The sequence below is a fragment of the Chlorocebus sabaeus genome, chromosome 27 (assembly GCF_047675955.1).
Source record: "Chlorocebus sabaeus isolate Y175 chromosome 27, mChlSab1.0.hap1, whole genome shotgun sequence".
Classification (NCBI taxonomy): domain Eukaryota; kingdom Metazoa; phylum Chordata; class Mammalia; order Primates; family Cercopithecidae; genus Chlorocebus; species Chlorocebus sabaeus.
The window spans coordinates 26,260,100-26,332,188 of record NC_132930.1 but is presented as its reverse complement, the minus strand read 5'-3'; positions in this window follow the sequence as shown (position 1 = coordinate 26,332,188).

The following is a 72,089-nucleotide window of genomic DNA, read 5'->3' as shown; positions in this document are numbered from 1 at the left end:
TAGGGGCAAGCCACCGTGCCCAGCCTGGTTTTCATTTTGTGTGTTTTCTCCTCACCCCCAGTTTTTGTTTTGTTTCTTTGGTTTTTAGTCAACCTTCTGACTGGTTTGCACCTTACGAAGAGAAATATCTTGTTTTTGTTTGTTTTGTTTTGAGACGGGGTGTTACTATGTGGACCAGGCTGGACTCGAACTCCTGGGCTCAAGGCAATCTTCCCACCTCAGTCTCCTGAGTAGCTGGGACCACAGGCTCACACCTCTATACCTGGCTAGAAAGCTGCTTTTGATTCCTTCTTCAAAAGTCACACTCCATTATCACTCATTCAACAAATATTTATTAAGTAACTCCTATGGGCCAGGCATGATTCAAGGTGCTTCAGATGTAGCAGAAAACAAATCAACACAAATCCCCACCCTCATGGTCTTATGTCCCCATGGGAGAAGGGAAATATGAAGGGAAAAATGACAAGCGTCTCCTGCTCCCCAGCTTATACTTCAAATTACATTGTGTTTCTCCCGCTCTCCTGCTGCAGCTTATGCTTATTTATCACTTTTTTTTTTTTTTTTTGAGACAAAGTCTCAGTCTCTCGCCCAGGCTGGAGTGCAGTGGCGCGATCTCCGCTCACTGCAAGCTCTGCCTCCCGGGTTCATGCCATTTTCCTGCCTCAGCCTCCCGAGTAGCTGGGACTATAAGCTCCCGCCACCACGCCCGGCTAATTTTTTTATATTTGGAGTACAGACGGGGTTTCACCGTGTTAGCTAGGATGGTCTCAATCTCCTGACCTCATGATCCGCCCACCTTGGCCTCCCAAAGTGCTGGGGTTACAGGCGTGAGCCACTGCGCCCGGCCTTATTACTTTTTTTTTTTTTGGACAAATCTTATATTATTCAGATAGCAGTCTGATCACACATGGTCGAAGAACACTCAAATAATAAATCACATATAATCAGATGTTAAAGATTGGTTTTCTGCCAGTTGCTGTGCCTCACACCTGTAATCCCAGCACTTTGAGAGGCTGAGGTGAGTGGATCACAAGGTCAGGAGTTCAAGACCAGCCTGGCCAATATGGTGAAACCCTGTCTCCACTAAAAATACAAAAACAAGCTGGGCGTGGTGGCGCACACCTGTAGTCACAGCTGCTCGGGAGGCTGAGGCAGGAGAATCGCTTGAACCCCGGAGGCAAAGATTGCAATGAGTCGAGATCATGACACTGCACTCCAGCCTGGGCGACAGAGCGAGATTCTGTCTCAATAAAAAGAAAAAAAAAATTGGTCTTTAAACATTACAGCCCTTGATGCCTCACTTGGCTAGACACAAAACCACATTCACACCTCAGGGACCACCAAACCTTTCAGCACAACTTCCTTTACCGTGAGCTGTTTGAAGCTATCAATCTGAGCACATTGACTATTGTTTTCAGGCTCTGACTAGCTCTAGGGATCTCAGCAGGGGTGGGAGGAACCAGCTCAACCTCAGCGTAGTACCAAAACGTGGCCAATCCAAGCTTTGGATAGTCACAGTAGCGTTCACCAGCACCCAGGCCTTTTCTGCAAGGTTACAGACAAATTGGGCTATTGTTCTGAGATGGAAAGTTTGTTGCCCCGAACAGTTGGCTGACGGTCTATCTGTAACTTCTTGATACCACCTACTTGCTGTAAACTTTTTCCCTTGTTTTGGTTTGTTTTCAAATACCCTGGGTTTTCCCAGAAAGAATTTCAGACAGCTTCCTTGCCCTTTGGCCTCATTGCTTACAAGTGACTTTTTCCTTTGCTGCATGTGCTGTGATCCCCTCCCCTCCCCTCCTCTGCCCTCCCCTCCCTTCCCCTCCCCTCCCCTCCCTTCCCCTCCCCTCCCCTCTCCTCTCCTTTCCTTTCCTTTTCCTGTCTCTCTTTTCAGGGTCTCATTCTGTCACCCAGGCTGGAGTTGAGTGGAGCACAATCTTGGTTCTTAAGTGATCCTCCCACCTCAGCCTCCCGAGTAGCTGGGACTACAGGCATGCACCACTATGTGCAGCTAAGTTTTGTATTTTTTGGTAGAGACAGGTTTTCACTGTGTTGGTCAGTCTGGTCTCAAACTCCTGACCTCAACTGATCCACCTGCTTCGGCCTCCCAAAGTGCTGGGATTACAGGTGTGAGCCACTGCACCCAGCCATGCTGTGATATTTTTCCTTAGTGCTAGTTCCCTTTCTTAAACTGGAATTCCATCTCCCACTTGGTCCTTTCAGAGTCCCTTCTTTTGATGCAGGCAACAAATCCTAGTTTAGCATCACTTGTGATTATAATTAATGTGTTGTTTACTCCCTCTTCCAGATCATTAATGAAGATGTTAAATGAGACCAGAATGAAACCGTGTCCCCATGGCATTCCGCTAGACACCTTCCAACAGCTTGACACTCTGCCATTTGCTGTTTCATTACCCTTTGTTTACCTTGTGAGCTCAGGTCCTTGCTTTTGAAGGAGGCAGAAAGCTTGCTATTTCTACTGCTGCATAGATGCCACTTAAAGGGTGGGGATATTAAAACCTGGCAGATTATAAATGCATCCTTTTGAGTTTGAATTAAATGTGGATTATGAATAGAGCATTGTCAGTAAATACTGTTGCTGTCCCTCCTCTCAGATGCCTTTGTTTGCTCTTGACTTTCTGCAGCTGTTGTCTTTCTGGGAGCAGAGAAGGGTAGCTGTTTACTGTATGGAAAGATATTGCTTGGATCAGCTTAAGTAGGAGTGTAAAGTTATACTGTTGCATGTGAAAGATGTGGTAGATGGATTGCATTCATGGCTCTAGTTTTTCTCTCCTCCCCATATCCATGCCCTTTACTGATGTAACTTTGCAGTACACTCCCACTCTGACTCTGCCCAACCACGTGACTCTCTTTGGCAAATGGGATTTTAGCAGACATAATGCAAGTGTAAGCTTGGAAAAAAGCATTACGTGTCTGCTTGCACTCCTGAGCCTCCACCACTGCTATGAAAACATGCCTGGGAGAACCTGCTGGAAGACAGTACCCAGAGTAGACACCCAGTCTCTCCACTTGACTAACCAGGACCAGCCTAGATCTTCTGACAACTGGATGATCTTCAGAAATGTGAATGAAACCAGCAGAACTTGCAAGCTGACCACCACCAGATGCATGAGCAATAAGTATATTGCTTATGAAGTCTTGTTTGTTACACAGCATCAGCTATGGCAATAGATAGCTGATACAATAGCACACACTTGGAGCTTTATGGACTGGGAACTCATTGAGGTTTTCCACATGGTGGGTCCCTGACATGATCCTTTACAAGAAACGAGAAGGAAAAGTTTTCTAAATAGAGATTCAGAAGGACAAAACAGGCTCTAGTGTCTGCAGTAACCTTTAAGAGACAAGGAACAAGGGAGAAAAGAGCCTCCATAGAGACTTCCAGAATTTGTGGGGCACTAAAAAATAAAACTCCTTTTTCCTCTCTCTCTCTCTCTTTCTTTCTCTCTCTCCCTCTCTTTCTCTCTCTCTCTCTCTTAAGTAAAACAAGGTCTCACTGTGCTGTCCAGGTTGGTTTCAAATTCCTGGGCTCAAGGGATCTTCCAACCTTGGTCTCCCAAAGTGGTAAGATTATAGGCGTGAGCCACTGCACTTGGCTTTCTTTTTCTAATGAAGACAGAAAAGAGAAATGAAGGGTGACCTAAGAATTAGAATGCACTGACTCTCCCCTAACCCTAGGCACTGGTTTGCTGTTTCATTTTCAAATACTTGCCTCTGGAAACAGTCACATCACTCAGCCTACGGTTGAAAAATGCTCCTTTGGTTTATGGCAATGCCATTGTTACAGGAAAGGGGTTCCAATCCAGGCCCCAAAAGAGGGTTCTTGGATCTCACACAAGAAGGAATTTAGGGTGAGTCCGTACAAAAAAGTGAAAGCAAGTTTTTTAAGAAAATAAAGGAATAAAAGAATGGCTGCTTTATAGACAGAACACCCTGAGGGCTGCTGGTTGCCTATTTTTATGGTTATTTTTTCATCATATGCTAAACAAGGAGTGGATTATTCATGCCTCCCCTTTGTAGACTGTATAGGGTAAGTTCCTGATGTGGCCATGGCATCGGTAAACTGTCATGGCGCTGGTGGAAGTGCAGTAGTGAGGATGACCAGCGGTCACTCTCATGGCCATCTTGGTTTTGATGGGTTTTGGGTGGCTTCTTACTGCAACTTGTTTTATTACCAAGGTCTTTATGACCCGTATCTTGTATCTCCTATCTCATCCTGTGACTTAGAATGCCTTAACCATCTGGGAATGCAGCCCAGTAGGTCTTAGCTTCATTCTACCCAGCTCCTGTTCAAGATGGAGTTGCTCTGGTTCACACGCCACAGACACTGAGACAGGTGGCCTTACTAAGATGGGTAAAGCCTGGAAAAGGAGTCTGTACTCCTTACCCTGAGTGGAGCCACACACTTCTTAAGTGCACAAGCTTTTGAAGACGCAGCCTCTCCTTGCTCCCTGGGGCTTTTTTTTTTCTGGCTCTGTCACCCAGGCTGGAATGCAGCAATCTCAGCTCACTGCAGCCTTCGCCTCCCGGTTTCAAGTGATTGAATCCTGCCTCGGCCTCCTGAGCAGCTGAGATTACAGGCGTGTGCCATCACGCCCGGCTGATTTTTGTATTTTTAGTAGAGACAGGGTTCCACCATGTTGGCCAGGCTGGTCTCAAACTCCTGGCTTCAAGTGATCCACTCGCCTTGGCCTCCCAAAGTGCTGGGATTACAGGTGTGAGCCACCATGCCCGGCCCCTGGGGCTTTTCTTACTCAGCAGCCTTCTAAGCTGCCTCTTCACAGCGGACCCCAACCTTAGAATGGGCAATGTGTGGCCCCTAGCCAGCAGCCTGGGCTTCACCCAGGAGCTCATCAGACCTGCAGAATGTCAGAACCCACACCTAATGAATCCAAAGTGACATTTCACCAGAACTGCAGGGAATTTGTGTGCACATTAAAGTTCAAGGAGCACAGGTCTTAGGAGATGTAGAGCTCTTCTGGAAGGGCAAATCATTTATTTTGGGGTCCATCCCCTCCTCTAGGTGGTGAGTTCTTGAGGGGAGGATGATATCTTTTGAGTCTTTGTATCTCCATCACCAAGCACTACATTTACTCCTAAATGTAATAAGAGCTGGAAACTAATTTGCTGAACTGCAGTGAGCTGATGTAAACGAACAGCCAGACTCGTCAAGCTTACTCTCCCCTGTCTCATGGACAGGACTTTCCTCTCCAGGATTCCTGAGTTCTCTGGATCAGCGACCACCTTGAATGTGCAAATTTGTCAAAACCAGGCAAACCACCGCCCCCCTCCAGCCCCCCCCGCACAGACCCTGGGCAGCTCTGTGCACTCCAGAGATTTAGGTTTGAACGTTGTGATATAAAGCACAACATCCAGTGCATTTGAATAAGTGAGTTTGGGATTGGCATTCTGCATATATTAGAATGTCAATGTGGAACTTAAATTAGGGCCCTACTAAAAAATTTGCTAGGCCTTTAACAGTGGACTCAGAAATAGACCAGCGGGCAGGGAGGGAGGCAGAGAGGAAAGGAGGAAGGTAAAAAAACAGGGAGAGTGACAGTCGGGGAGGGGGAGGAAAGAAAAAATAGGCTAGGGCTTATGGGACCTAAATTTTACCTTCTTATTTTTTACTGGAACTTGGAATTTTTCACCCCCTCTCACGGTATCATTGACATTAAATATCCAATCTTCTCTGCCCCACATCAACTTGAGTAATAAACCACAGCCAAGGTTGGCTGCATCTGCTCTCTTCCTCCTTACTCAATTCAAGTTAAGAATGCTCACACCATACATTACTATTGGGATTTTTAAAATGATTTATTTTGCTACACAATTCAGACCTTTGAACCAGGCTGGATGCTGGGTGCTTTGTTGACACAGTAGTTAGGGATAAAAGGAGAGTTTGGGGGATTGCAGAATTCTGACTTTCTATAAATCACTAATTTTATTGTAGTAAATAGAGGTCATCTCCTGGAACTTCAGTTGCCTGCCTTGAAAAATGGCATGAAACTATCAATGTCCATCAAAAGGAAAAAAAAAAATAGGACAAAGAGAATGGAGGGGAAAAGTATTTTCTGAGTTTTAGCCAAGGCTGCATCAAGAATATGGCTAGTACGGTCAAAGCTATCTTTAAGAGGTGGCCCAGAAACTTCCCATTTCTCCTTTGAGCACATTGTCTATTGTCCCTGCCCTAGATGACAGGCTAAAGGCAAAGAATGTGGCAAAGTAGCTGGGGTGTGGGGGCCCTTGGACGTTCAGTTCTGTCATGAGCTTAGAGGGGCTAAGCCAGAAGGGAGAGACTGAAGAGTGCACTCCAAAACTGTGCCCGATTCAGCTGAGAGGAATCAAAACAGATACCACATATGGCATGGGCTGCAAACACAGGTAAACTCAGGGGCCATGGAGGGAAGGTAAACGGCTGGGGAGAGTCTGCTAAACTTAGAGACTCTCTAACTCCTTCTTTCTTTTTCATTCCTCTGTGTTTTCTTTCCTTATTTTATTTTGTTTTATTTTATTTTATTTTATTGCATTCTGGGGCACATGTGCAGGATGTGCAGGTTTGTTGCATAGGTAAACGTGTGCCACGGTGGTTTACTGCACCTATCCACCCATCACCTAAGTACTAAGCCCAGTAGGCATTAGCTATTTTTTCCTGATGCTTTCCTTCCCCCAGCCCTTCTTTCTTGCGTGTGCGTGTGCGTGTGTGTGTGTGTGTGTGTCCAGGTCTCGCTATGTTTCCCAGGCTGGAGTGCAGTGGCGCGACCTCAGCTCACTGCAACCTCTGCCTCCCGAGCTCAAGCGATCCTTCCACCTCAGCCTCCTGAGTGAGACCACAGGAGGATGTCACCAGGTCAGGCTAATTTTTGAATTTTTTGTAGAGATGGGGTTTCACCATGTTGCCCAGCTGCCTCACTTCTAACCTGTAAGATGTAAGTGGAAGTCCCTGGAAAGTCTCCCTTTCTTGTATTAAAAAAAGCAAAGTCTTGCTAGGAGAGATCTTGTCCTTTGCTCCTTTACCATTCCCTCCTTCTTTTCCTGCCTGAAACACAGATGCCATAGCTTGCTGTGCAGGAGCCATCTTGAGGTCATGAGGACCAAACACTTCATGCTTAAAGATAGCAGAGCAGCAACGCTGAGGAGCCTAGGTCCCTGCTGGCATTGCTCAGTCTCACTGCCAGCCCTAGACATCTAGCTGCATGAAAAAATTAACCCCTTACTTATTTTAGACCCTGTGGTCAGGCTTTCTACTCTACACACAGTGATACCCTACCCCAGCTCTATCCATTGTTGCTGTACAGGAATGCTGGCTCAGTGTCACAAGATTTTCTGATTTTTCAAGAGAAGATATAAATCTGGATTTTTTAAAATACAAAAATTCCCAGTTGGCGGTTGGTAACTGATCCCAATAGAGACAATTAATTGAATTTTTTGAAGACACACTTCCAATTTGTGATCTCTGATTTATAGAATCTTTACTCTGGGCCAGATGCTATGCTAAGCATTTTATATAGATGATCACATTTAATCCTGACAACAGTGCTGAAAGTCATGCTATTATTACTTTTTTATATATAGGTTAAGAAACTGAGGCTGAAAAGTGTAGCTAACTTGCCCAAAGCTGTGTAACTGTAGAGAAAGAGCCATTATTACAGCTCATGCCTGACTTTGGAGCAGGCATTGCTAATTACTATGGAGTCAATCCTCTATTGCCACAATAATGCTGCTTGACAATCCACGTCAAAACTCAGTGGCTTATAACCAGCATTTACTCTCATGCTTATGGTTCTGTAGGAAGACTTCGGTTTGGGTGATCCAAGTTGGGCTCAGTTGCATGCCTCTGCTTCAAGCTGTGATTCCTGTGGGATAGGGTCTAGGCTGGGAGTTGGGTTCAAGTCCACTCCATGTGTCTTCACTCTGAAAGGGCAGTAGTTGCACAGGGTATGCTCTTCCCTTGGAAGAATACCAGATGTAAGAACCAAGCCCTAATCGGTAAGTGCATTTAAGGTCTCTAGTCATATGGTGTCTGCTAGCATTCCATGGGTCAAAGGAAGCAATGATGCTGAGCCCAACATCTGTGGAGCAGGGACATATAGTTGGCCCACACAAGGAGGGAGCGTGAGCATTGCTCAACAGTGATCCAAACAATCGCAACTATTCTACACAGCTTCAGGAAAAGCTGGCTTTCATTCCAGCGAAACAAAGACTCCTTTTTTCCCCCACTGCCTGTTTGCAAAAATGGCAGATGGTGCAAGGACCTGGTAAGTGGGGCACAAAGCCATCCAAATCCATCTGAAGTCAGTTCATTTCAGAGATACCACCATCTTCTGATGGTGTTACACCCTGGAAATGGTGGTACAGCTCTAGCTTCTAGAAGGCAACGGGCAGGACGTGAGGAAGAGACGGTGGGAAGGTAGCCTCTCTCCTTGTTGGGGAGGAGCTTTCATCTCATTCCAGTTCTCAGCAGTAGAAGCTATGCCTGGAGACTTCCAGGTGTCTCCTGTCCTGGTTCCTACCTTGTTCTTTCTCTTTTCCCTCATCCTCATTTATGTTTCCACTCCTCCTTTTCCAACATTCCAGAATATTCATTCATCCATTCAATGAATAGGCATTTATTGGCCACCCCCTTTGTGCCAACTTCTGTTCTCGCTGCTGTGGAAACAGCGAGAACAGGACTGAACCCATCCCCGTTTCCATCTGAGCTACTTCTAGTAGAGACAGGCAAATAACAAACAAGTGAATAAAATGAAAGGCATAATTTGGGAGAGTGAGAAGTGCTCCCAAGGGCAGACAGAATGGAGAGGGGAGCAAAGAAAGGGAAGGAGGGTGGAGGAGAAGGGGCCCAGCCTCTCAGTGCCTGACTGGCCCTTTGCTGTGAAGGCTCACCTTTCACGCTTGGCTTCTCCCTGAAGCTGGGAGCTACTTCAGGCAGGGACCGTATTTGATTCAGCTGTGTCCAAGGTCAGATGCAAAGCTTCCCCAAAAGCTGCTGAGCAGCAGATTATGCCACAGTGTCTTGAAATACTTGCATGGTGTCTATGTGAGGAAGACCTGCTGCCTCCAAGTGTCCTGTCGGTTGTGTTGATCATGTGCGTGGGAGGTGAGGGGTGGTATGTACGTGGAAGGGGAGCCCATAGCGTAGGGCAGGGGAGAGAACCACCAACAGCTTCTCCACTCCTTTTATGGGGTAGGCTGGATGGTCCCTCCCTGTACACAGGCTTCATGCAGAGATCTGGATATGCTGCATTAGACCACCTCGTGCCTCCATTTACCGGAGGGATATAACTAACCTCCTCAGGTTCCCTAGAGCAGAGATTCTCAACAGGGTGAGAAGTGGTTTTGCCCTGCCATACCCATCTCAGGGAACATTTGGCAATGTCTGGAAACATTTTTGATGATCACAACTCGGGGAGGGAGTGCTACTGGCATTTAGTGGGCAGAGGCCAGGGATGCCGCCAAACATGCCACAATGCACAAGGCAGAATTATCTCTCCCACAATGTCAGTAGTGCCCGGGTGCCCTGGGGCCATGCTTGTTAGCCACCCACCGCTCGTGCATCCGTGCAGGGGCTCAATTTAATTTCTCCATATTATTTTGTTTACTTTGAGAATGGGTGATATATGCACATCGCAACATTCCAAAAGAACAATAGGGGTCATAGTGACAATGGCTGTCTCTTTCAGTCTTATTAATAGCTCTCCTTCCGCTTCCCCACCCCTACTACCAGCTCCTTGTGCATCTCCTTCCAGACATACTCTGCCTGTTAGTGCCCCACCTAATATCTTCTCATCTCTCACCTCGACACACCAAAGGCTGCTTTCTGTGACTATCCAAGTTTTTCTGCCTGGGGGTTTTTGTTCTGGCCCTGGGAGCACATTTGGCAAATTGGAATTGCCCAAGAGGTAATGCTCCTGGAAGTAGCCCACAACCAAAGGCGGGTGGACAGTTGGTGGATAAATACCCCAGCTTATCTTGGGTGAGATAACTCTGAAGGGAGTTCTACCCTGTTGGCCGGTTTCCCCCTGTAGGATTGCTGTCCAGTTGCCCTCAGTGGTAACATTCTTGATATTTTCCCTTAATTGACTACCTTTTCTTCCTTGCTTTACTTCTCCACTCTCCTATTGGAACAAGGTTACTGAATGACAAAGATATTAATTGACCGCTTAGCGGATGGAAACTATTGAAAGCCTAACCCAAACTGCCAGGGTTAAAATCCTGACTGCTTCTCTTATGAGTTGGGTAACCTTAGGCAAGATGCCCTTCTTCTCTTCAGTGCTTCTATTTTCTCCTCTGTAAAATGGAGACATTGCTATGAAGGTAAAATAAGTTAATAGATAGAAAATGCTCAGAAAAAATGGCTATCTAATCGTTGTCTATTTGACTCTTGAAGCTGTTTTAGTCACTGTATTTTACAGTATCCCAGCAGTCCAATTCATTTTATTTTTTATTTTTATTTTTTGAGATAGTGTCTTGCTCTGTCACCCAGGCTGGAGCGCAGGGGCCCAATCTCGGCACACTGCAACCTCTGCCTCCTGGGTTCAAGCGATTCTCATGCCTCAGCTTCCTAAGTAGCTGGAATTACAGATGTGAACCACCACACCTGGCTACTTTTTGTATTTTTAGTAGAGACGGGGTTTTGCTATGTTGACTGGGCTGGTCTCGAGCTCCTGACCTCAGGTGACCCTCCTGGCCTCCCAAAGTGCTGGGATTACAGGCATGAGCCACCACGCCCAGCCCCGGCCAGTTCATTTTTTTAAGAATAGAAATAAAACTGAAATTTTAGGAGTTTAAGAAAATAAGCGAAAGAGATACAATGTATTGAGAATTTATTTCGGAATTCTCAAAGCGTACTGAAGATTGTTGCTGGAACCACGCTTATGCCTCCGCTGTATGGCTGGCTGCGGGATCCTGGGGTGGGAGCTGATTACACTACTATGAGCAGCAGTGATAGAAGCACAAGCCGGCACTGACTGTTAGGCTCATCTGCAGAAATCCAGGCTCTCTGCATTCTGGAATAATTTGATCCACACCATCTGGCAGCTTGAAAGAAGAAGAAAAAGATGAAGAGGGAGAAGAAACAACAGCCATGTAGCATGAATGTAATTCCTAATCTAAGTTATGCACTCCCATTTGCTTCATGTAATATGAGCCAAATTTAAACATGTCAACATCTCAACAATTGCTGATTTTTCAAGCGCTATACGATGCATCTGGTGGGAACTCTTTGAATGTTCTTCAATGATGTGACATAAATCTATTTACTAAAATAGAGTGTATTGAAAAAGTAAATAGTATATTGTAATGTTCTTTAGTTGGCGTTTGCATAAATTGGGACTCTCTGAAATATGTGGGTTTGAGATTTAAAAGCACATGACTATGTTTTTAAATGTTCAAAGCATCATAATTGTAGCGCTTACAAACCATTGAGTCCATTTCCCTCATTCTAAGCATAAGAAAACAGTCCAAGATTAGATTTTGATAATAAGAGAGGAGGGAGAGAGCCCAACCATCCTGCACCCCCTGGCCAGGAGGACAACAGGGGAAAGAGGTGAAACGCTGTGTAAGCTGGACCACCCAGGCTCTCCAACACCAGGACACCACAGCATCCTTCCTCCCTCTTCTCTTCTGCTGCGACTTCCTGGAGGCATAGCAGAGTTATAACTGCTGACCAGGTGGAACTTCTCTTCTCCTGTAAGTTTGCTCTGAGATGGAGAGAATGTGCCTGTGGTTCATTAGGAAGAGCTCTTGGGATCAATGCCTGTAAAAAGGAAGGGAAAGAAGCAAGATTGGCCAGAAGGAGAAGTTGAGCTGTGATGAAGCCTCGGTGGAGACCTCAGTCAATTCTGAGGCATGTCCTGAAGCTAGAATATCTCCTCCAAATTATCGCAAACTGAGATGAGGGAGCTGGGCATTTAGCCCTGTATTAGGCCATTCTTGCACTGCTGTAAAGAAATAACTATGGCCTGGTATGGCGGCTCATGCCCTTAATCCTAGCACTTTGGGAGGCCAAGGTGAGTGGATCAGGAGTTCGACACCAGCCAGGCCAACATGGTGAAACCTCAATTCTACTTAAATATGAAAGTTAGCCAGGCATGGTGGCATGCGCCTGTAGTCCCAGCTACTCGGGAGGCTGAGGCAGGAGAATTGCTTGAACCCAGGAAGTGGAGGTTGCAATGAGCCGAGATTGTGCCACTGCACTCTAGTCTAGGGAATAAAGTGAAACTCAGTCAAAAAAAAAAAAAAAGAAAAGAAAGGAAAAAAAAAAGAAAGAAAGAAATAACTGAGACTGGGTAATTTATAAAGAAGAGGTTTAACTGGCTCGCAGTTCCTCAGGCTATACAAAAAGCATGATGCTGGCATCTGCTCAACTTCTTGGGAGGCCTCAGGAAATGTACAATCATGGCAGAAGGTGAAGGGGGAGCAGGCGCTTCACATGACCAGTGTAGGAGGAAGAGAGAGGCAGGAGATGCTACACACCTTTAAACAGCCAGATCTCCTGATAACTCACTCTCACCACAACACCACCAAGGGAGATGGTGTTAAACCGTGAGAAACCACGCCTACGATCCAATCACCTCCCACCAGGCCCCACCTCCAACACTGGGGATTTATAATTCAACATGAGATTTGGGTGGGGGACACAGATCCAAACTACATCATACTCTCATGTTGATCAGTCGTTAGATGTGGGCCACCCTAGTTGAGACAGCTCCCCTCTGCTCAGGTGGCTCCTGAAGGGAGCGGACGGCTGACGGCTGCGTGCCAGAGGCATTCTCAGCAGCTGAAGGAGAGTCTTTTGTGCCAAAAGCCATCTTAAGCAGCACATCGCAGTGTCCACCACACCAGGTGATATGGTTTGGATCTGTGTCCCCACCAAAATTTCATGCTGAATTGTAATCCCCAATGTTGGAGGTAAGCCCTGGTGGGAGGTGTTTGGGTCAAGGGGGCAGATCCCTCATGAATGGCTTGGGTCATCTTCTTGGTGATGAGTGAACACTCGCTCTGAGTTCACACAAGATCCGGTGGTTTAAAAGTGTGTGGCACCTCCCGCCAACCCCACTCTTTCTTGTTCCTGCTTTTGCCATGGGACGTGCACGATCCCTTTGCCTTCTGCCAGGACTAAAAGCTCCCTGGATCCTCCCCAAAAGCTGAGCGATGTTGACGCCATGCTTCCTGTACAGCCTGCAGAACTATGAGCCAATTCAACCTCCTTTCTTTATAAATTACCCAGCCTCAGGTATTTCTTTACAACAATACAAGAAAAGCCTAATACACCAGGGATTTGCAGGTAACCCTGGCCCCTGTCCTTGAGGACACAGCAGCAAGACATTGTTAAAGCAAAACTGTTCATAAGGAAGGCTGCTCCCATGCAGTGCTCATTTGAGCAGCCCAGAAATCAAGAAATCCTCGGTCCATTTCAAGTTTGGGGGAAATTTATTTTTTTCGTATTTGAGATGAGTAATAAAAGCAAATCCAGAAGTTGTATGGCATCTTTTATTAGACTTAGACCTGGTGGTGTTGAATGGGATTCAATCTATGGGATGAAGAATGAATCCTAATTCACAGCCACTGCCCTATATTGGACTTCTAGAGTCCACCCCTGACACCCTGTGGCCTCAGGTGCTGAGACTTCCATGGGGTTTTGGAACCACCCAGATATATGTGTGCCAGTTGGTGCCTGGGGTCTGTATGTCTGTCTTCCAGAACTAAAGTTCTCTCAGGTCCAAAACTGGCTGCATATTCTGGAGCATGGAACTTTAATTTCCTCTTTTATTTATTCATTTATTCATCTATGCATTTGACAAGTATTTACTGAAAGCAGATTGCAACTCAACCAGATGTAGTGGGAATGGCAGATAATTGAAAAAGGAAGTACAATGGTGTGGGAAAAGTATTAGGAAAAAGGAAGTGCAGGGTCGTACAGGAGCTTGAGGAGGATCGGAGAAAGTCTCCCAGGAAATAAAGGCGAAGATGAGTGGAGACGGGGAGGATGCTGTGGGTGGGATGAACAGTGTGTATGGAAGCTCTCTGAGAATGACACTCTTGAGGAATGAGAGTCTGGTGTGGCTGGAGCCGTGGGTGTGTGAGAAGGAGAGGAGGAAGGGAGTTAGGTAGGGACCAGGAGGTAGATGGCTTCACAGGCCTAGTGAGGGAGACTGGACTTTATTCTAAGGTCAGCATGACACCGCTTTGAAGAGTCTGAAGCCATGTAATCAGAGTTGTGTTTTCTTTTCTTTTCTTTGAGACAGGGTCTCACCGTTGCCCAGGCTGGAGTGCAGTGGTGTGACCTCAGCTCACTGCAACCTCTGCCTCCCGGGTTCAAGAAACTCTTATGCCTCAGCCTCCCAAGCAGCTGGGAATACAGGTGCTCACCATCACACCAGGTGAATTTTTGTATTTTTAGTAGAGGCGGGGGTTTCACCATGTTGTCCAGGTTGGTCTCGAACTCCTGGCCTCAAATGATCAGGCCACCTCAGCCTCCCAAAGTGCTGGGATTACAGGCATGAGCAACCGCATCCAGCACCGAGTTTTAAAAGATCAATAATCTGGGAAAGAGATTATTACTCTCTCTGAGCTTGGGTGGTGGCAGCAGCAATTAGGAGTGTTGAGGAGGCAGAGCTGTCAGGCTGGGGTGATCCTCTCGCCAGACCCTAGTACTGGGGAATTGGGAAGTGAAGTGCCGAAAGGCTGAACAGATCACCTTCCCAGCCTGGGGTGCAAGATTTCACTGCCTGAGGGTCCTACTGCCGCCATGGGTCAGGTTGTACCTGAAGTAAAATCTGTTTCCCAGGAGTGATTTGGGATAGGGGTGAGAATCCCATGGTGATTTACACTCAGGAAAAATGCAAAAAGGAATCAGAAATTGCCCCTGCCTCTGACTCTCTAGCATTTCTCCAACTTGGCCCGAGGTGGCTTCCACTCTGGCCCTGATTTCTACTGTAAGCCAGCAGGATTCTGAGCAGCGGAGATTCATCGCCCTCAGGAAGCAGGCTAAGAAATGATTTCAGTCCTCAATCAGGCGCTTAAGAAAGAAGCAGGCCAGCTCCGGGAATGTGTGTGCATTAACTTTGTTAATGGTAAAGGGCTGGACACTGCAAGGTTGCAGCCAGCTCCCAACCAAGCAGGCCTTCCTTGTGCTTTGTGTCCTAGAAGGTGAGCCTCAGTAACTAACCTGTCAAAAATACATTTATTGAACACCTACTATATTATGTGCGTGGTGGGTCTGGAGGCAGATCCTGTATATTATTTATCTCATTATTCTTAATTCCTGGCACAGGCACAGGACTGAAAGAGAAAAGGTGGGTGTTTGTTGTACTGTGAAATGAGCCCCGCAATCCTCCAGGTGTGTTCTGGGCGGTGCCACCGCACCTCCATCCTAACTACTGCCATGGTTCCAACCACAGGCCTTGGAGTCAGGTCTCAGTGCAAGTTCCAGATGGATCACTTATCGGCTATGAGGTCCTTGGCAAGTCGCTTACCTTCTATAAGTCTCAGTGACCTCACCTGTGAAACAGGGGAATCATTAGGTTGAAGGATACAAAATTACCATTTTTGTGAGTCAAAATGGTCCAGCATCTACCGTTTCATGTGGTTCAACCTCCTATGATAGAGGGTTTGTTGTGAAAATTAAAGGAGATTATCTATTAAAATTTTAATCTAGTCTCTATCACAAGGTAAAAAGCCATCTTGATTCTCCTCTTTGTAACAATAATAATTACAATGATTATTATTTATACCTGTGCAGGAGAGTTCAGAACGTGGGTGTTCGAGAGAGACCCCGTATTAGTTTTCCCAAAGCGCTCCTGGCCTCCTGCTACGCTTCTTACTCCTTCCCTTGGAGGTGGAGGGAGTTCCCCGCTTGGTGGGTGATGGCCATCGATCCATGCTTCTAGATTGGAAGGAACAAACCTGTCAGGAATCCTAAAGGTAAAAGTGTGTGTGTTGCCTCTGTCTGCCCTCTTCTCCTCCACCCTCCTTCCCTGAGCCAGTGTCAGGGCGCAGTCCTGAGTAAGTCTGTGTGCTCCATAGACTTGAACTTTCCCCGGCAGGTTCCTGGCTTCAGAATGGGGTGCGTAGGTGGCAGGAGAGGCAGGGAGAAGTTGGAAGCCCACCTCTGAGCTGTTCCTTTCAATCCGGAGTTCAGTAACAATAAAGCGGATGTTTGGACATTCATCTCCGATTCATTCTTGGTACTCCCTTTATGGCACAGAGGAGACAGCTATAGCTAATTAGTTCCTTCAAGCCTCCACAGAAGGGACTGGACCAACTGGCTCAGGAAAGTTGCTGTAACAGAAACTCTGCTTGTACCTGCTGGAAGAGTCTAGACTGGCAGAAAAAGGGAAGTGGCTCATGTGTGGCAGCCATAAGTAATTTCAGGCCATCGACTGGGGTTGGGGAGACAAGACCAAGTATAAGGAATCTCAATAGGGCCCAAAGTTTCCTTGGCCGTTCTAGCCAGAAGGAATTTTCTCACTAGGGAATTTTCCCCTCGGGCCTCACCTTTAACCATGGTGTCCAGATTTCTGTCCTTTTGGAACCTTCTACTTCTCATCCATATCCCTGTTACTTTCTCACACTGCATAGTTGAGCTCCTGCCTTCCTGCCTTCTACCCATCCTGTACCCAGGGCTGACCTCATCTTACACTCCTGGTTGCTCTGCTGTCCAAAGAGCACCTACACCTCTAGGTCTGGAGCACCTAAGCAGCGCAGATTCAGAGAAATGCATACCTAGGTGAGAGGAAAAAAATCACATCTTTAGTTTCATTGACCTTCAGCTGAAATTCAGCATTTCCTTTAAATATGAATGCAGACAACAAACCACAGTGGTATTGGCAGTATTTGCGAACTTGTCATTATTAGAAATCGCAAATCGTTTCATATTGCATCATTATTGTTACGGATTTTTTGAAATATCATTTATGCTCATCACAACTTCGAAATTACAGAATTTGGCTGGGCACGGTGGCTCACGCCTGTAGTTCCAGCACTTTGGGAGGCTGAGGCGGGCGTATCACCTGAGGTCAGGAGTTTGAGACCAGCCTGGCCAACATGGTGAAAATCTCTACTAAAAATACAAAAATTAGTTAGATATGGTAGCATATGTCTGTAGTCCCAGCTCCTCAGGAGACTGAGGCAGGAGAATCGCTTGAACCCAGGAGGTGGAGTTTGCAGTGAGTCAAGATCACACCACTGCACTCCAGACTGGGTGACAGAGTGAGACTCCGTCTAAAAAAAAAAAAAAGAAATTACAGAATTTATGAGACCTGCTGCTAGAGCTGACTAAATTATAATTTAACTAGGTGGTTTGATGACTGTGTTTCTGTACAACTGGTTTTCTTTGTAATCCTATGTTTTTATTTCATGCACTTGAAAATATTATTCTGAGGAATCCATAGATTCTATTACATGATAATGCCAAGGGGATTCACAGTATGAAATACTTAGAATTCTTGCTTTGGCTGGAAAAAGCACTGCAGAATCTGTGCAATTAGAGTTTTTCTTTAATGTGATCAATTCCTAGCTGGGGCTCCGTCTGCACTAAGGGTCAGTGACCAGGAGGGCAGTTTGTTCCTGAGAACATGCAGCGGTAGTTCCCAGGTTCTCCACCGTGGAGAGCTTGTGTTGCTCCTCTTGAATATGGGAGACCCAGGACTTCTGTGTGTGATGCAGAATGTAACTTCTCAAGCCAGGTCGTGAGAGATGTCACCACTTCCTCCTGGACAAGCCCCAGCTGAGGTCCCAGGTCACAGCCACATCAGCCACCAGACATTAGAAGGGGGAAGCCTTCCTGCCGCCCTCAGCCCAGCCCCAAGCTGCAACTTGCAACTGTAGAGATCCTTGGCGATGACTGTGTATTAGTCCATTTTCATACTGCTATGAAGAAATACTCAAGACTGGGCAATTTATAAAGAAAAAGAGGTTTAATGGACTCACAGCTTCCCATGGCTAGGGATGCTTCACAATCGTTGCAGACAGCAAAGGAGGAGCAAAGGCATGTCCTACGTGGCAGCAGGTAAGAGAGAGCATGTGCAGGGGAGCTTCCCTCTATGAAACCATCAGATCTCGTGAGACTTATTCACTATCACAAGAACAGGATGGGAAAGACCTAATCCCTTGATTCAGTTACCTTCCACTGGATCCCTACCATGACATGTGGGGATTATGAGAGCTGCAATTCAAGATGAAATTTAGGTGGAGACATAGCCTAAGACTATCTCAAAGTCTACTCCCCAGAACCAGGAGAGATAATAAGACTCCTGGTTCTGGGGAGTATAATAAGATCATAAGATTGTCTCAAAGTCCACTCCCAGAACTAGAAGAGATCATGAAATGATTGTTGTTGCTTTAAGGTACTAAGTTTTGGGGTGACTTGTTTCATAACAATAGTAACCAGAATAGGTGTCTAGAATAAATATATATTTTTAAATTTAATTATTTTTATTAATATATAATATTTGTACATATCGATGGGGTACATGTGATGTTTTGATACAAACAATGTATAATGATCAAACCAGTGTATTTAGTATTTAGGATATCCATCACCTTAAACATTGATCATTTCTTCGTACTGGGACTATTTCAAATTTTCTCTTCTAGATATTTTGAAATAAACAATATATTATTGTTCATTGTAGTCACCCTACTGTGCTCTCAAACACTAGAACTTATTCATTCTACCTAACTGTGTGTTTATACCTACTAGTCAACCTCTCTTCCTCCTCATCTCCCACCCACACACCCTTTCCAGCCTCTAGTAACTACATTGTACTCTACCTCCAAGTGATTCACTTTTTTAGCTCCCACATGAGTGAAAACATGTGACATTTGTCTTTCTGTGCCTGACTGATTTCACTTAACATAATTACCTCCGGCTCCATCCATATTGCTGTAAATGACAGAATTTTATTCTTTTGTATGGCTGAATAGTAGTATTACATTGCATATATGTACACCACATTTTTAATCCATTCATCTATTGATAGACACTTAGGTTGATTCCACATGTTGGCTATTGAGGTTAGTGCTGCAGTAAGCATGGGGGTGCAGGTATCCCCTGGATACACTGATTTCCTTTCCTTTGGAAAAATACCCAGTAGTGAAATTTCTAGATTGGATGGTATCCTTATCTTTAGTTTTTGGAGAGACCTCCATACTGTTTTCCAAATGGCTGTATTAATTTATATTCTCACAAACATTGTATAAGAGTTTCCCTTCCTTTGCATCCTTGCCAGCATTTGTTATTTTTGTCTTTTTGATAATAGCCATTCTAACTGGGGTAAGATGATATCTCATTGTGGTTTTGATTTGCATATTGCCTGGGGTATATTTTTGTCCTTCTTCCAGTGATACTCTATTTTTCTGCACTATAGCTAATGCACGAAGTGTAAGATGTCTGTAGCCCAAGCTTGAAATCTATATCTATATTGGAAAGGAGTTGTTATACTAATGGTTTTCTCATATTAGGCTCTAGAGCAGCACTGTCCCATAGAACTTTCTGCAGTAACAGAAACGGTCTCCATCTGCATTCTCCATCTGGTACCCACTGGCTGCATGTGGTTATTGAGCCCTTGAAATGTGGTTAGTGCAATGGAGGAACTGGACTTTAAATATTATTTAAATTTAAATAGCCTCATGTGTTACTGGCTGCTTTACTAGACAACACAGCTTTGGCAGGACTATTTTAGATTTCATGTACTCATATATCAATTGTTACCTCCATGCTATACCTGTTTTATTAAGTGAAGGGCAGAAAATACCTGATAAGCATACTGTTATGGAATATTGAAGACTTTGCTTTTTGGCAAACAAAACAAAACAGAAAACCAAAAGCACTTTGCAAAACTGGAAAATCGCCAACTCTATCAAATTGGCATTTTGGTACCAAGTGGCCATGAAGACTCTGAAGCTGGGTTATTAGAGGTCAGAACGCATTCAGCCATCATCAACTCAATCAGAAAGGAAGCCCAGCCCCAGCCCTGTAGACAGGACTCTTGGAATGCTGTACACAAGCGGAAGTCATCTGCGCCTGCGCGTGGAGACAGGCGCGGAGGGCTGGGGTGCCGACTTCCGCTTTTTACTTTTACACACTTTGGTCATGTTTATGTTATTTTTTTAACTCAGAAAGAATAAGTAATTTCTCAATTTATGTCCTGTATTTTACAGCTGTATATTTTAGTGAAGGAAAAACCTTTTGCATTTTTAAAAGCATGTTTTTATTTTAAAGAGGGATATAGTGGGTTACAAAACACAGTAAAAATCTGAAAATTAGAAGAGTATGAAAGATCTACTCAAATTATTGAAGAAGTTCTGAGTCAATAAATATTTGTGGCTTTTTTTAAAGTTTAATTTTAAAGTTTTATTGTTGCTGTTTTTTGAGAGACTGGGTCTCTGTTACCCAGGCTGGAGTCGTATAGTGGCACAATCGTGGCTTACTGCAGCCTTGAACATGTGGGCTCAAGCGATCCTTCCACCTTAGCCTCCCGAGTAGCTGCAGGCATGTGCCACCATGCCTGGCTTTTGTGTTATTTGTAAGGAAAAGATATGTTACTTTCAATACTGAGAATAACACAAACTAATAGAAAACAGAATGCTGCCAGGAAGAAATTCTGCCAAATCAAGTCAATGAATTATAATTATTTCTAACCAGTCCATTAATTAACTGGGCACAAAAGGATGTTGTACAGAGTTCAAAAGTATTTTCCCAAGTAGGTTAAACATACCCCTCCCACCACATCTTGCTTACATGGACATTTCACTCCACAAACTCTAATTTTATTCAAAGAAAAAAAGTAAGTTTTAATATTGTCTAAATTCTCTGAATTCTCACAAACTATAACTAAAAAGAGTTCAGATAAAAAGCTTGTGGTATAAAATAGGGGGAAAAAAGACAAGAAAAAATACCCAAAGGGGTAGAGGAAAGAAATCAATCATGAGTATTCGTTGAGTACCACATATCGACATAGATTGAAGAGGGAAAAAAAGGACACATTTTCTGTTTTCAGGCACTTACATTTTAATCAGCGATTGACAATGTAATTATAAAAAGAAACGATATCGGCCAAATGTGAGTTTTTGGCTAGCATTTTTACTTCTTTGTTCAGTTGTGGCTGGAAAAGAATAGAGACCTTTCCAAATTCTGGGCCCTCAAGCAAAATGTTCCAGAAAGCAGCTTTCTAATCATTCTGAAAATTACTCTTATAAAGAAAAAACAAAAACAAAGTGCTCAAGAGATGGAGGCTCATTATAGAAAAATATTTAAAAATATAGAGAAGCAAAAGAAGATTAAAAAATTACCTACAATCCTACTCTTCCAAGATATACTTTTATATTCTCTTGAATTTTTGTATGCATATATTCTCCTGTGTTTTTATTTGCCAAAATCACATTTTACATATTGCTTGAAACCTGTTTATTTTTCTCACTTGATAATAAATCATCAACATGTTTTTATGGCAATAAACAACCACCATAACATTTTTAGTGTCTACGAGTATTCTACTGCACGGGTATTCCAAAATTTATTTAACCAACTGCTGTTATTGGACGTTTAAGTAAAATTTTTTTTGCCTCCATCAGAAACAAAGCTGTAACCAACAGTCTCATTTTGAACCTTTGTTTACATCTTTATTTCCACAGGAAATGGCATTCATGGGTGAAAGAACATGGCATATACATTTGTAAGAAAACACTCCTCACGTTGAGTAAAATTTAAAATAGTGATAGTATGGGTGGTGGAATCTGACAGACATCTGATTAGTTAGCTCTGTGATCTCAGGCAAGTACACTGTCGAGTTCCACACTGAATCTGTAGAGGGAGAATAATGACAGCTGTGTGGCTTGTTGGGGCAGTGAAATGAATACATATATGCATATGTAGGTGTCCTGGGCACAGTGCCGGGCACACAACAGGTGCTTCATAAATTTCGGGTCCCTTTCTTCCTGAGTCCCCACCTGGTAGGAAACATATGTCTCCTCCACCACGTTCTTGTGTCAGAGTGGCTCCTCTTAGATTGTCACTGATTCTGCTGAAAAGGAGAGAGAAGGGGAGGCAGGTGCAGAGAGAGGGAGGAAGAAGAAAGAGGAGAAGAAGAGGGAAGGAGGAAAGGAGGGAGGAGGGAAGGAGGAGAGGAGGGAGGAGGGAAGAAGGAGAGGAGGGAGGAAGGAAGGAGGAGAGGAGGGAGGAGGGAAGGAGGAGAGGAGGGAGGAGGGAAGGAGGAGAGGAGGGAGGAGGGAAGGAGGAGAGGAGGGAGGAGGGAAGGAGGAGAGGAGGGAGGAGGGAAGAAGGAGAGGAGGGAGGAGGGAAGGAGGAGAGGAGGGAGGAGGGAAGGAGAAGGGGAGGGAGGAGGGAAGGAGACCGAGACGAGAAAGATAGAGACAGAGAAAAAAGGGAGAAAGAAAGAGGAAGATGGGAGGGAGAGAAGGAGCAGGGAGAGACAAAAGGAGGGAGGGAGGGAGGGAAGGAGGTATTAAGGGAATGGAGAAGGACATTTGGCAAACAAACAACATGGGCTTAACATGCTGCTGCTTAGGAGAAAAGGGCTCTTAAATGCTTTTCATGTTTTTTTAGTTGTTTATCTCTTGGCTAGAGTCTCCCCAGCCTAGCATGGAAGAGAGGCTCTACAGCACCACACTTCAGCATTTCTCTCTGCCCTTTGGGTATTAAGAAGGGTTAAACCCCACCCAACATGGCAGAGTACAGTTCGTTTACTGCAAGACTCACATCTGGTCTTGAAAGGTATTTCCTCCCTTGCCCCACAGCCATTGATGGAAAAGAAGATAGACTACACCAAGGACGCAGATGATGCCTGCAGATTGGGTTGTGTGTGGGCCGGCTGGGTTGGGGAGAGCGTCTTCCCAATCCACACTCACACCTGTACCCAAGTGCCCAGGGGACAGCCAGACAGGCTCTCTCCTGGCCCTCATTTCCTAGCTCACTTTCTCCGGAGGCGCTTTCCCTTGCTGGGATCTCCTAGGGATCCCTTACATGCCAGAACACATTTCAGTCAACTGCTGCCAATGGAGGTCATCTGCATTTCGGGATGCAGCCCTGCCCATGGGGTGTGAGGGTTGCCAGTGTTAAACTGTATACTAATCACTAAGGGAGCCTCCTCACTTCCTTCCATGTCCTTCTTTCCAACAGCCATTTACTGAACACATCATATATGTTGTATCACACACCACAACCACTATGCACAAGACTGACAAGCTCTTCCCCCTCTTGGGCATACGTTACGATTGAAGAGACAAAAACCAAGTATGCAAATGCACCCCTTAGGATGAGGTTATCAGGGGATCTACTCTGGGTTGGATGGTCAGGAAAAAAATACCCCTTTTCCAAGAGCTGGTGATAACTACTTATACTTCAACCTTAAAGAAATGAGTTAGCCACGTGAAAAGCCAGGACAACTGCAGATCTGGGTTCTTAGTGCACTTTTTAAGAACATGACCTTGATGGTTCAGGATGAGGTTTTTAGAAAAGTCAGATGCAGTTGATCAGGTTGTTTTTGAGATTTGCAACCTTTCTTTGTTGTCCAGAAATGGGCATGTCAGTCACTACCTCATTACAGGAGATAAATGCTTTGGTCTGTTTAATGATAATAACTTACACTTACTGAATGTCTATGATGTGCTAGGCAGGCTGTGGGCACGTCCTTGTCCATAGGGGTCTATAGGTACAGGCTACCGGCACGTCGCTGTACCTAGTCTTCACAACAAACCTTTGATGTAGGAATTATTACCTCCAAAAAAGCTGAGAGAGGTTTTCCCAAAGTCATATTAGAAAGAAGTGGCAGGGCAAAAATTTGAACCTGGGTCTACTTGATTCTACAACCAGTGCCTTTTCTTTACCACATCGCTTCTCTTTCTAAGAGGTAAGAGTTCTGTTTGTGATAACATGATACCCTGCAAACCCTTGTTCCACAAAGCGTGAATAGTTTAATTTAGAATTCACCTAGATTCCCTGCAAATGACAAAGGCACGCCCCCGCTCCCCTTTACAAGAATCTGCAAACCTTGAATTACTTCCTTTCTTCATTTCATTTTCCCCCAATTCGCTATAACCCTTCCCTTTGGAGCAAATAATCCCGTTGGATTAGTTGATGTTCACTTGTGTTGCCAGAGACACACAACACCTGGTGTGGGGTGGCAGCCCATCCCTGCCTCCTCCCTGCTACCCATCTCAGACTCTGCCCCTCCCTCTCTCTTTTCATTCTGCCCCTATCTCTGAATTGACTTGAATCTCATTGACATAACCAGTCTATGTTTGCATATTCCTTCTGATCCTGGAGCCTATCATCATTACAGATTCAAACGAAACCCTGCACTCTGGTCCCCTGTGATGGCCTTTATGGACGTTATTGACACGAAGCTGCTAGGACACAGGAGCATTGAGCATAAAGCATAGCTTAGCCAGAAAGTGCCTGATATTTCATAACAGAAATCTGTTCAGGGTTTTCTCTTATGATACAGATGCCCATTGAGGAGAAACGCCTTGAGTATTTTTCGTCAATAATTTAACAAGGATTAATATCAATAGCAGTTCTATTTGTGTGGTACTTCCCAAAGTACTTTAATTCATATTAAGCCTTGTGGTCTTCCTAAAAACCAAGAGATGGCCATGAACCATTATTTTCACTATAGACAAAGGAGTATGAAGTGCATGCCTGTAATGACTGGCCCCAGGGCACCCGGCTAGTAACTGAACCAGCTGGGGCTCAAATCCAAGGCTCTGGAAGTTGAGGCCAAGTGCTCTTTCCAAACACTCCATTTGACCCTATAGACTGGAATTGCCCAACAGGTTCTTCCTGCCCACGGCACAGACAAAACCAATTCATGGAGACTGTTGTATTGCAGTTAAGCAAGAGTTTAATTAATGTGAAGCTGGCCATGTGGGAAAATTGGAGCTATCAGTCCAACAAGTCTCCCTGGAGGGCTCAGAGGTTTGCATTTTTCAGGCATAGTTTGGTGGGCAGGGGAGAGGGAATGACAAATGTTGATTGGTTGGGGATGAAATCATAGGGGTGTGGAAAATCTCACGCACTAAGTCAGCCTCTAGGTGGGACCACAAGACTGGCCGAGTCACAAGCTGCGGGTCCCACAAGTTGCAGGTCCTGGTGAAGTCGATTGGCTATCAAAAATACAAAACTCTGAAAAACATCTCAAAAGGCCAATTTTAGGTTCTACAATAATGATGCTATCTATTCGAGTAATTGGGGAAGTTACAAATCCTGTAAACTCTGGAACAATGGCTGGTTATCACTTAACTCTTAGCAGAATTCAGGCCCCTCTCATAATCCTAACCTTGTGGCCTTTCATTAGTTTTACAAAGGTGGTTTAGTTTTGAGAAGGGATATTACCATCCTTGCTTTAAGTTTAAACTATAAACTAAATTCTTCCGCACATTAGCTTGGCCTATGCCTGGCAATAACCAAGGACAGTGTGGAGGTTAGAAGTAAGATGGAGTCGACGGCGCTAATTTCTCTTACTGTCATAATTTTGCAAAGGCTGTTTCAAGATCGACACATGAGGCCTTTACTAACTGTGGCAGCTGGCTGGGAGAAAGGGTTTAGGGAAATGGAACACAGGATAAACAGAGAAAGTCAGTGTATGAGGACCGATTGACTGAATAAATGAATAATTCACTCGTTCATTCATCCATTTAATAAATATTTATTAAACACCATCACTCACAGGATGATACTCCATGATAGTCTATATCACCAAGGGGATGGATCATGCTTATTTATGGCAAAAGCCTGCTTGCATTTTTCTTCTTTTTCCTAGTTCCACAGATGGACTACATTTCCCAACTTTCCTTGGGCCTGAGTTTAGCGAACAGAATGTGAACTGAAAACCTTGCTCCTCCCAGCTCTTTCTCCTTGAAGCAGATGATCGTGGAAACCTTGGAACCTTGGAACCTCAGAATGATTGTTCCTGTCAATTTGGCACACCATGAGACAGAAACTTCTATTAGATGAAACTACTGAAAGTTTGGAGTTTATCTTTCATAGTGATTAGTGTTACCTTCCTGGGTGTCTTAACGGGATTGCAGAAAGAAATTAAGACCTAATGCCCTGTCTGGGCACAGTGGCTCACGCCTGTAATCCCAGCACTTTGGGAAGCTGAGGAGGGCAGATCACCTGAGGTCAGGAGTTTGAGAACAGCCTGACCAACATGGTGAAATCCCGTCTCTATAAAAATACAAAAATTACAGGCTCTAGTGTATTGGCGCATGCCTGTAATCCCAGCTACTCGGGAGGCTGAGGCAGGAGAATAGATTGAACCTGGGAGGTGGAGGTTGCAGTGAGCCGAGATTGTGCCACTGCACTCCAGCCTGGGTGACAGCTGGAGACTCCGTCTCAAAAAAAAAAAAAAAAAAAACCTAATTCCCTAACGCATCCAATGTAGGTAATGAATTAACTTCTCTTCTGTGCCTCTGAAATGGGATGAGTTATATATCATTTGTTTTTTCAGAGAATTGAGAAAAGAGTCACTCACATGATTTTCCATGGAGTTTGCTTCTCTTGTGGAACCCCTGTTAGAAAAGCTGAATATACTCGCACAGTCTCTGTTCTCAAAGGGTTTATGATAATCTAGTTGCGGAAATCGGACAGATGTACACACTTCTCTGCAAGGAAATGCGAAGGGGGAATCTCATATCACTTCACTTCACTTCAGCCTTTCAACAAGCCTAGAAAGGGGAGCTTTGCAAACATTATCATCATTTTACAGAAGAAGAGATTTCAAGGTTAAGGTTCAAGGTTGCTCAGGTAAGAGGTGAACTTGAATTTGAACCCATGCCTGTTAAGTTCTTGCTCCTCCTAAGATACCACACTGCAAAATAAGCAAGTTTAACCTACTCTACAATTCTCCTTAAGGCTCCCACAAGGACCAGAGGGCCCAAGACAGTTCTCCATCTTCAAGGTCAAAGATAACACTTTCCTTCTAGAGAGGGAAGTCCTCTCTCCAGCACCTCTGGGATCTTGGTCATCCCTCAGGTGCTCTGTCTTTATCAGAATTTTTCTACCCTGGATCTGTTAATGAGAAAGCGATAACAGTATAATTTAAAAATACATAGGAGTGGATGGGTAAAAAATAAGAATCATCTTGATTCTAGATTTAGGAAAGGGGGACCAATTTATGAAAACTTTGGGGGATGTGATCAGGAGAGCAAAGGATGGTTAGTTTACAAAGAGAATTAGGTTAACTAACAATCAGCTTCCAAAAGCTTAATTAAGTCTCTCAGCCCTCGAGTGCGGCAAGGAAATAATTGATTTCCACATTGCTGGTGGGGAAAATGAGGAGGGGGAGGTAATTTGCCTGTGGCCAACAAGGGAACCAGCATTTGTCCTGGGATTAAAATCTAAGATTTTCTGGCTCTTGGTCCTTGGTTTTACCTTTGAATCTGGAATGCTCAAGGCCCAGAAGTGAGAATCCCAAAGCAGGACTGTCAACCAAGATGCTCTATGCAAATAAGGGACCCGATAATTAATGCTTCGCTCTTTAGTAATTTTCTGTCCTTCAAAAAAGTAATGCAAACAATGCGCCACTGGTGAGAGTCAAGGCCATGTGGGTTTATTTTAAGAAGCACTGGCACTTTTCCTTATAAGGTGTGGCCATCACCCAGCGGAGTTACCTGTGTGCTAGAAAATATTTGGAAATCTCAAAATTTAAAAAAATGTCTGGAAAAGATTAGAGAGAGAAAAAAAATGAAAGGGAGAAAAGAAGAAAAGAAAAATAAGTAACAGGAGGAGACGAAAGCATTCTAGAGAAAGAGTCACTACTAATTATTGAATGCCTGCTCTGTGCAAGGAGCTTTTCAAATGTTTCTTCGTAAGAATTCCATGAGGTAGGCCTTTGATGACTTTAAATGGATGTGAAAACTGAGGATTTGAGGGATGAGGCTTTTCCCAAGCTAGGAAAGGGCAGGACCAGAATTTGAGTCCAAGTCTGTAAGTCAGCCTTAACCACTGCCTGGTACTGCCTTCTGCCTATAGATCTGACTAGAAGAGAGCGGGAAGGAAGGGGTGTTGAAAATTCATCTGCCTACAGGCCAGGCGTGGTGGCTCACGCCTATAATCCCAGCACGCTGGGAGGTGGGTGGATGGCTTGAGAAGGCTTGGTAGACCAGCCTGGGATTCCTATTTCTTCAAAAAATAATATTTTTCTTCAAAAAATGCAAAAATTAGCTGGGAGTGGTGGGGCACACCTGTAGTCCCAGCTACTCGGGAGTGTGAGGCAGGAGGATTGCTTGATCCAGGAAGGTCGAGGCTGCAGTGAGCTGAGATCTCACCACTGCACTCCAGCCTGGGCGACAGAGCCAGTCCCTGTCTCAAAAAAAAAAAAAAAAAAGAAAGAAAAAAAATAATTCATCTGCTTATTCATCTGCTTACTTGTCTGTTTTCCTCTGCTGTATTGTAATCTCCTTGAGTATCAGAATCAAGATTTAATCCTTTGTCTCCCCAGAGCCTAAAATAGTTCCTGAAACACAATATATAATAAAAGTTTGATGCATGAACAAATGAATGAACATCTGCAACGAGCCCAAGGCCGAGGGTCAAATATCTTGCCTTCTCCTCTAACCCTAAAGTCATATGTGGTCTCTCTGGCTCTCAAAATGTGGGGAACTGGTTTGTGGTTTGTCTTCCTCCATCCTCCACACACCCAACTCTATGGGCCGGGAAGTAAGTCCAAGGTCTTGTCTGGAACCTCTGGAAATTCCTGGGTTTCGGGACGCGCTGTGCTCTCATTACCTCCCTTAGCCTCCTGACCCTGATGTCTGTCCCGCTGTTCCCACTATATCCATGAATCAATTCCTGACTCTGTCACTTGCCAGTTACGTGGCCTTAGGTAAGTCAATTTTGGATTCTGGGATTCAGTTTCATCCTCTGTAAAACAAGTGTCTTGACTTAGATAAGGATGGCAAACCCAAATGCCTACAAGCGTCAGGCAAGTATTGAAAATGAGCGATGTAGATCGCCTAAGACAGGGAGTGGGGAAAACGGAAAAGCGGGCGGGAAAGGGCGCCCCCTGGCAGAGGGAGAAGCTACTACCCACCTTTAGCTGTTAAACGTAGGAATGAGCGCTCAGTGCGGTCACATTTCCTGTGTGTGTGTGTGTGTGTGTGTGTGTGTGTGTGTGTGTGTGTGTGTGTTTTGTAAGATGCGGGAAGTCTGGATTTTTATGTGAAATCTTTCAATTCTTAAATGTTAGTACAAAATTTTTCAGAGACACAACGTGAGCCAAACTCAACATATCTATGTGCCGAATTCAGCCCATGGCCTCCAGGATACAGCCTTTAGACCAGGGATGCCTAACATGTTTTCCAGCTTTGAAAGGATTTGGCCTGGTGGCTCATCATCCCTCCAATCGGGATGTTTTTGGCTCTCTGGACTATTTTTGCTACAGTTTAAGCAGGGTGGACCAGGGCTTAAGTGTAACTGTTTATAAACACCCTGAAGAATTCCATATGGTATGCCGAATGTGAAGTTGGCTTAATTTGAAAAGATTAAATGTAGTCAGGCAATTGCAGAGTTGTCTGTTTTGCAAATCAATGCAATTTGTCGTACAGGCCGGGAAGGAATGAGCTTTGGGAAGCGCAGCTGGTGTGACCAGCAAGCCCAGTAATAGTATCATAACAGCAAAGCCAGTGTGGCAGCAGCTCCCTTCTTCAACATTCACATTTCCTCTTTGCATGTACTACACACACACACACACACCCCTCGCCTCTTCCCTGATGGCTGATTCAGTTTACTGTTTTTAAATTTGAACCATATCCAAATAAAAAAGGGTTCCTTTACACATATCCATGGACAATGTGGAGAATACTTAGCAATCTGGGACAAGTGTCTCACCTGGTCACAGTAACTTTGGGTCATGGAAAAGCCTTCAGTTAGGTACCCGAAAGCTGGATACACAGACCCTCCTATAGTATTAACTAATTGTGGGAGCTTGGACAATTATTTCCCCTCTTCAAGCCTTGGGTTCTTATCTGTGAAATAACAGGAATGAACTTGGATGTCTTAGCTCCCCTCTAGCACTGACAATATTCACAATCTTTTGGTCTAGTATCTAGGCATGTCAATGACCATGGATTTCTAGGGACACCACCTTGAGCAGCTGAAAGAGATTCTGGTCTAACCTATCATGTGAACATAAGGTGGACCTCGAGGCATCTATAGATCCCACATAATCCTGGCACAGAGGGTCCCTTGCCTTTCTCCCCTCTGCCATTTCTGGTACAGTTCAACAGTGCACAAGAGGGTTATGTAATCAGGTTCCTTGATCAACGCTTCTCAACCTGTAAGGAAACCATAAAGCATAAAGGAGAAAAATAGGAGGAAAATTGTATGGAAATCAGCATTTGGACACAAATAACAGAAAAGCAACTTAAACCAGCTTAATCTTAAATAAGGGGATACTTTAAGGTCACAAGAAGCCCAGAGTTATTCCAGCAACTCTAGAAATGGTCAACAGGTTGTTGACGTCTTCAAAGACCCATATCCCTTCTGTTTCTCTACTCTGTAATAGGCCAGTTCTCCTCCTTGTAACGAAATTGCTGCCACCGTTCCAGGCATCATGTCTTTGCACACTTTTCTTCATGTGTACCTTCTGTAGAGTAAAGCTAATTTTCCAGTAAGCCCCTCAAAAGACCTCCTTAATGGCCAGAAATGAGTCACATGCGCATGCCTAAAACAATCATTAGCAAAGGAATGTAATTACTTTGGTTGATTTAGAGCCAAACAGTGCAGATTCATGCTGGAGAAGGGAGAGGCTCTACCTCCCCCATGAGGTGCAGTAAACCTTGTATCTGAGCAAAATTAGGATTCTGAGTGCCAGAAGAAAGGCAGGAAACGCAGCTGTCAGGAAGGCCACTAACAGTGTCTCTCCACCAACCCCCCACTCCCACTGTAAGACTGGTGAGGAAGGAAGAAGAGAAAGGGTAGAGGAAAAAGGGGAGAAGGAGAAAAGCAGAGAGGAGGAGAAGGTGGAATTGCAGCTTTGGAATCAAACAGACTTTGGTTCCAATCCTACCTTGGTTGTTTTCTAGCTGCCTGTTCTTGGCTTATCCCTGAGCTTGTCTAAGCTTGGGTTTCCTCACTTACAAAATGGAGAGAACATGGGCTTTTCATGAGGTTACATGAGGAGATGAATGTAAGGAGCCAAGCACAGTGTTTATCACAAAATAATGTTCAGTGAATGTTAGCAAGAAGAGAAACAGAAGTGGGAGAGGAAGAAGATTTTATGCAGAGCTTTACAGTTTGTAAGATGCTGTCACAAACATTGCCTCTTCGATTTGACAACATACCAGGAAGGCAGGCAAATGGGGCATCTTCATCATCTTTTTTAAGGGATGTTGAAGCTATAAACCAGAGACCATATGTGTCTAGCCCAAGGTTGTAAAATCTGGATGCAGGTCTTCGAAGTCCAGAGCTCCAGAAACACACAGAAAAAGTAGTTAAAAACAAAAAAGCATATTGAAAAAAAGAAATGCATATTATCATATTTAGAAAATACATTCTTATTGCAGCAGACAGAGGGATCCCTACAATGAGAAATCTGCTTTTTAGAGATCACCCCACTCCCAGATGGGGTGGTCTCCATCTTTCTAAATGTCTAATCAGGACAATTAGATTCAATTCAACAAGTATATTGAGCATGGACTGTGTATAAAGCAGGGTGGTTGGTCCCTAGAGGATAGAGAATTGGGTACAATACTCTGTACTCAAAGAGCTTACAGTTGAGAAAAAAATGCAGAGTAATTTTACTGATAAATATTTTTCAAAATGCAATGTATTTGAGTTAGTTCTCTTTTTCTGTCATTGCCAAGGGTGAATTAGATTTGGCATCTGTGGGGAGGCTGCTGCAACGAGGCTGGCTTAGGTGCTCTCTAAGGTTCCTTCCAAAGAGAATATTCTTGAGGACAGGAAATCTGCTTTGCCAGAAAGGGCTTCTCTGAACCCTGCCAAGCTCTGGCACCCTGGAAGATGTTGTAATCCTCCTGACTGAGCTAGTCTCTGCCGCTCCTCATCTTTACCAGCCTGGGCTAGGATTAAGTCAGAGAGCCCCAGACCAGCAGGACTCTCAGTTGGAGTGAGTGAGTCAGTGAGTGAGTGAGGGCTGCTCCACTCAGGTCTGAGTCAGCCGGGGTCGCCTCTGGTCTGGAGGTCTCCTAGACAAGTGGGCCAGAGATCTCAGTGAGTCAGCCTCACTCTCCAGACCCTCTGGGGCATCCTAATGGGAAAAGGATTTCTAGTCATTTCTCAAAGGGGTCCTTAAACCTCTCAGAGCAAGCCCCTCCCTTTTGAAAAAAAGAGATGTGTATTATTTAGAAAACACGTTGTTAATTGCAGCAGAGGGAGGCATTCTTGCAGCAGAACTGATCTCCTGTATCATGTACTGGTTTGGGGATAATGTGAGTTAACATTCTGAGACCCAAGTAGATTTGCCTTGCAAGATAAGCTGGTGATACATTCGCATCTGAAAGACATGAAAATTCAACCCTATTGATATTGGTCTCATGTGATTGACAGACCTGTCTTGTGAATGAACTTGGCTGTGGGAACAAGAGAATGGGGTTATGTGTATGAGACACAGCCCTCACTGAGGGCTTGGGTTGGGGTTGGGCTTTCTACCATGTCAGTTTCGAGGCAGATGGGAGATGAAGACTCTCAGAGGTGAGTGCTCTAAGAAGAGCCAGGGGGTGGTGGTAAGTGTTGCGATGTGTGTGCATCTGTGAGTGTGCGTGTTGGCTTGGGGAAGTAGGGTGTCAGGGAGAGCCAGTCATCTCGAGCTGCAAGTGCTGGCTCAGACGGATTAAGCAGGGAATTCAGGCAATGATGGGCGAGGAGTATGAAACACTCGGCCTCATATAAGAGTGGACAGGAGGAGCACAGAGCCTTGGCAGCCAAGACCTCTGACATGGAACAAGGGACCAAATGTGGGCCTGGGCTAGAGGAATGAGGATCAGGTGCCCTGGAGCAGGCCAACAACACCAGAGGGACTAAGGCCCATGGCTACTTTTACATGGCAAACCTCTCCCCTTTTCAAGGCAGCTCCATATTTTTTCTAAAGAGGCCACGCTCAAGAGTTGTCCACCGACTAATGAGGCTGTGTTGATGGCCCAGGCCTCCTTGGCCTGCCTGAAAACATCTGCAGCTGTGCCAGTCCAGAACTGCCCTTCCCTTACACCCAGGCTTGTGGGCCAGTGAGTCTTAACCATTTATTCTGGGGTACAGGTCAGCGGGTGGGTCTTGAGGACCTGAATCCCACATCATACTCAACAGTCTCCCAAAGCAGTTTTTACAGTCTTTGCCCAGCACTCTCTGCTTCCCTCCTCTTCGGCGTTATCTTCCCCAGTGCATTGTAAAGAGCAGCACAGACAGCACCCCGTTCTCTTCCTGCATATCTCCCCAGGAGAGGCGCCAGGGCTGCCCGCCCTGCATTCTTGCTGTTAATACTTGGGCTCTGGGATGACATGGTCCCCCATTCCCCACTGTAGGTGGTCAGACAAGGTACCTAGTTTTTCATGCACACAAGGGAAGAGCTGCAGGTGTTTAAATCCTTCAGAATATAAGCTCCTTGAGGACAGAGATTTTCATCTGTTTATATATCTCATGAATCCCCAGAGCCTGGGGTAGACAATAGCATATTTTAGGCACACAGCAAACATCTGTTGAATGTTGATTAAAATACAATCACCCATGCAAAGTGCTTAGTACAGTATCTGCATAAACATAGTTCATGCTATTATGAGTGGTTTAGAAGCTTCCTCAGAAAGTGTTTAAGAGAGCATAAAGAGGCCAGGCAGGATGGCCCATGCCTGTAATCACAGCGCTTTGGGAGGCTGAGGTGGGCAGATCACTTGAGGCCAGAAGTTCAAGACCAGCCTGGGCAGCATGGTGAAACCCTGTCTCTACAAAAATTACAAAAAATTAGCCATGCATGGTGGTGCATGCCTGTAGTGCCAGCTACTTGGTGGAGGTGGGGCACTGAGGCAGGAGGATCACTTGAGCCTGGGAGGTTGAGGCTGCAGTCAGCCATGATTGCACCACTGCACTCCAGCCTGGGTGACAGAGGAGACTCTGTCTCAAACAAACAAAACAAAACAAAAAAACCGAAACAAACAAACCAGCAACAACAACAACAACAACAAAAACGAGAGAGAGAGAGCATAAAGAATATTTTATTTGTTCAGTCAAAACATATTTGTTCATTGGCTGGTGTGTACCAGGTGCTCCGTTAGGTTCAGGGGAGACAGCAGGGAAGAAGAGACACATTTGCTGATGGAGTTTATAGTCTAACGAAGGAGACAGTTGTTGAACAAGCAACTGAGTGTTAATCGATGTGCTGACCTCACATAGTTTGTGCAATAAAATGAGGTTGGCTATAGTAAAAAATTTGGACTGGGTACCAGACTTTAGTTGGACTACACAGACTTCAGCCAGACTACAGTCCCTTCTGTTGGTGTATTAGTTAAGGTAATGCTAGTCACTGTAACAGATACACCTTAACTAGCAGTGGTTAATACAAGAGAAGTTTATTTCCTGCTCACATGAAGCCTACACAGCTGCCTCTGATCAGCTGGCCATTCTCCTCCAGGCAGTGTTTCAGGGACCTGGCTCTGTCCTCTTCCACACTTGACTTCCAAGTCCTCTGTGTTTCTCTGCATCAACTTGGTGGTAGTAGGGGTAGAGGAGAGGGCTTGGCAAGAGGTTTTTATGGACCAGGCCAGGCAGTGGTGAGCATGATATGTACTTCCATTCTGTACGTCAGAAGTCAGGCCACAGCCACACCAGAACACAAGGGAGACTGGGAAATGTAGTCTAGGCCAGGGCTTGAAGATCTCTGCTGCAGTCTGCCCTTCTGATCACTAAATCCCCTTCACCTGCTTCTTCCCGTTCATAGAACACACTGACCCTTATCCTTAAAAGAGGTAACTCAAGTCCCAGTTTAGTCATTGTGTCCAGCTCAGTGTCCTGAATCTCTGGGCGATATGTAATATCTCCAAGTCCAGATGCAATATTTCATGTTCATTGACCTGTGATCTAAAAAGACAAGTTATCTGCCACCATCCTGTGTGTCCCCCATAAGCTATGATGGAATATAGATGGCACAAGGCAACAAGCACTCCCATTCAGAAAAGGACAGAATGGGAGTCACATGGCTGTCTCCGGTCCATAGCGATTGTACACTCCTGCCAAACAGGAATGCTGCAGTTGGCTGGTCAGTTGGGGAATTTTGTTGATTAGACAGAAATTGAACTTCCTTGTCTATTGCTCTCTGTGGTCTGTTACTCTTCTTGGCCTCTTGTACTGTGAGAGTTGTAAAGCTTTTGCAATTTGGGGGTCTTGAGATTGGTTTAAAGCAGGATTTTCCAACCTCAGTCCTAGGGACCATTTTACCTAGATAATTTTTTGTTGTGGGGAGTCTGTCCTATGTATTGTAGGATGCTTAGCAACATTCAGGGCCTCTACTTAATTTTTTAAAAATTTATAAATAAAAGAGGTTTAATTGACACATGGTTCCACATGGCTGTGGAGGCCTCAGGAAACTTACAATCACAGCAGAAGGTGAAGAGGAAGCAAGGCACATCTTACACGGTAGCAGGAGAGAGAGAGACAGCTCAAGGGAGGAAGTACCACACTTTAAAACCATCAGCTCTTGTGAGAACTCACTCGCTATTAGGAGAATAGCAAGGGAAAAATCCACTCCATGATCCCATCATCTCCCACCAAGGGCCTCTACTTACGAAGATGCCATGGGTAGAGGCATTTCTATCACAGGTATGACACCAAAAAGTGTCACCAGCCATTGCCAAATGTCCCTCGGAGGGCAAAAGCACTTCCAGTTGAAAACCACTGGTTTAAGGCTTAAAAGTCTTGGCTCATGGTTTCTTTGGCAATATCATTCCCTCAAAATCTTATGAGGCTTCTGATTTATATGCTTCCAGTCAGTTCCATGACCAGTAACCATGGTCAAAATTGTTTTCTAAACAAGAATGTTCTCATCTAATTTATTTCTTTGCCTCCAAATGTTTTGCTACCACGTAACATGATCTTCACCTTTATAGCTTCAAAAATCGTTTTTTTAAATCACGTGTCACTCACCATTAATTGAGCAGTGGGCACATGGAAGCTGATTCTGGAGACTGGAAAGACTCGCATAGTGACAAAACACCTGCAATGGCTTAAAAGGAAGACCTCTAAACAAGGCCACACATTTTAGATTTATGTCGCAACAGCATCCCACTTTAAGTATAAACTTCTGTGTTAGTTAAAGGAATGTTACAGAAGCAGTCCACTACAGAGTATAGATTTTCCTGTTGTTAAGGTATAAAAATAGGACAAAGGTCTTTTTTCCTGGCCCCCTTTTCTTCTTGTTTCTCAATGAGTAGCTGCAATAGCATGTTCAATGCTGGATTAGCTACCTCCTGGCTTGGAAGAGAAGTGGGAGCTGAGTTTTGCAGCTATGTGGAGGTCAGAGAAGAATGGATATTTGGACGGGGGAAAAAATTCACAGTGGCAGAGGAGGTGAAACTGGAGGTAGCCTGGGGGAGCTCCTGGAATGCACTGCTGATTTCTGGGGTTTGGTGTGGGTGAGATTGCACTGGCCAACTTATTTCAAAAGGGCCAGAGTGGGATGAACATCACGAAAACCCCAAGACAGTTCATGAATCTGAATACCTGAGTAAGCCACACGAGCTTTGGTTTCTCAGCTTCCAACATCCCATTTAAAACTTGTGTGTATATTTTAGGTTCAGTGAAGAGGAAACAAAAATAGTTAATATTTCCTTCTTACTATACAAATAATAAAAAAAAAGAAACAAGGTAAAATACCTAAAATGTTAAACAAGGTAAAATATCTATTCATCAGGGAAATGCTAAATATACTATGATATACTAGAGAAATGCTAAATATATTAGTGATATACTAGAGTTTCTCATACTAGAGAAAAGTATGCCATAGTTTAACTCATGTGTACAGTGTTAAACCATTTACACAAAAAGCAAATCCCCACAACAATGCCATAAGCTGAGTCTGAGGATGAGTTATGTAAGTAAATGCATAGAAAGAGGTTTATGGATGGATAACTATGCCTGAGCTGGGAGAAGAAGGAGGGGTTAGTGACATGGATTGGGGTGATTGCTAAAGGGATTTCTTCCTTTCTTTCTTTTTTCCTTTTTTTTTTTTTTTTCTGAGATGGAGTTTCCCTCTTGTTGCCCAGGCTGGAGTGCAATGGCTCAATCTCGGCTCACTGCAACCTCCGCCTCCCAGGTTCAAGTCATTCTCCTTTCTCAGCTCCCCGAGTTGCTGGGATTACAGGCATGCACCACCATGTCCAGCTAATTTTGTAATTTTAGTAGAGATGAGGTTTCACCATGTTGGTCAGTCTAGTCTCAAACTCCAAACCTCAGGTGACCCATGTGCCTTGGCCTCCCAAAGTGCTGGGATTACAGGCATGGGCCACCACTCCTGGCCTGCTAAAGGGATTTCGAAGCAACAGTCTTTCTAATGTAAATCAAATTTGATAAAAAGTAAAAGAATGAGATGGGTCTGTTTGCACGGATAGATGCTGGTTTAAGTTTTTCTGGTTTTTCCTTCTTGAAGGAAACAATGCATTTTTGGGGGGATTCTTTGGTGATTAAGTAGATAGAAAGTTCCACTATTAATTGTATACTTTTCTGAATTTTCTAGCCATGTTCATATGTTACTTAAAAAAAGTCCAATGGGCTATTCTGAGTGGTAAGATAATTCGTCTCTTGTCGTCTCTTTTCTTTATATTCATCTGTATTAAAATCAACTAATACATTTTATTTAAGAGGAACTTACACAAAGCAATACATGATGCAGGTTGATAATTTTGAAATAGAGGAAAGCATAAAAAACAGAACTCAAGTCATCTATATTCTCCCTATCAGATACAATAATCATTATCAACGTTTTAGTGAAGTTTCCTTCAGTCTTTTTTTCCTCCGTCTATAAAATGTCTACTTTAATAAAAATAGAGTGATATTTTATGTTCAATTTTATACTTTGTTTCCATTACTTAATAAGATATTACAAGCATTTTCCCTGCCACTAAATATTCTTCAAACAATGTAGTTCGTAATGGATACATAATAGCCTATATATATATACATTTACAGTAGATAGTCACAATTGTGATACTAGTAGTTAAGCCCTTACAGTGTATCAAGCAGTGCCTTTGACTTCTATTGTCTCCTTTCATCCTTCCAACACACCCATGAGATAATGTTATAATTCCCATTTTATAGATGAGGAAGTAGAGGCTCAACGAGCTATGTTTGTAACTGGCCCAAGGTCCCAAAGCTAGTCACGTAGCTAAGCCAGGTCTCAAACACACATCTATTATTTTAGCTACTCTTAAGTAAAACACAGTAGAACCACCCCCAAAACAATTATTTATCCAATCCCCTATTGCTGGACATAAGACTGCTTGGAAAATTTTTGCCATCTTAAATACCACTGTGATGATTATCCTTGCACATACAGTTTTGGCCACATCTCAGAATTCCTTGCTTACGTTAAATTCCTAAAAGTGGAACTGGGTCAAAATGAGAGAATGTCTTTTATCTTCTTGCAACATATTGCCAGAGAGAACCAGACCCTTTTGCAGGCCTGCTTTGGAGCTTTAGGCAAACTCTTCCAAATGGGAATGGTAATTCTGCAGGAACTATGGACTGCAGCAATCATGGCTCTCCTGGGCTGAGGACTGAACTGGGGCTCATTGACATTGACCTCTAAATGATGTCACCCAAGTCACACCTGGCTCGCAGAGAGTTTTATCGAATTTCCTTGCAATGCTATTATGCTCCGTAAACACAGTCAGGCAGACGCAGTGACCACGGGCCCCCATTACACCAGGTAAGTGCACATCCTGCTACACGCCTCCTCTCATTTCTATTATTTCAAATGTCAAATGCACTTTGCCTCAAGTCTTCTTGGCCTTTAATTTTTAAATCCACATGCACTTAATTTATTTATTGGATTTCTATGGAACTTGAGGGGAAATTTAATTCGTATACTTCTGCTTCATCTTCACTTAACTCACTTGATGGCTCAAACAGCGTTGTTGGTTCTTTTAAATAAGAATGTTTTTTGTGCAGCTTTTTTTTTTTTTTTTCCCAGAGGCAGGAAGCTGAGGAGGGAGGATTCTCATTGAAAAAAATTAGAAATTTAGGAAGGTGATGGACTTGGGGAAGGGCAGGCTCCCAGGCATTCATTAAAACATTCTTGCTAGTCAAGAGGTTGCAGAAAGGTACACAGAGTTGGGAAAGCAGTCTCTTTAACTTGGCTTAATTAACTTAATTTAAGAGCTCATCTCTACCACAGGGATATGCCAAGAAGCTCAGGGGCACCTCGAATTTTTAAATTTTCCTATTTAAATTAATTGATGCCATCAGTAACTCCCTAATCTGTCCTCCTTATGAAGATGAGATAATTTAGTAAGTTGAGATAATTCCATTCCAAAGCAGACCAAACTTGATATTTTCTTATGTCATTTCAACCTGACGATGGGTACATTTCAACCTGATGATGGGAAAATGTACGATGGGTACATTTTCATTAGGCTTCCTTTTCTTAATTTCCTTTTTTCTTATCATGAATATTTTCAAACATTGAGAAAAGTTGAAAGAATCATACCGTGAGCACTCAAATGCATAACACCATAATCTTTTTTTAATTATTATACTTTAATTTCTAGGGTACTTGTGCACGACGTACAGGTTTGTTACATATGTATACATGTGCGTTGTTGGTGTACTGCACCCATTAACTTGTCATTTACATTAGGTACGTCTCCTAATGCTATCCCTCCCCCCTCCCAATACCATAATCTTACAATGGTTATCATTTTGCCCTATTTGCTTTATATTTTATCAATCCATCTCTTAACCCATCTTATTTTTTAATGCATTTCAAACTAAGTTGCAGACATCAATAAATTTATTGTTAAACACTTTAGCATACATGTCACTAACTACATTTTTTCTTTCTCTGATAAAATGTATATAAGTAAAATATACATCTCAACTGTACCACTCAATGGGTTTTGACTAATTTGGGTACCCGAGTAACTCAAATTCCATCAAAATATAAAAAATTTTTATCACCACAGAAACTTCCTTGGTGCCCTTTTGCAATTCATTTCTTACCATCCTTTGCCCCAGACAATAATGGAGCTAAGTTCTGTGACTGCATGTTAGTTTTGCCTGTTCTAAAAGTTCATGTAAATGGATCCTATGAAAATATCCTATGAAAAAAATCCTATGAAATATTTCATGTACCTCTCTTCTTGCTCAGCACAATGTCATTGCATCTGTCAGTATTTTTTCATTTTCTTGCTGCAGAGTAACCTTGATTCTTGGTGGCATCCTTTGTTTTTTTTGAGACGGAGTCTCGCTCTGTCACCCAGGTTGGAGTGCAGTGGCGTGATCTCCACTAACTGCAAGCTCCGCCTCCCGGGTTCACGCGGTTCTCCTGCCTCAGCCTCCCGAGTAGCTGGGACTACAGGCATCCGCCACCACGCCCGGCTAATTTTTTGTATTTTTAGTAGAGACGGGGTTTCACCGTGTTAGCCAGGATGGTCTCGATCTCCTGACCTCGTGATCCGCCCGCCTCGGCCTCCCAAAGTGCTGGGATTACAGGCTTGAGCCACCGCTCCCGGCCTTGATGGCATCTTTGAACACTGGTGTAACTAACCCTAAACCCCATCCCAACTCCACACTTTCTCTAACAGGAGCTTATGGTTTCTTATGGCTAAGTCAGATTGTGATGGGTTTTCTGTTACTTGCAGCAGTGAGCCTTCTAGTTAAAACAAGACCCATTTGAGACTGGTCTTTCCTGCCTCATGTTATAAATTGGAATTTCTCAGAAACATGTGAAAATAGAAATGAAAGCACCGTTCTGGAAATAATAACCTAATTAATGTCTTGCTAGAATGCTATTAAATATGCTATGGGATTATTCTCCTTAATAAAGTAACATTTAGTGAAGAGATTTGCCAGAAAAATGCATGAGGTATTTTAGAAAGAGTCTTTTCCTATTTGAGTCACCTCCCTGTCGCACAGAACCACACTGGCCTGCACTATAATGAATGTGCTAGGATTCCATTTGTCCTAGTGTTACTTCAAATACTTGGGTTGCAGGTCAAGACTAAGATTCCACTGTTCTGCTCAGAAGACCCCTGCACATCCTTTGGATCCTGAGCAGGATGGTCCAAGCCAAGCCCAGCTGTAGGGTGATGGAGGTGGAGTCGGTCATCCATAGGTGGCGCTCTGCCTCTGAACCACGATCCAGTCACCCTGCCCTATGGAGGTTAAAACTGGGAATTGGCCTACAGGAAGAGCCTGCCTTCTGAAAGGGACAGGAAAGGAGGCTTTAGGTGTTTTCAGTTATGAAGGTTCCTTAGATAGCCCTTGGCTGTAGTCCATTGAGAACCATGTGTAGCCCATTCCTAGGGCCTTTTACTTGGAAAGAGTAGTTTTAGGTATCCTAACACCACATGTTATATGACCTGATGGAACAAAAAGATGCTTGGTACCTATAAGTGTTAAGAATCAGTACTAAAAAGTTTGGGAAATAAAAATATAGGAATGAAATTGGAAGACTTGTTAGAATCTGAATGTTCATTACTGATATCAGAGTAATTTCACTAGGGTAGGAAATAGAATCATTCAGTCCTTTATTTTATTCATTTATTTGGTATTCAATATGGGGGAGGATATGAACGCAGTATGTAATTTATTCAGAAATGGGTGTTGGAGTCACACGTGGATTTATTTCTACCTGAGCCACTTACTGAACTTCAATTTTTTTTCTTTTTTCCTTCCTTCCTTCCTTCCTTCCTTCCTTCCTTCCTTCCTTCCTTCCTTCCTTCCTCTCTTTCTCTCTTTCTCTCTCTCTTTCTTTCTCTCTTTCTCTTTGAGATAGAGTCTTGTACTGTCACCTAGGCTGGAGTATAGTGGTGCAATCTCGACTCACTACAACCTTTGTCTCCTGGGTTCAAGCAATTCTCCTGCCTCAGCTGAGTAGCTGGGATTAGAGGCATGTGCCACCATGCCCAGCTAATTTTTGTATTTTTAGTAGGAACGAGGTTTCACCATGTTGGTCAGGATGGTCTCGAACTCCTGACCTCAAGTGATCTGCCTGCCTCGGCCTCCCAAAGTGTTGGGATTATAGGTGTGAGCCGCTATGCCCGGCCCAATTATTTTTCATCTGTAAACTGAAGATGAGATACTTAAATCACACAGCATTTCATTCCTTGATGCAACAAGTATTTATTGAGCACCTACTATTTGCCAGACATTGCTCTAGAATATAGGGGCAATGGCAACAAAACAAAGTTGCTGCTCTTGTAGAGCTCTCTGGCAGACCATACTTTCAAAGATGGTGGCACCAGTGTATTCCACACTCTCTCCTTGCAGGGTGACACTGACATACCTCCACAGAGCGGTGTGGTCTGTGTTCCCTCCCCTTGGATCAGAGCAGGCCTGTGGCTGTCAGGGAAGTGATACTGCATAACTATTCAAGCTCATCATAAAAGGTGAGGCAGAATTCTCCTGGCCTTCTCTCTTGGGACACATGCCTTGAAATCCCTACATTGATATATAAGAAATCTAGCTACCCTGTAGCTGCTAAGATGGAAAGGTCATAACGAGAGACCACATAGAGACAGAGAATGATACCCATAGCATCCCAGCTGTTCCAGGCCCCAGCCTTTGATCTTTGTTGAAGGCCCCCAGAGATAAGCCATCCCCACTGTGCCCTATCTGAACGTCATGCTATATAATCTATGAGCATAATAAGCAGGGGTTTTATGCCACGGGTTTTGGGGTAATTTGTTATGGCACCCTTATAACTGAAAAAAGCTGTATGCAAGTTGAGCAGAAAGATGCTAAGCCAGTAAACAACAAGATATTGTCAAACATGACCTCAAAGAACTAAAAATAGGGTGATGTGACTGAGGAAAGGGAGGGAGAGGCAACTCCTGCTAGAAGATTTTCCCCATAGAAATCCTGGCAGAAGAGAGAACATTTGAGCTGCGTCGACTTGAAAATATAAAAAGAAGGGCCAGATTGAATGTTCTGGGGATAGAGGTAACAGTGAATGCAACCGCCCAGGGAAGGCTGCAGCTGTGCACATTAGAGGAACTTTTTTAGCTGGTGCCCCTGGATAACAGAGAGGAGAGAATAACATCTCAGAGCAGACAGGGTCACCTCATATAGGGACTTGTAGGCCAGATCAAGGCTCTGGATTTTTATTTAAGTGTGATGGGAAGCACTGAAAGATTCTTAGCAGTGAAGAGAGATGGTTCCATTTACAAGATCCCTTTGGCTATTGCGCGGTGAAGGGATTGAAGGGTAAGAACTGAAGTAGAGATGAATTCAGAGCTGACGGTCCGAGTCCAAGTGAGAACAGAAGGCGGCTTGGACTGGCATTGGAATCGGTAGATGTATTATAGTGACAAAAACAACAGTAAGTAACATTGCCTGAGTGGTTTCTATGTTCAGGCATTGTTTAAAGTGCATTACATAGATTATATGATTTTATCCTTACAATGACCCTATGATGTAGGTTCCATTATTGTACCAGATGAGAGTTCAAGTACCTCGCCCGATACCACATATTTAGTAAGTGGTACAGAAAGACTCCTAATCCAGGCAGATCCCCACAGTGTGCTTCTTCACTGGATGGAATCCAGCGGGACAATTCAGGGTATTCCGGAGAGGCCAGTTCTTGCTGAGTAATGGGATTTGGAGAAGGGCAAAGAAAGACATCAAGAATGATACCTTGATATTGAATCTTCCCAACAGGAAGAAATGATAAATGCTTGAGATGATGGATATGCTAATTATCCTGATCTGATCACTACACATTATACGTATGGAAACATCACTATGTATTCCATAAATACGTACAATCATCATGTGTCAATTTGAAGAACGAACGATACCTTGAAGTCTGACATGGATGATTAGGAGGGAGGCGGTGCCATCTATTGAGATGGAGAAGTCTATGGGAGAAACAGGGTCAGGGAGAGGCAAGAATTGTAAGAATGAACACAGGCCAGGCGCGGTGGCTCACGCTTGTAATTCCAGCACTTTGGGAGGCCGAGGTGGGCGGATCACGAGGTCAGGAGATCGAGACCATCCTGGCTAACACAGTGAAATCCTCTGGGTGTGGTGGCGGGTGCCTGTAGTCCCAGCTACTCAGGACACTGAGGCAGGAGAATGGCGTGAACCCGGGAGGCAGAGCTTGCAGAGAGCCGAGATCGCACCACTGCACTCCAGCCTGGGCGACAGAGCAAGATGCCATCTCAAAAAATAAAAAAAAGAATGAACACATCATAATGAACAATGAATGTAAGAATGAACAATAACAGTGATGCACTGATATTTATTAACATTTACTGTGTGCCTACCATGACCAAGCATGCTGCATGTACCAACTCATTTAATTCTGTGATAACCCTAAGAAGTAAGGCACTGTTATTTCCTCATTGTACTGAAGATGGAACTAAGAAGCAGAAAGGCTAAAAAAATGGTCAGAGGTGACAGAGCTAGTAAATTGGGGACTTGGAATTCAGGCTGACTGGCTCCATGCTTGCTGCACACACTGCTTCTTATGAAACAAGCAGGTGTCAATGAAGAACAGTGCCCAGTGCATAGTAGGTGATTAATTAATGGTAGCTGTTATTATTAATATCATTACTATCCAAATGTGGTTGACCTTCTCTGGTGTATATGATATTGTGTTACTAAGAAATAGAACACAATAAATTCTCTCAGGGAAAATGCCATGTCTATGGTAAGTCCAGACCCACACTCATGGAAATTCAAATGATTCAAGACAAACACAGAGCACTACAAAGAAGCCATAGAAGAGATGCCGCAAGGCGGTGTGTGATGAAGTGCAGAAGAAACATATATATCTAGCCATACAGATCGTTTCAAACATCCAGAGGAATAGTAAAACCTTGTGCCAGGATTACTAACACACGTGCTTGCAACAGGACGATTCCTTCTCTATAATTCATTGCGCCCTGTCAGGACCCAAACCAAATGTCAAAGATTGGAATAGTGACATTTACACTGTTTTAATTACCCAGCAAGATTGGTGTTTGTGGACTTGTTAAGCAGTTCCCAAACAAAGCAATGAAATTTAATGGTTTTGCTGTGCAACAAAATTTACCTCCTTCTTTCTTTCTTTTGGTGGAATGAGGGTAGGGGGCAGTGGGGACAAATTTTTCCTGGCGTAACTGAGACAAATTCCTTGAAGTTTTGGTACAATGAAAATGTAAAACATGAGCTGTTTCTACCTTTTTAGCTTCATGTAACATTGTTTTTTTCACTACAGATCCCAAATGCCAGAGATTCAAAGCAATAAGTCAAGCTATATTTTTGGAAAGTTTTTCACATTTTCTTAAGACTTCTAAAAAACAAAACCCAGAAAATTTAGAAATAGAGAATACTGAAGAAATACACAGATAATCTCACATAATTCCACCACATAACTACTGATTATCTTGATGTGTTTCTTTATACATTTTTACCCCTGTACTTATTTACATAGTTGTAATTCTAGTGTATTCATAAATTTGTATCCTGCTTTTTATATGTAAATGTTTATCAGTCACACCTTTCTATATCTTCCACATTTTGCTGGGAGAGTCCATTAAGTGAACATACCTTAATTTCTAAGCTGTGTAACTAAACCACTTTTAGAATAAGGAAATGAATAAATAAAACAAAATATATAAGTTAAATAACATTACTCTTTCCCCTAACATTGAACCCTTGGCAAGGCCTCCTATCTGGGAGTTGAGAGTTCTGCCTCTGGAGTCTGACCTGATTTAAATCTCAGTTCTGCTACTTGCTAGCTGTGTGACTTTGGACAAGTTACTTAACCTCTCTGAGCTTTAGTTTCTTCACCTACACAATGTGGATAATGGCGGTGCTTACTCAATGGAATGGGATAATGTGCACTGAAATACCGCAGACCTGTCACATTGTGAACTCTTAATGAAAGCCAGCCATCGTTGCTATTATGATGATCATCATCATTATTGTTTACATTTTCATGTACTTCCAAACATGATTTTGGTGGAATGAGCACTGAATTAGAAATCCGAAAAGTTGAGCTTGGCCAGGCATGGTGCCTCACGCCTGTAATCCCAGCACTTTGGGAGGCCAATGCCGGTGGATCACTTGAGCTCAGGAGTTTGAGACCAGCCCTGGGCAATATGGTGGAACCATACCTCTGCAAATAATATGAAAAAATTAGCCAGGTATGGTGGTTTGTGCCTGTAGTTCCAGCTACTTGGGAGGCTGAAGTGGGAGAATTGCTTTAGCCCAGAAGGTCGAGGCTGCAGTGAGCTGAGATCACACCACTGTACTCCAACCTGGGCAACAGAGTAAGACCTTGTCTTTTCTCTTCCATATATAAATATACATATGAAAGGTTGAGCTCTAGACCTGGTGAGCCACATACTTGTTCCTAGTGTCCTTACCTATAAAATGGAGTGTTAAATACCTGTCTTGTCTCTTTTAAAAATAACTGTGAAAAAGGGGGAAAGCTATGTAAATCCAAGACCTCATGCACATAAGCATTGCTCCTCGTGATCTGAGAGGCACAGTCCGGTGCTTTGTGGCTGGCATTCTCCATGCTGCAGGAGAGCCAGGGGGCTGGGTAGGGGCGGTTTCTGACACCTCTCTGATGACCAGGCCTCATTACAGAGCCAGCTTTGCTCCTTAGAACAATGCCAGCAGAACACAATACTATGCAAAGGTCGGCAAAGGCGTTCCCTCTCATGCTGGGTATCTCTTTTTTCCTTTCCTTTCCCTTGCCTGGTCAGCAAAGCATGCTGGGTATCTCTTCTTTCCTTTCCTTTCCCTTGCCTGGTCAGCAAAGGCATTCCCGCCGCATGCTGGGTGTCTTCTTTCCTTTCCTTTCCCTTGCCTGTTCACAGAAGGCTCAGAGCCACATGGTTCTGCTGTGTTAAGGAAATCCATACCTCAGGAGTTTTTTTTTTTCTTCTTTTTGCTGTATTCATTTATTTTAGGTAGTCCATCAACGCCATTTGCACTGCTCAGGTTAGAAGTTGTCAGCATTTCCCACTTAGGCTGCTATTTCCAGGGAATGATGATTTGATTGTAACATTTGTTCCAGGCAGCAACGGGCCAAGGAGAGGTCTTAGCTCAAAAGCACCTTCCACCTACTTAAAAGCAACAGCCACCATAGCATACTCCTTATGTGACCAATTTAAAATGATGGAAATCAACAACAACAAAACCTCTGATATTTTGAGTTCTGGAGGACAGAAAGGGTTGTTTTGACAGTGGTGTAAAGTTTATGACTGCGGGTCATCAAGAGTTCATTGTCTGCCATTCTGGCATGGGCGTGATTGCAGGAGCTGCCAAAACGTCACTGAGCGCAAATGTGAGCCAGGCGCCTCCTCTGGGTCAGACCGGTTTGTAGGCGTTGCCTCCTCCTTGCCTTTTCTCTTCCTCTCCTCTCTTCACAGCTGGAAGACGGAATAAGTGGAGAGAGGAGGTCACAATCAGCTCTCTCCTTTTTGGGAGTTTGCCCAGTGAGGAGAGCAGGCTTGGCAGCAGCAAGAGAGAGAGAAGAAGGAGACACATTATTATAACAGGCTGACCCTCCACATCGCACATCATTACACTTACCACCTGAGAAGCCTGTTAGGCATGCGGCGAATGATTGATGTTGCGGAGCTCATTCCTTCCAGTGCTATTTATTGAGCGCCTACTAGGCTTCTTGTGTTTTGTGTCTTGCTGGGCACGTGAAGTTGAACAAAAACATGCTGTCTCTTCCCAGAGAACCGCAGCTAATGTGAAGACAGTCAAAAGTGAATGTGCAATTACACACCAGGCTTAGGATTCCAAGGAGGTGCCAAACGGGGATACGAGGGGCATAATTCGGACCGTCAGGATAGAGAAGCCCTCTCAGAGGAAGTGGTGTTTACCTGGAGAAAGGAAGGCGGAGTCAGAGGCTTGGGGAGTGCCTGAAGTATGTGCTTGGGGCATGTACCGGGTGTCTTGAATTTTGTCTGAGCCAGCGTACAGTTGGATGTGAGAATCAGAGACCTCTTCAAACAGGCTTAAACTGGAAGGGAGTTTTGTTACAAAGGGGAGGGGGGAGATTTGCTCGAACCCATGGGTAGAAAGCCTGGCTAGAGCTCACAGGGAGTGGACTGGGAAGTGAGTGGCTTCTCCCCTTCTCCTTCTGGAAGCGATGTGACCAACTGCGTTTTGAGTAGGAATAGGAGTAACCTGGTGCTGATGGGGAGCCATCTAGGCCTGGGTGGCAGCCTATGGGAAGAGTCAAGGCAACAGGACCCTGTGCGGGAACTCTAAGGGCTTAGCATGGCTATTGAGCTGGAGCCTAGGATGCCTGTGTAATAAGCCGAGGAAGCAGGTGATAGTGGAGTGAAGCTGCAGGAAGGTTAGCAGGGGCCACATCATAAAATGCCTGTGTGCTCAGCTGAGGTGTTTGCTCTTGGCCCTGAAGGTTAAGAGTCCATGAAGGAAAGTGAAATAATCTGGTGAAGATTGCATGTGGAGGATGAAGGGCGGCTGGAGGCAGGGAGACCCAGGAACAGGCCCTTCTCCATCAGGGTTTGAGACGAGCATCTGCTATTTGTTTGAGCCACCCGGCATCAGGATGCACTTCTTGTTTATTTGGGGGGATTTCTCACTTCATGAGTATTGATGTGGGATAAAGACGGCCTCCCCTCCTGGAAGCTGCAAAGATAAACATTCACTTTCTCAGCCTCCCTCATAGCTGGGATACAGCCATGTAACCTTACCTTGGCCAATCAGAAGGTCCTATGTGACGTTTTAATTACTCTCTCTCTTCTCCTCTTCTTCTCTTTCCTCTTCCTCCTCTTCCTCTTCCTCCTCCTTCTTCTTCTCCTTTTGCCCTTCTTCTTTCTCTTACCCCACCTCTTCCACTCCACTTCCTCCTCCTCCCTCTTCTCCTTCCTCTTCTCTCTATCCCTCCCTATCCCTCTCTCTCTCCTTCTCCCTCTTCCTCTTTCTCTTTCCCTTCTTCCCTTGCACTCCAGCTCTCTCTCCCTCCCTGTGTTTCCCTTTCTCTCTCTCTCTTTCGTGCAGTGGAGGCTGCAGACACTGAGAATGCGGTAGTGCAGACTGTAGTATCTATGCATATAGTGGTGGCTGCTGTTTCTTCTGTTTCTGATCAGGCCTTCACCCTGGAGTTGGTCATCCTTTACCAAATCTTATCCTGAAGCTCATTCTCTAATACTACAGTGTCGACTGTGAAATGGTCAATAATCTTATTTATTTATTTATTTCTAAAGATGAGGGCTTGCTATGTTGCCCAGGCTGGTCTCGAGCACCTAGCCTCACCTACTTATGTGCCAGGACAACAGGCCTGAGCCACTGCGCCTCCCCAATAATATTAGTTTTAGACTTAATTTAATTCAGTATACATTTATAGGAAGTCATAAAGATAATACAGGGAGGTTCAATGTACTCCTCACCCAGTTTCCCCCAATGGCTACTTTTCAAATGACTGTAGTAAAAACTAGAAAATGGATGTTGGTAAATATGTGTGCATAGTTTTATGTCATCTTATCGCATGTGTAAATTCATGTATTCACCACCACAATCAAGACACCTAACTCTTCGGAGCGCTTCTCACTCCTAAATGGTCATTCTCCCGGCCCCAACCCTCCATTCCCAGCTCATTACAACCACGAATCTGTTTTCCATTTCTACTATTTTATCATTTTGAGGATGTTTTTTCAGTTGCCATCATACAGCATGTGTTCTTTGGAGAACGACTTTACTTTTTACTTTGAGTAATGCTCTTAAGATCCATCCTAAGTGTTGTCTATAACAATACTTTATTCCTTTTCGTTACTGAGTAGCATTCCATTATATAGATATAGATGTACCACAGTTTCTTTAACCATTTACCTATTGAGGGATACTTTTGTTGTCTCCCATTTTTGGCTATTGCAAATAGTGCTGCTGTGAACAATCATGTTCAGGCTTTTGTGTAGTTATGGGTTTTCATAACGCCAGGGTAAATGTCCAACTGTGCAATTACTGGTCATATGGTAAGTATAGGCTTCGTTTTTCCTATTTTTTTGTTTTTTGAAACTGCTGAACTATTTTCTAGAGTGGATGTGCCATTTTACATACCCATCTGCAATGCATTAGAAATCCAATTTCTCTGCATCTTTCCCTACATTTGGTATTGTCACTGTCTTTTATTTTATCTCTTGTAATAGGTGCACAGTGATAGTTCACTGTGGTCTTCATTTGCATTTCTCTAACAGCTGGTGAGGTTGAACATCTTTTCATGTGCTTGTTTGCCATCCATATATTCTCTTCATGGCTTTTGCCCATTGTCTAATTTAATTGTTTTTCTTTTAATGACGAGTATTGAAAGTTCTTTGTATATTCTAGAAATGAGATCTCTGTCAGATATGTGGTTTGCAAATATTTTCTCCCAGTCAGTAACTTGTCTTTTACCTCTTAATAAAGTCGTTTTAGGCAGAATCTCTAAATTTTGATAAAGTTCAATTTATTTTTTATTTTATGGGTTTTTCTTTTGGTATAATAGCTAAGAACTCTCCACAAAGTCCTAGATATCAAACATTTTTCCTATATTTTCTAATATTTTCCTATAATATTTCCTATAAAATTTTCACATTTTACATTTAAATAAATATATAATTCATTGAGTTAACTTTGTATAAGTTGTGAAATTTAAGTCAAAGTTCTTGGATTTTTATTTTTATTTTTATTTTTTTATTTTTTATTTTTGAGACAGAGTCTCGCTCTGTTGCCAGGCTGTGGCGCAATCTTGGCTCACTGCAACCTCTGCCTACCAGGTTCAGGCGATTCTCCTGCCTCAGCCTCCTGAATAGCTGGGACTACAGGTGTGCACCACCACACCCAGCTAAGTTTTTGTATTTTTAGTAGAGATGGGGTTTCACCATGTTGACCAGGATGGTCTTGATCTCTTGATCTCGTGATCCTCCCACCTCAGCCTCCCAAAGTGCAATTTTTTTTAAATCTGTGAATATCCGATTGCCCTACTACCATTTGTTGAAAAGACTATATACTGCCTCAATTAAATTGCTTTTGCATCTTTGTCAAAAATCAAATTTACATATGTAGAATTGTTCATACTATTGCCTCATTGTCTTTTTCATGACTGCAGGATCTGTGGTAATATACCAGGCCTCATTTCTGACTTTATTAACTTGTGTCTTCCCTTTTTCTTTGGCAGTCTTACTTGAGATTTGTTAGTGTTATTGATCTTTCCAAACAGTCAGATTTGTTTCATTGATTTTCTCTATTGTTTTTCTGTTTTCAATTTCATTGATTTCTGTTCTTCATTATTTCTTTATTTCAGTTTGCTTTTGGTTTATTTTGTTCATTCGTTGTTCTAGTTTCTTGAAGTGGGAGCTCAGGTTATTGATTTGAGGCTTTTTCTTCGTATAACACTAAGCATCTAGTGTTATAAATTTCCTTCTCGGCACTGCTTCAGCTAGGTCCCATAGACAATTTGTTCAACATATGAACAAAATTCGTACATTGAAGTCCTAACTCTTAGTACCTCAAACTGTGACTATATTTGGAGATAAGGTCTTTAAAGAGAAAATAAAGTTGCATTAAAATTATTAGTGTGGGCCCCAAACCAATACTGAGGCACTTATACGAAGAGAATATTAGAACACACATAAGTACAGAGGGAGGACCACGTGAAGCACAGGGAGAAGGTGGCCATCTATAAGCCAAAGAGACTGGCTGCAAAAGAAATCGACCATGCCAACACCTTCATTTCAGACTTTTAGCCTCCAGAATGGTGAGAAAATAAATTCTGTTATTTAAACCATCCAGTTTCTGGTACTTTGCTATGACAGTCCTAGCAAACTAATATAACCATGTTTTAAGATTTCCTTTTTTCTCGTGATCCACCTGCCTCGGTCTCCCAGAGTGCTGGGATTATAGGCATGAGCCACTGTGGCCAGCCTGGCCAACATGGTGAAACCCTGTCTCTACTAAAAACACAAAAATTAGCTGGGCATAGTGGTGCTCACCTGTAACCCCAGCTACTCTGAAGGCTGAGGCAGGAGAATTGCTGGAACCCGGGAGGAAGAGGTTGCAGTGAGCCAAGATTGTACCACTGTACTCTAGCCTGGGAGACAGAGCTAAACTCTGTCTCAAAAAAAAAAGAAAAAAAAATTCCTTTTTATCTTTGTGTTATTGATTTCTAGTTTTATTTCATTGTGATCAGAGAACATAATGATTTCAATTATTTTAAATGTGTTGAGGGTTTTTTTTTATGACTCAGGTTATGGTCTACCTTGAGATATGTTCTGTGAAAACTTGAAAATAACACATATTCTGCTGTTTTGAGTTGAATGTTCTATAAATAATCATTAGACCTGATGGCTTGATGGTATTGAGTTCTTCTACAATCTTGCTGATTTTCTGTTTCATTCCTATTAATTTTTGAGAGAGATGTGTTGAAGTCCTCAATTATAATTGTGGATGTGTCCATTTCTCTTTTCAATGCTACCAGTTCAATATATCAGTATCATATACTTTGCAGCTTTATTGTTTGGCACATACACATTTAGGATTGCTATGTATTTATTACTATGTAATGTCCTTCTCTGTCCTTGGAAAATTTATTTGCCCTAAAGTATAGTTTATCTGATAACCACTCCTGCATTCTTTGGATTAATACTCACATGGAACACTTTTTCCATGTTGTACGGCCAATTTATGTATATCAATATAGTTGAAGTGGAATTTTTGTGTGTATATATAATGTGTGCATATAGTTCTGTTACTTTTTTTGCACTCTTTCATTCTCCATCTTTTAATTGGTATATTTAGAACACTTACATTTAATGTAATTACTGACATTTTAAGGCTTAAGTCTGCCTTTTGATTTTTTTGTTTTCTGTTTGTTTTCTGTTTTCTTCTTGTTTGTCTATTTTATTTTTCTTGCCTTCCTTTGGATTACTTAAACGTTTTAGAAGTTTATTTTCATTTATCCATAGTATTTTGGGTGTATGTTTTGTGTAGCTTTTAAAAAGTTGCTCTAGGGTCTACATTATATAAACATAACTTATCAAAATGTACTGGTGTTGATATTTTACCAGTTGCGTGAAGTATAAAATCCTTACTTACTTTTATGTCTCTTCACTTTCCTCCATTACCAATAATTCTTAAATATTTCCTCTACATACATTGAGAACCACACTAGTCTGTTACAATTTTTGCATTAAACTTCAAACATAATTTAGAAAACTTAAAGAAAGTCTATTGTATTCACACATATTTTTGCTCTTACAGTGTTCTTTCTTCTCTCTAATGTTCTCAAGTCCTTCTATTGTCATTTCTTTTCTGTTTACAGAACTTCCTTTAGCCATCTTTTTTAGGGTAGGGTGGCTAATGACCAATTCTCAGTTTTATTTCATCTGGGAATATATTGAGTCATTTTATTCCTTTATTCCTGAAAGATACTTTCCCTGAATGTAGAATTCTGGGTTGACAGTTCTTTTCTTTCAACAACACTTAAAAAATGTGGGGCAGATGAAGTGGCTCACACCTGTAATCCCAGAAATTTGGGAGATCAAGGCAGGGGGGATTGCTTGAGCCCAGGAGTTCGAGACCAGCCTGAACAACATAGTGAGATCCCATCTCTATAACAATAAAAAATGATATTTTTTTTAAAAAGGAAAATTTGCCACTTCCTTCTGGCCTGTGTGGTTTCTGATGAGAAATCCATTGACATTTGAATTGTTTTTCTACTGTAGGTAATGTCATTTCTCTCTGACTACCTTCAAAATTGCTTTTTGTCTTTAGTTTTCAGAACTTTAGGGTATCTTACAGTGAACTTTTAAATTTTGGTTGTAGTTCACTTGCCTTCTTGAATGTAAGTTTATGTCTTTTGCCAAATTGAGGACATTTTAAGCCATTATTTTCTCAAATATTTTTTCAGCCCCGCACTTTTTCTTCTCCTCCTGAAACTCTGATGACCCCAATATTAGATCTTTTATTATAGTCCCATGGAAAAGTGAGGCTTTGCTCTTTTATTATTTAGTCATTTTCTTCTCTGTTATCAGGTTGGGTAATTTCTATTGTTCTTTCTTCAAGTTCCCTGATTCTTTTCTCAGTCCTCTCCATTCTGTTGTTGAGCCCACCTTCTGAGTTTTAAAATTTTAGTCATTGCCTTCTTTAGTTATAAAATTTTTATTCGGTTCTGTGGGTCTTCTATTTCTGAGACTTTCTTTTTTTTTGCCAAGTCTTAAAAAATTATTTTAAGCATGCTCGCAATTGCTTGTTGAAACATTTTTGCTTTAAATTCCTTATCTAATAATTCTAACACACGCCATCTTGGTGTTGATGTCTATTGACTGCCTTTTTAAATTTACTCTGTGCTCTTCCTGATCTTCAGTATGAAGAATGATTTTTTATTGCAGTCTCAATATTTTTATTTTTATATGATACAACTCTGGATCTATGTATAATAAATATTGGAATTTGGCAGGCCTCCTCTGACATTGCTCTGCCGAGTGAAGGGGGAGCAGACCTCATTAGTGCCAACTGGGGGTAGGAGTCCAGGTTTTTCTCTGAGGGGCTCTGTGGTACTGCCAGGTAGAAGGGGCTTTTAGGCTCCTCACTAGGCCCCTGATACCTGGGAGGGGGAAGGGCACATTGTGACTTTCGCGGACACTGTGGGAGAGTGACCTTGTTACTATTGGGTGATGGTGAAAGATGGGGAAGGGTACCTCATTATGGCTGGGTGGGGTGAATATTCAGCCTCCTGAATGGCCTCCACCAATACTGCTGGAGAGGAGTCATTACTGCCTGATGCTGACGGAGATACACATCTTGGCTCTGTACTTGGCTTTCTCTGATACTACCCCAGGAAGGAAGTTGGGGTACCTCACTACAGTCTGGCAAGAGTGAGAGTCTAGGCTCTAGGCTTTTGCAGGAAAGGTAAGTGTGGGGTTGCAGGGCTTCTCATGTGTGTGTGTGTGTGTTTTGTGTGTGTGTGTTGTGTGTGTGTGTTGTGTGTGTGTGTGGTGTTTAACTAGGGCGGTTATTGTCTAACATTTTCTGGTATGTTTGGTTTTCCCTGTTCTGATCATTTGGCAAAAGAAAGCAGGTTTCCTTGGGGAAGTTTTTGTCTATACTCATTGACATTTCTGGGTTTCCAATTTCTCCAGTATCCAATCTAGGGTATATGAGGCAAAATAAAGCCCATGTCAAAATAAAACCCTATCACCGTGTCATTCCTTGGATCTCAGGTTTCCTAGACAGTCTACCTTCTTTTTTTCACCTTTTGGAGACTTCTTATGTTTATTCATATAATGTTCAGAGTTTTTAGTCATACTTGATGGGAGGAATAGGGGAAAGTATGTCTATCTTACTGAAAGTGGAGGCAATTCATCATCCTTTAACTCAACTACTTTCAACTTAATCAATCAAAGTCAGCTTCTGTTGTTTAAAACTAAGATCCTGTCTGACATAGAGTTCTTAGTAACAGAAAACCACTCACAGTAGTTTTAGTAGAGCACAACTTATTAGAGGATAGCAGACAAGCCCTAGAATTTCCTAATATTTTTTACAGCTTTACTGAGGCAAAATTGACAAGTAAAATTTGTATATATTTAAGGTGTACAAAGTGATGTTTTTATACAGATATAAATTGTGAAATGATTACCCCAATCAAGCTAATTAACACATTTATTACTTCACATAGTTACCTTTGTGTGTGTTTGTGTTGAGGACATTTAAGATACACTCTCTTAGCAAATTTAAAATATACAATACAGTATTATTAACTATAGTTACCGTGCTGTATATTAGATCTCCAGAACTTGTTTATCCCAAATAACTGAAACTTTGTACCCTTTGACCAATATTTTCTCATTTTCCCCAATCTCCAGACCCTGGAAGCCACTGTTCTACTCTCTGCTTCTGTGAGTTTGACTCAGACTTCATATACAAGTGGTATTGTGCAATGTTTATCTTTCTGTGTCTGGCTTACTTCACTTAGCATAATGTCCTCCTGATTTATCCACATTGTTGCAAATGATGGGATTTGCTTTTTAAAAAAAGGCTAAATGATACTCCACTTTTATGTAATGGAGCTTATAGTATAAGTTCTATTATTATTGCAATGTCCCTGTATTAGTTTATTAGTTCTAAGAGTTTTTTTTTTCCGGTGGAGTCTTTAGGGTTTAGGATACTTGATATAATCTCAATCTTCTTAAATTTACTAAGATTTGTTTTGTGACCTAATATCCTGGAGAATATCCTAATATCCTGGAGAATATTCTGTGGTCAATTGAGAAGAACGTGTGTTCTGATGCTGTTGGATAGAATGTTCTGTATATGTCTGTTAGGTCCATTTGGTCAATAATGTTGTTCAAGTCCTCTGTTTAGTTATCAATTTTCTGTCTTAATAATCTTAATTAATTTCTGCCTTAATAATCTATTCATCATTAAAAGTGGGATATTGAGGTCCCCTCATATCATTGCTTCGTTATCTATTTTTCCCTTCAGCTTTGTAAATATTTGCTTTATGTACTTAGATGCTCCAATGTTGGTTGCATATATATTTATAATTGTTATATCCTCTTGATGAATTGGTTCCTTATCATTATCTAATGACCTTCTTGGTCTCTTGTGACAGTTTTTGGCTTAAAGTCCATTTTGTTTATTGTGAGTATAGCTACTACTCCTCTTTTCTGATTACTATTTACTTGGAATATTTTCACCTGTTTCTTCACTTTTAGCCTAAGTGTGTCCTTAAAACTGAAATGAGTTTCTTGTAGGCAGTATACAATTAGATCCTATTTGTTAAAAATATTCCATACAGATAATCTATGCATTTTGAATGAGGAATTTAATCCATTTACATTTAAACTAATTATTGATAGGTAAGAACTTAGAATTGCCATTTTGTTAATTGTTTCTGACTGTTCTGTAGTTCCTTTCTTCCTTTCTTCCTCTCTTGCTGTCTTTCTTTCTGATATGAATAATTTTTAAAAATATTGGCATGCTTTGATTCCTTTCTTTTTATCTTTGTATAGCTATTACAGGTTTTTGCTCTGTGGTTATCATGAAGCTGATCTAAAACATCTTAAGGTTATGACTGTCTATTCTAAGCTGGTAACAACTTAACTTTTACCATATACAAAAACTCTACACTTCAACTTTCCCTTCCCCAACATTTTATGTTATGAATGTCACAGTTTACATTTTTATGTTGTATATTTATTAACAGAATATTATAGCTGTAGTTTTTAAAATATTTTGTCTCTTAACTTTTATACTAGAATTAGATGAGATTTACACACAGCCAATATAGTACTATAGTATTCTGCATTTGACCTTATTCTTACCTTTTCAGTGAGTTTTATCCTTTCATATGTTTCCATTTTGTTAGCATTCTTTTACTTTAACCTGGAGAACTTCCTTTACAATTTCTAGTAAAGTAGGCCTAGTGGTGATGAACTCTTTCAGCTTTTATTTGTTTGGGGACATCTTTATATTTCTTTCATTTCTAAAGGACAGCTTTTCTGGCTATAGTATTCTCAGTTGAAAGATTTTTTCTTCTTCTTTTAGCACTTTGAATATATCATCCCAATTTCTCCTGGCCTGCAAGGTTTCTGTTGAGAAATCTGCTGATATCTTATGATGGTTCCTTTTAAATGACAATTTTTTTATCTTACTATTTTAAAAATTCTCTTATTTTGACCCTTAGGAATTTAATTATAATGTGTTGTGGTGAAGATCTCTTCATGTTTAATCTATTTGAGGTTCTTTAGGATTTATGAAACTAGATGTTCATTTTCCTCTACAGACTTGAGAAGTTTTCTGTCATTATTTCTTTAAATAAGTTTTCTTCCCCTTTCTCTTTTTCTGCTCCTCTGGAATTGCCATAATGTATATGTGGGTCACTTGATGGTGTCCTGTAAGTTCTATATGACTTTTTTACTCTTTTAAATTTTTTTTCCTTTCTGCTCCTTTGACTGGGTAATTTCAAATACCTATCTTTTAGTTTGCTGATTTTTCTCCTGCTTGATCAGGCCTGCTATTGAAGATCTCTATGGAATTTTTCAGTTCAGTAATTGTGTTCTTTACCTCTAGAATTTCCTTGATTCATTTTTTAAATTTTAATTAATTTATTTTATTATTATTATTATTATTATTTTTTTGAGAAGGAGTTTCACTCTTGTTGCCCAGGCTGGAGTGCAACGGCATAATCTTGGCTCACTGCAACTTCCACCTCCTGGGTTCAAGAGATCCTTCTGCCTCGTGCCTCCCGGAAGTAGCTGGGATTACAGGTACCTGCCACCATGTCTAGCTAATTTTTTTGTGTTTTTAGTAGAGATGGGATTTCACCATGTTGGCCAGGCTGGTCTCGAACTCCTGACCTCAGATGAGGATCCACCTGTCTCAGCCTCCCAAAGTGCTGGAATTGCAGGCTTGACCCACGGCGCCTAGCCTCCTTGGTTCATTTTTATGTTTTCTATCTTTTTGTTAAACTTCTCATTTTGTTCATGTTTTGTTTTCCTGATTTTGTTTAGTTGTCTATTTATGTTCTTTTGTTGTTCACTGTACTTGAAGACGGTTATTTTGAATTCTTGGTAAGACAGTTTGTAAATTTCCATTTCTTCAGGGTTGATTACTGGTGCCTTGTTTCTTTTGTGGTGTCATTTTATTATTATTAATTATCATTATTATTATTATTCATGATCTTTGTGACTTTGCATAGGTATCTGCGTATTTGAAGAAATAGGCAATTCTTTTAGCTTTTACAGATTGGCTTCAGCAGGGAAAGCCCTTTACCGGTCAGCCCATCCAGAGATTCTGGATGGGCCAATTTGCTGCTAGAGTGCTTGGGCTGGTTGGTCTGGTGCCTGGACCCCTTGAGTGGATGAGCCTGATGCCTGGGTTCACAAGGGTCAACTTGGAGCTTGGATCCACATAGCCAGGCATGGAACCTGGGTCCAGTGGTTGGGCCTAGAGCCTGGATCCATGAGCTGCCCTGGAATTTGGATCCATGGGGAGTAACACAATCCTGGAGTGGGCCTTGAGACTGAGCCTGTAACGGTGGGCCTAGGGCCCAGGTCTGCAAGGACTGGGGGTTCAAGTTTGACCTGGCACTGGGGTGGGCCTGGAGCTTGACTCTATGGGTTGAGCCTGGAGCCCTGGGACATGGGTCCAGCCTGGTACTTGGGAAAGCTTGGTACTCAGTCTACAGGGGCCAGCCTAGAGCCTGAGGCCATGAGTGCTGGCCTAGGGTGGTGGAAGATAGCCTAGTACTGGAGTGGGCCTGGAGCATGGGTCTTCAGGGATGAGCTGGGAGCCTAGGGCTGTGGAGGTCCAACCAGGAGCCTGGGTCCGTAGGGGCCAACCCTGACCCTGAGGCCATGGGCACTGGCTTATTGCTGGGGCAATAGGGGCCTGGTGCTGGGATGGGCCTACTAAGGGGATCTGGAAATACGGTAAGTGAAAACCTATGTTTAAAAAGCAAATGGAATTGAGCCCAAAATTTGCTGTGATATTCCTAGGGAGAAAGAAACCAGACAGAAACTTACATTGCTATAAACCAAATTGTGTCCCCTCAAAATTTACACGTGAAAACATTAGTCCCCAATGTGACTGACTTTAGAGATGGAGACTTTTTAGAAGTAATTAAGGTTAATTGAAGTCACAAGGGTAAGGCCTTGATCCTATAGGATTAGTATCCTTATAAGAAGAGACACAAGAAAGCACTCTCTTTCCCTGTCCACCATGTGAGGACACAGAGAGAAAGAGGCCATTGGCAAACCAGGCAGTTAGCCCTTGCTGGTAACTGACCATGCTGGCATCCTGATCTTAGACTTCCAGTCTTCAGAACTATGAAAAATAAATGTGTTTTTTCAACCTCCACTCTATGGTATTTCATTATGGCAGCCTGAGTAGATGATGACATGCATACTGTATATCTCCAGTTATCAAGAAAGCAAACTGTTATCCAGTTCTGAGCTCTGCAAGTAACCCAACCTGCAAGTTGCTTTGATAAGAGACATTGAACAATATATTAGAATTTGATACCAGTTTCTCAAAACACATACAGATGACCTTATAACAGTTCCTGATAAAAAGCGGGTGCCTGAAAGTTAAATCATAGTTCTTTGAAAAGATTTAGAGAACTGAGTAGTGTCACACAGGCTCTGAGCTTTTTGGTGATGGGACTTGGTAAAAGATGTGTGGCAATCAGCAGTGAGGTGGACTTCCTGTTAGTTACTGGGAATTGGCATTATTCCTAGCCCATATTTTCTGTGCTATAACCCATAATATGGGACAAGCATGAGAGTACAAGGGTGGCATATGTGTGAATTTCACAAGTGCCAAATGACAGAAAGGGGATGAACATGGCTTTGGAGAAATGTCTGATCAGGGTCACTGTATTAGTCCATTCTCACATTGCTATAAAGAAATACCTGAGGGGCCGGGCACAGTGGCTCATGCCTGTGATCCCAGCACTTCGGGAGGCTGAGGCAGGTGGATCATGAGGTCAGGAGTTTGAGACCAACCTGGCCAACATGGTGAAACTCTGTCTCTACTAAAAATCCAAAAATTAGCCGGGCTTGGTGGTGCATGCCTGTAATCCCAGCTACTCGGGAGGCTGAGGCAGAAGAATCACTTGAACCTGGGAGGCGGAGGTTGCAGTGAGCCAAGATCTTGCCCTCCAGCCTGGGGAATAGAGTGAGACTCCGTCTAAACAACAACAACAACAACAACAACAACAACAAAAACAAAAACAAAACACAAAAAAAGAAATACCTGAGAGTGGGTAATATATAAAGAAAAGAGGTTTAATTGGTTCATCCTTCCACAGGGTGTACAGGAAGCATGACGCTGTCATCTGGTCAGTTTCTAGGGGGGCCTCAGGAAACTTACAAATATGGTAGAAGGGGAAGGTGAAGCAGGCACATCTTACGTGGCTGGAGCAGAAGCAAGATGGGTGCAGGTGCTACACACTTTTAAACACCCAGATCTTGTGAGAACTCTATCATGAGAACAGCACCAAAAAGATAGTGTTAAACTATTAATGAAGGATCCACCCATATGATCCAATCACTTCCCACCAGGCCCCACCTCCAACATTGGGGATTGCAATTAAACATGAGATTTGGGTGGGGACACAGATCCAAATCACATCAGTCACAAACTCAAAAATATGTTCAGGAGCCAGAGGCTGCATATGGAGTGGCCCAGAGAGTGTATACCTGGTCAAAAGAGAGTAGCTGATCTTTCAAAAGTCAAAAGATGCCCTGCAAGAATATTGTGCATGTCGAAAGCCATCTAAGGGCAGAGTTCTGCAAGAGGATCCCCAGTCAATGGGTCGCACAAACTGCAAGACTATTAACTCTCAGATATTAATTATCCTATCCAAATCCTAAGTAATAATTAAAACGAAGATGGCTGCTGAGAATTTGGACTTCAGGTAATGTCAAAATACTTAAGGTTCCTCAAAACAATTATACCTTAAAGTAGTAATGACTATGTCAGGACTTTATCACAGGAGTTTGGAGGATAAATATCCTTCCCAATGCTGCAGAGTGCAGTTTTCTTTTTTCTTTTTCATTTGCTTGGGCTTGTTTCCCAACCATGTGTCCTTCAGTGGGGTTTCTAAATGGTTTAACAATAACACCCTCTGGAAGAAGTGCTTGGTCAGGATATTTGTCACTTTTTTGCAGCCATGGAAAATGCACACAGGGATTGAAAGGCCCAGTTCATGCAACATTGCTCAAAGGATTTGAGGATTCCATTACTGCACAAATCCTTTAATTAAAGCCGGTTCCTCCAGGCCCCTGTTGCCCGAACCCAATCCAGAACGTCCCAGGTGACCTTGGGAGGCTTGATTAATTGACAAGTTGGCAGTGCAACCATTCCTTCTAAGATTCCAAGATATATCTGCTAAAACAAAAATGCCCCTGGACACCATTTGGTCCCATGTTTGTGGCAGCTCTTAAAATTTATCTGCAACTTCTCCCCTGTGTGACTAATGCCTGCTGCCTTCTACTCAGTGGCTGTTGCGACCCGTCACCCTTCTTTGTGGCAAAGAACTCTTCAACAAAGAGGTATTTTTGGAAACTCAAGAGGGCGTTTTTGCAATTTGGCAACAGGAAGTAACATTCTCTACTGGGTTCAAGTCACTGTTGATATCAAAATGACCAGATTTTTGAAAAGTATCTCTTCCTTGGCTTTTCAAAGCTTCAGCAATAAGCAATTATATCTAAGAAGCACCAACCTCTAGATTCTGCTTATCAGAAGAGTGAAGTGAAGGTAAACCGGATAATGTAGAAAAGCCAAGCGTGCTACAGATGAGAGTATTTTTCCACGGAGACTCTTGAGGGTGGCTCTAAATGTCTCTTCTTTATAATTCTGGGTATTCATGCTTTATCAGCACCCTACGGATAACACCCTAGTAATACTGAGTTTTAATTCATCTTTTCAGAAACTACAGAAACAAAGGAATTCAACCAAAGGCAAACTTTTAAAACTGTCTGAAGGAGAGTGGTCCAGTGATGGATCAGGGCATGCATATTTGAAAGAAGCAGCTTGATAAAAACTATATAATAAAGAGAGAAGAATTTGGAGTTCCCAAGGCAATCCCAGAGGAAAGAGATAAGAAGACTAGGGAGGAGAAAATAAGGAGGAGGATGCCAGGGAAGCAGAAGTCTGTAACGTTATGTTATGATTCCTCTCTGTGAGCTACACCTTCCATTCTCAGCAAAACCTATCAAGTCAGATGCTCTTACAAAAGCCAAATACATTTTGGGGCCTCGTGGGTTAGTCTCAAGTGGATGTCATGGGCAAAATAATGTCATCTAGTGCATTGCTCACTCCAAAGTTTACTTGAATATCTGTAATATCATAAAAGGAAATGCAGATCACAAATCACATGGGAAGGAGGATAGAGCAAGGATTCTCAAGTATGGAATCTGGGCCAGGCAGCCTAAGTTTGAGTTTTGGCTCTCTCGCTTACAAGCTGTGGAATCTTGGGCATGTCACTTAACCTCTCTATGCTTTTGTTTTCTCATCTGTAAAATGAGGATGATAATAGTACCTACTTCATAGGGTAGTGATGACAGGTAATTGCATTAATAATTGTTGTGCCCTCAAGATAGTACTAGGCACATAAGAAGAGCTACATAAATCGTTGCTAAATAAATAATACATCTTAAGATATATTTTCTCTAACACTTGACCTAAAAGACCATTTCTAATTTTCTTCTCTCTCTCTAATCAGTTTTCTACTCTTTTCTTTTACTCTCTCTTTGGAATCTCTGCATTTTCCAATGCAGTCCCCAACCTTTGATTCTCCAGCTCTGTAGTACCTACATTTGCATAATAAGAGCCCACAGTGGGGTGAGAGAGGAATAAGAAAGAAAAATGCAGAGTATATCACATCCAAATTTTCCCTTTAACTCAGGATGAGGGGGCGGTAGAAGAGCTGTGAATTGGCATTTTTGGATAATATTTTCTGGTTATATTTGATATGAGTGACTGTAGAGGGAGAATCGGAGGAAGGACCTGAGTTTCACAGCAAGCAGCAGATCTGAGGCAGCATGAGAAAACATGGACTCTGCAGGTGACCTCAAGAGCCTGTAGTCACATAGGAATTCACAGAATCCTCCGCACCTTTTGACTTCCATCAGTTCTTGGAAATGTAGGAAATGTGATTCAATTTCTTTAACATTTTGAGAGATGTGAAGTCTCGCTCAGAATATAGAAAAGGGCAGAAATGGATTTCTTTTATATAAAGATACACATTTGTCAGGACCCTTAGTATAACAGAGAGATTGATGGGGAGTGGTCAAGAATTTAATCTTTTGAACAGTAAGAAGGACAATTTATTAGGTTAAATAATGCATTTTTAAAGTGTGTTTGGTATGCATGAGATGGCACACATACAACATTCATTTCTACATGCAAAGAATCATGTGCTTATGAATGTGGAAATGAGTATATACAATATGTGGATTTAGATGAATATGTTTGGTTAGTAAAATATATGAATGATATATTTTATAGTAAAAATGTAAGACTTTACAATCTGGCGACCCACCGAATGAAGTGAGTTAAGGACACAGATGAAGACTGTGGTCTTGTAGGCTAGTGGTCTCAGCCCTCTTGGCTTCCCAATAGCACGTCATGCTACTGACATTATAATGAGCAACAACACGTGCAAATAAAGAAAATGGAAAGGATGAGCGAGAACAAGTGGTTGAGCGACTAACCCAAGACATATAGATATGAGCTTAGATTTACATGGCTACTGTTTCTCCTTCTAGCCTGATCAAGACCAAGGTAAAGAAATCAAAAGTTGGTGCCTCCCACATTGCCTTGCCCATCCTACTTGTTGAAGCGTCCCTGGACCACAGGGTGGCAGAATGTCTCCTCCTGGTGGGTTTGGAGGCTTGGTGTGAATGGCCTACAAATGTAAGCCTTGACTACTCTCCCTTACCCTGCTGCCTCCAAAGAGGGGTAGAGCATGCAGGATGGCGGGTGGACTCAAGTGACCTCTCACGTGTATTTATATTTATGTGATAGGGGTAGAATTACACAACCAACCTTGTCTTTCTCTCACCCTCCTAGTAGAAACGCAGGCTGGTCCCATTAGCTCTTAGACAGTAAAACTTTCTTTGGTCACCTTTAATCACAGACACAGATCAACTTGGGTAATTTAAAAATGTTAACTCCTGGCCGGCCGCAGTGGGTCATATCTGTAATCCCAGCACTCTGAGAGGCTGAGGCAGATCACATGACGTCAGGAGTTCAAGACCAGCCTGGCCAACATAGCAAAACCCCCGTCTCTGCTAAAAATACAAAAGCTAGCCAGGCAAGGTGGCAGGCGCCTGTAGTCCCAGCTACTCAGCAGGCAGAAGAATCACTTGAACCCGGGAGGTGGAGGTTGCAGTAAGCCAAGATCGTGCCACTGAACTCCAGCCTGGGCAACAGAGCAAAACTCCATCTCAAAAAAAAAAAAAAGTTCACTCCCATTAGAGGTAATGATTAGCCTCATTTTTTTCAGGTAAGAAAATGAAAGTTGAGAGACAGTAATTGACTTAACAAAGGTCCAAGAAGTGGGAAAGCCAGCATTTAAACCTATATCTGTCTCACTCAGCAGGCCGTACTTCCCCCTCTCTACCAGGTGCCTCCAAAGAGACACCCTCACTCTCTCACCTTTCTCCCTCACCTGCTGTATCGACCCCTGAGCAAGTGATGTGTGAAAGGTTGCCAACCAGTTGCATCCTGTCCTTTTAGCATGTCCCGCGTGGGTGGTGTTCTTAGAGGCAGAACTCTGAGATCACGTGAAAAGTATCATCTACCATTCTGTCACACCAGGAGAAGAGAAGAATTGTTTGCAAACAGTTTCTTAGCCTGCAGTCCATAAATAGCCTCCTGGTGGGAAGATAGGTATTTTCTTTAATTTCTTTTTTTGTGCTAAATTATCTTTGTGAAAGTAATGTGCTTTTTAAGTGTAAAAATACTGTTGATGTGTAGTTTCACTGCAAATGAATGTAGGATGGAAAAGATGTTTCTGTATGTGGTTAGTAACAGATATAATAGTAATTACCCTGACATCCCATTGATGAGAGGAGATTCCTATGGATAGGAATGCATGACAACACACCCTATCATTGTGAATGGGCACTCCTGCCTTTGCTCACATCAGGTCTAGCTTGAGTGGAAAAATATCAATGAAAAAAGATGAGGTCCAAATTTACATATGTCCATTGTTTCCATTTATATGACTGAACATGATAAGGATTCCCTACCTCCCCAAACCCCGGTGCTTCTTGTGTGGCAAAGTTAATGTTTGTCCATCCTGACATTGGACAATGCAGACATTTTTTCATGAGAAAGCTTAATTTTAAAAGACTGGACCTATATTTAAACTTGTATTTGTCTCAACACAAAATCCTTTGGTTGAAACATCTTACACAGTTATTCATTTACCCTTCAAATAAAATCAGCCATATACAGTTGAAGAGATTTGGGGAAATCCTTGTTCTGTGGAGCTGACGTAGCTTATTTGGGACTTGAGGTAGATAAAGAAAATGGAAGCAGCAGTTCTGTCAGATGGAACCAGCCATCTAGAATTATCACCATTTCTTTTAATGTGATAGCCTATGAAGATGTGTTGCTTGGAGTTGCTGCAGCTATCTTGTGACCGTGAAGGGGACATGAAGAGAATTACAGAGAAGCTTACCCAGAACTTTGATGCTGCTGACCTGCTGAATTAGTAGTGCGATTTTCAGACTTATTTTCAGACTTATTACCTGGGAAAAAATACATTCTTAGGGTTTAAATCAATTTAGTTACATATTTTGTTGCTTTTTCTCCATCACAGTTTAAAACATGTGGATAGAATCCTCGATTTTTCATCCTCTTTTGGACAGTGCTGATGCTCTTTGGCACAAGTCTCTCAGCAGAGACTTTGGGAGCACTGATTCTTCTGTGAGTCAGCATTTAATATCTTCAGAAGGAAAAGTCAGACTGAAAGGATATCAAAGATGATATGCATGGACCATGTCAAGCTGCATATTACCATTTCAACTTCTATTTCAAAGCAAGCACCATCGTGTTTTAAAAATTGATTTTTTTAGCATATTTAAGATGGACTTTCTTTTCTTTTTCTTTTCTTTTCTTTTCTTTTCTTTTCTTTTTTTTTTTTTTGAGACAGAGTTTCACTCTTGTCACCCAGGCTAGAGTACAATGGCATGAACGTGGCTCACTGCAACCTCCATCTCCCAGGTTCAAGCCATTCTCCTACTTCAGCCTCCTGAGTAGCTGGGATTACAGGCATCAGCCATCACGCCTGCCTAATTTTTGTATTTTTAGTAGAGAGGGGGGTTTCACCATGTTGGCCAGGCTGGTCTCGAACTCCTGACCTCGGATGGTCCACCCGCCTTGGCCTCCCAAAGTGCTGGGATTACAGGCGTGAGCCACTGCACCTGGCCTAGAATAAACTTTTATTGTGCATTTTTTTTCTTTCTGGAATGAACCATTAACTGCTGCATCATTGAATAAAAGTGAGAGACATGATATATTAAACCATAAGGCTGAACATTTATAAAGTAAATCCATTTCTAGTGTACTAATTTTTCCCTCTTATGTTTTTAATGAGCATTTTTCTGGAGAAGGGTTTTATACCCTTCATCGGATCCTCAAAAAAGTTTGAGACAGAAAGAAAAAGTTCCCTTGTGGAAAGTCTACCTGATGGGCTGTTGTGTGAGAGAATTACAGTAGCTTGTAGCCTTATTGGAAAAGAAATTTGGGTTAATGGAGGCAACGTGGCACCGTAGGTGCAAGTGTAGCTTTTAGAGTTTGACATCGCCTCTGAGAGCCTCTGTTTTCTAATGCAAAAGATGGGATCATAAGGATTCATCTCATAGGTTTAATGTGGTGTATAGTAATTCACTGAATACAAAATGATTTTATCGTGTCTAATGCACTAGCATAGTCATTAGCATCTCAGGGTCATAACCAGTGACCTTGAGAATCACCTGCAGGGCTAAACTATTGATGCCAATGGAGAGACCTGAGGCAAAGATAGGAAGAAAGCACAGGTGAGGGTCAAGAGGTGGAAATTAGCACAGAAGAACAGAGCACGCCTTTGGCACTTACTCCTCTGTGACCTAGAACAAATGACCTCCTTTCTCTGAGCCTAAATGTCCTTATCTTCAAACTAGAGATAATAATGTTCACCTCATGAGGATATTGAGAAGGTTAGATAAGAAAAGGTGTGTGTGGACAGCAGCTGGCCCAGTGGGGTGTTCAGGAAATGAGCTATCCCTCCCTCCTATGGTCCTCCTCCCTCCGTCTCAGTTCTGTGTTTGCTCCTAACAGGTGACCTGAATATCCATGCACAGGTGTGGGTGAATACATGGAATAGTTCCATCAGTACAGATGCACAGGGAAGTTGAGGCCTCAACAGCGGTTACATGGTAACCCCAGACCCTGGTGGAGGCCACTCTTGTCCTGCCTTGGGCTAACCTGCCGCACTCTGTGTCCCGTGGGGCAATGGTGCAGCAGGAGCCCGGGGGCACTGCCCAGTATCTGAGGTTCACATTGTGAGGAGGGAGTTGGATCAAGGCGGTGGTGGTGGGAGAAAAGTGTTAGCGCTTGTGTTTGTGAAAATTGTTATTGCTGTTGTTATTTTGAGGCAGTCACATTGCCTTCCAGAAAGCTTTAGAGAACTGAGGAGGCGATAAAATAAAATTTGAAGGGAATAGCATTCAACTCATTCAACATCCTCTTGAGTCCCTCACTTCAGTTTAGTCATCCTTAGTACTCTTACCCACTTTATTTATTTATTTATTTTTTAGCACATAAGCCTTGAAATGTAAGTATATATGTTCTACTTGTTTGTCATCTGCCTTCCTTCTAGAAGGTAAGCTTCATAATGGCAGGGACTAGATCATGCTCACTGAGCCTAGAACAGTGCCTGGAGCACTGAGGATAACATAACAAAATTATTGAATAAACACAGGTCTAAATGTTTAAACAAACTATGGGTTATAGGAAAAATTGTTTTTGAGATAGGGTCTTGCTCTGTTGCTCAGGCTGGAGTGCAGTGACATGATCATGGCTCACTGCAGCCTCGACCTCCCAGGCTTAAGTGATCCTCCCACCTCAGCCCCCTGAGTAGCTGGGACCACAGGTGCACACCACCACACCTGGCTAATTTTTAAAATCTTGTAGAGATCAGGTCTTCTCATGTTGACCAAGCTGGTCTTGAACTCCTGGCCTCAAATGTTTCACCTGCCTCGGCCTCCCAAAGTGCTGAGATTACAAGTGTGAGCCACTACACCCAACCCGTATAGAAAATAATTTTAATTGCTGTGACAGGATTCAAAGCCTAAACATCTGCTAGAATTCCATGTACTTTTTTTATTACATATGGAAATTGCCTTGAGCCAAGTTCCTGTACCATAGTCCCTTCCTACACCTCCAGTCTTTATGGCTGTGGTAAGATGATACATCCCCATGCCGTTTACTCAGTGCAGCAATATGACTTGCTTCAGTCTATGAAATGTGAGTGTAAGTGATGTGTATCACATCCAGGCAGAAACTTTGAGAGCTAGTGTATTGTTTGCTATACTCCTTCTTTCTTCCTCCTGATCTTGGAGTCATGAGTCCAGATGGAGCTTCTGCCAGCCTGGGTTTCTGAGTGGCTAAGGCGGGTATAGCTCGCTTGTCAACCCGTGATGGATGGACGTGGGCTGGGGTGAGAAATGAACTTGGTTGTTTTCAGCTGCCGAGGTTTTCAGGTTGTTATTGTAGCACAACCTAGCCTATTCCAATGAATCCAGAGCTCAGTTCCATCTTTCCTGCTTTATTGACTCATATCGTTAGCCCCAAACACAGGTAACTTGGAGCCTGGGAAAGGTAGAGATTGCATTTACAGAACACTTTCCAAGTGCCAGGCTGGTGGTGGCAGTCATTCTCAAGCCATTTTTTTTTTTAAGAGACAAGGTCTTGCTATGTTGCCCAGGCTTGCCTTGTACCTCTGCATCCAGTTCCAAGCCATTTTATTTCAACCTCTTTACAGTCAGTGAGATAGGCAGGGACTCCTAGCTTCTTCAGTGTAGGGCTGAGGAAACTGAGGCCCGGGAAAGGCTAACCACCTGCTGCAGGGCTGTTGGTTTCCACTCCCAAGCTTTCACTCTTTCCACTACAGCAACTGCCTCCCACTGAAATGCAAGCTAAGGTCATTCTGAGAATGGGTGTTTGAATCTTAAAAAAAAAATAGTAACCTTTACTAATGACCTGGTAATTGTTTTTATAGCTTCCCAACGAAGTGTGACGTGTTCTGAGAGACAACACAAGACAATTTCCTTTGATGGTGAAGTTTTCCAAAGAACAATTGCCTCACTCTTCTGGTCTGTTGGTGCCTTGGCTTTGCCGTGATGTTATACTGATGCTGAGCGCAAGCCTGGGAACTTTGAAAAAGCTGCCCATGTTAGAAAGAATGTTGGGCTCAGCCATGCCTTTATTTTAAATTATTAATCCTGTCTTACTTTTATAAAAATGGTCACATAATAATATATGAACCAATAATAAATAGTGACATCTATCAAATTCTTGTGCTATCCCATGACTGGGCTCTCAGCACTTAAAGTCACCACCCTCTTCATTCAGATCCCAGCAAGCTGCGTGGTGCAAGGCGAGGGTTCCATAAATATCTCTGTAATGAATGAATTATCCTACAACAAACATTTATTGGACCTGCTGCTTTGAGCCCTGCTCAAAGGCAATGACATGCTTTCCATGTGAAAATTTATTGAGGGAAGAGGGGGAAAGGCTAGTGTTCAGACAACTTGGTCATCTAATTCATATCCAGAAGCCATTCTAAATCCCAAGAACGGCGTTTGGATGTGAATTGGATGTGATTAACAAGAAGGCAAGGAAATTAATTCTAATTGAAAACATTAATGATTTTGTTAGCTAACATATTAGAGTTAGGTCAAACTTATGACATGTTAGAGTTGCCTTTTATTGGCTTTTGTACAAATAATTGGACTCAGCCTGTCCAGAGCACTACACTTCTCGTAGGATAATGTCTTATGTTGAGACATTTTAAAGTTTATTTACAAAGCCCTTCCCAACAGTTGCTTAATTTTATCCTCACCTTTCCCCTATGAAGGCAGGGCAGATACGTTCAGTATGAGTTGCAGCTGCGGAAGTTTAGAGATTCTCAGGAATCTGTCTAAAACCACACACTAACCCAAAGGCAGAGGGGGCTGGAAATGATTTCTGGTAGGTTCCAAAGGGGCTAAGCAGGTGATTGTTGTACCTTTTGTGTTGTTGTTGTTGTTGTTCCTTTTAAGATAGCATGTTGTAAGTCTAAGATTTATTCATTTTGTTTTGTTTTGTTTTGTTTTTTGAGACAGAGGCTCACTCTGTCACCCAGTCTGGAGTGCAGTGGCATGATCTTGGCTCGCTGCAGCCTCTACCTCCCAGGTTCAACCAATTGTCCTGCCTCGCACTCCCAAGCAGCTGGGATTACAGGTGCCTGCCACCATGCCTGGCTGATTTTTGTATCTTTAGTAGAGTTGGGGTTTTACCATTTTGGCCAGGCTGGTCTTGAACTCCTGACCTCAAGTGATCCACTCACCTCGGCCTCCCAAAGTGCTGGGATTATAGGCATGAGCCACCACATCTGGCTTATTCAATGTTTACTGCATAGATTTTCCCTGAAAACCTGTATAAGATGAAAACCTGAAATAAGATGACATACTGGTGATAGTGAATTTTATGTATCATTTTGACTAGGCTATAGTGCCCAGTTGCTTGGCCAAACACCAGTCTAGATGTGGCTGGGAAGATATTTTTTTAAGAAATTATTAACATTTAAATCAGTAGACTTTGAGTAAAGCAGGTGATGCTTCATAATGGGGGTGGGCCTCATCCAATCAGTTGAAGGCCTTAAGAAAAAAGACTGAGATCCTCCAAAGAAGAAGGAATTCTGCCTCCACACTGCCTTTGCACTCAAACCTGCAGCATCAATTCCTGGCAGAATTTCCAGCCTGCTGGCCAGCCTTACGTATCTCAGACTTGCCAGCCCTCATAATCGTGTGAGCCAATTCCTTAAAAATAAATCTCTATGTCTCAGTCTCTATCTCTATCATGTATAATAGGATATATGCACACACCCTATTGGTTTGGTTTCTCTGGCAATCTCTCTAATACAATACCTTATGCCTTTCTGGTAGATGAAGATGATGATGATAATGACAATGACAGTGCCCAGTTTTTAGTCCCTACTATATGCCAGATACTTTTCTTGAGCTATCACAAATGAAGAAATGAAAATGAGTTGAAATAACTTACCCAAAGTCAGAGAGCTAGAAAGCGACAGAGAATAGAGCCAGTTTTCTGGTCCTAACCACTGGAACAAATATTTCTAAGATTCCTCTGGCAATTCATTATCTAAGCTGTCTAA